Source organism: Lagenorhynchus albirostris, chromosome X (assembly GCF_949774975.1).
Source record: "Lagenorhynchus albirostris chromosome X, mLagAlb1.1, whole genome shotgun sequence".
NCBI lineage: Eukaryota > Metazoa > Chordata > Mammalia > Artiodactyla > Delphinidae > Lagenorhynchus > Lagenorhynchus albirostris.
Window position 1 is genome coordinate 121,211,333 of NC_083116.1, and position 71,366 is coordinate 121,282,698.

At 43.9% G+C, this 71,366-nt stretch overlaps 1 protein-coding gene across 4 annotated transcripts; it reads left to right on the forward strand.

The window, feature by feature from the left end:
* Positions 1 to 34,410: 34,410 nt before the first annotated feature.
* GEMIN8 (gem nuclear organelle associated protein 8) lies at positions 34,411 to 60,634 on the forward strand. Of its 4 annotated transcripts, none has more exons than XM_060138124.1 (5): positions 34,459 to 34,548; positions 38,403 to 38,464; positions 48,423 to 48,467; positions 49,095 to 49,536; positions 60,117 to 60,634. In XM_060138124.1, exons 3-5 carry the CDS (start codon positions 48,456 to 48,458, stop codon positions 60,374 to 60,376), a joined length of 714 nt encoding a protein of 237 aa, XP_059994107.1. In that variant the 5' UTR covers positions 34,459 to 34,548; positions 38,403 to 38,464; positions 48,423 to 48,455; the 3' UTR covers positions 60,377 to 60,634. The 4 variants fall into 4 exon arrangements, with proteins under 4 accessions (XP_059994106.1, XP_059994107.1, XP_059994109.1 ...); XM_060138126.1 differs by having other exon boundaries at positions 34,471 to 34,548; positions 38,403 to 38,484; XM_060138123.1 differs by lacking the exon at positions 38,403 to 38,464 and having other exon boundaries at positions 34,411 to 34,548.
* Positions 60,635 to 71,366: the final 10,732 nt, after the last annotated feature.

The window sequence follows — 71,366 nt, forward strand, 5'->3', positions numbered from 1 at the left end:
AATAGCACCTAACACGTAGTTGGCACTCAATAAATGTTTCTTGGAAGGAAGGGACTGTAACAAGCTTTGGCACCTGAGATGCGGTGCCGCCTCCTCTGTCTGTATCCCCTTCCTCTTGCCTCTCTTCCCGTCCCTTGACTCTTGGCAGTCTATCTCAAGACGAACAGCTTCGAGCTGTGCTGTCCAGTCCGGTGGTGCATTTGGCTTGCTGAGCACTTGAAATATGCCTCAAGCACTGGAGGAACTGAATTTTTTATTGTCTATCACTTTAATTAATTGAAATTTAAATATAAAAATAAATGCTCGATTCAGTTACTGGAAAATGTTTAAGTATGCTTGGAACATCTGGGATATGTGAATCCACTTCTTCAACTGTTATTTTTATGAAAACCAAATGCAAACTAAGGATGTCAGATAAAAATCCAGCCTCCAAATTGAGATGTGCTTTGAGTGTAAAACCGGATTTTGAGGATTTTGAGGATTTTGGATGAAAAACAGAATATAAGTGTTCTCATTGATAATTTTATATTGATTACATTTGGAAATGATAATATCTTGAATATATTGGGTTAAAATAGATTATTAAAATTAATTTCACCCGTTTATCTTTATTTTTTAATGTGACTACTAGAATATCTAACATTACAGAGGTGCCTCACATGGCATTTCTATTGGAGAGAGCTGGCTTACAAGTTAACAGTTCTGCAGTCAGAGCCTGGTTTGAGTCTCCACTTTCTAGGTTTGTGAATTGGGGCAAATAACACACCTTTCTGAGAGTGGTTTTTGTCATCTATGGCTTGCAGGGTCTTTGTTACGCTTGAAAGAGATAAATAAGGCAATTTGTACAATGAATGGCATAGAAGGGCTCAAAAAATGGTAATTCATTTTGAATTGTATTATAATGATCACTTTTCCTGATGGGAGCATTAAAAAGTTTCTACCTCTTCTGACCTGCTACGGTAACCTCCCTGTTAAAAATTATCTTACCTTGACCCTGACTGGCTAGCTAATTTGCAGAACTCGGTGCAAAAGGAAAATATGGAAAAAAAAAAAAAAGTGCTCTTAAAGCCATTAACATATAAAAAGTTTTCCTTCCTTCACCATTTCGCTCTCAACCTGTGGTGGTGGTATTTGCTGTCCCATGCTGGGCTCCCCCAAGCATTCCTCCAGTATCCATGGGGTACTCGTGTTGTGAGTGCAGACCCTCTCAGATGACGGGGACCCTGGCCTTGTAACTTGGTGTGGTCACATACGTGTGTGCACCACCCCTTGGCTGCCACGTTCCCCCTTGAGCCCGCCACCGGGCCAATGGGACAGGCTGGACCAGGAGCCAGAAAGTCAGTCCATCTCCCCTTCCAGGGGACCACCACCACATCCACAGTGGCTGGGCAATGCCCCCAAGGGATAAAAGGCTCCACACAGGACACACACAGCACCCGGATCGTGGCGGATGCAGGGGTGCCCTTCCTCCCCCACCCCCCTCCTTCCCTGTCCTGGGCGGTGATGACAGCCACCAGCTCCCACCCCTAGATGCAGATGTTGTTTGGCACGACAGGTTCCAAGGCTTCCTCCGTCCTCCAGAGCTCCCAGGGATCAGGCTGAAGCTGGGACTTCCTTGTCCTGCATCCTCCCTTCCCACCTCCTGGGAGCACTTCCTTAAGAAATCACTCGCTCTCAAATTCTCGTGTCAGGGTCTGCTTCTGGGGAACATGAGTTAAGACAAACCTTCCTTTTACTGCTTTTAGATAATAATATCATTTTTGAGGACTGCCGTTTTTGAGGACTGGTCTCTTCATCCCATGAAGCAGTCCATGTATCTTCCTTGGTGTGGAGCAGAGCAATCAATGATGATTTGCTTGGAAAGAAAAGCACAAATGTAAAAAGAGCAATCATCATTCGCAGAGCAGAATACTTAAATTAAGGGAGTAATGTGACACATCTTCAATTAGCAAGGCTCCTCAGACAGAATTGCCCAGTCATCAGTACACTGTTTTCAGTGTTATTCAGGCAGTCAGATGGTGCTCCTTAGGATTTAAAGAAGCTGAAGATTTTATTTGCTGCCTTTAAGCCAAAATATTCTTAAGATAAACATACAGACTCACTTAGACATGACCATATGTGACGCCAAGAAGCAGAATCATTTATTTTGCTCTAATGGAGTAAGTGAAAGAAATTCCACTGGAGAAAAAAATACACTAAGTATAAAGGCAGAGTGTACTCTTTCTTTCTCTTAATTAAAAACCACATTTTATTCAGATGAATAATACCAGTTATCCTAGAGAGAACAGAAGAGAAAGAAATCCTCTCTTTTAAGTAGGCAATTGGATCATCAAGAATTTCTTTGATTTCCAAGAGTCTACTTGAATTAGAGAATTATGTCTCAATGCTCTTCACTCCTGTCATCATCCAGAAAGTAATTTTTCTCTTTTAAAATGAAAGCACAGTTTTTCCCTTTTCAACAAGAAAAGTTAGCAGCTGTACCCATAAGAAGGTGAAAACGGTGAAAAAAACTTTTTTTAAAATTGAGCATAGGTATATTTTATCTAAATCATGACAACTTACAAAAGTTCTGTTATGTTCATTTGATAAGTCTATATTTTAGGAAACTTGGAACATGTAATCCCGTGCAAACTGTATGATACAAGGTCAAGACAATTGAAAACCCTGTTTAATCCATTAGGTAGCTAAATATAATATTAAAATGTTATTATAATTCCAACTAATTTCCATGTATTTGTATGGAAAATTCATCCAGAATGTTCATATGGTATGCCCCAAATCTGGCTTCTTGGCAGTAGCATCCTGAAACAGAAGGGCTATAAGGGGTACAGTAGACAGGTAGTCCAAGAAAAAATGTTTGTTAATTATTTACATCTGCGTAGGTATTACATAGATATTTTTAATTTAGTTTTTTGAGTACATACTAAACTTTCAGGGTACTAAGTTCAAAGTTGTAAAAGGGCATACAGCAAATGTCTCCACTCACCATGTCCCTACCCACCCATTTCCTCTCCCATGTTATTAGTTTCTTGCATATCATCCAAAGGTTTTCTCTGCACACCCAGGCAAATGTGAATCCATTTTTTCCTTCTCTTTTTATGTCCATATTGTATACCGGAATGTCCCTTGCTTTTTTGCACTTAATGATAATGGTCTACTTGAATCAAAGGCTATTAAGGAAGTCTTTGAACCTCAAATTTAATTCAGTATCATAAGAGAAGATTCCCAAAGTGATAACCGCTGGACAACCAATATCCGAATTACCAAAAGCAGATTTCTGAGCTCAGCTTAGCCTAGAGACTCAGAAATGTGTACACACCAAAGTGTGTGATCTGAAGATATGAGCAAAAGAGCATTGGCTCTGGAGTCAGGTAGATTGGCGTTAGATTCAAATCCAGTCTCTGTGTGTGTGCACACCTTGGGCACTGGGGATAATGGTGTCTACCTCCATGTCCCTGGGAGGAGTAGAGATGAGATGCATATTCACATTAGGAAACCATATCAGGATCTGATGTGTCAGCCCCTAGGCACCCATACCAGCATCTTATAGCCCTCTCTCTGGAAGTTCTAGCAACTCCTCCCACCAACCTCACTTCTGGCCAAGTAGGGAGCTTCTTTGCTGCCCTTCCCTTTCTTGGCAACTTGTTGCACTCCGTTACCTTCCTTTACGACCAATTAACTGAAGACATAGCTCATGAGTAGGAGGTCCATGAATAGAATTCTTCCAGCACATTCATTCAGGGGGGTAACAGGCACAAATAAATAAAGTACATATTACCATAAAAACTAAAAAGCAAACAAAGAAGAGATAAAGAAAGAGAACACTTTGGGGATGGTAGCTGAGAAAACCTCTCTGCAGAGGTGACATTTCAAGGTCACCCAAAAGATGACCGGTTAATATCAGACTAATTCTCATGCTGAAAATAATTATAAATGGTGAACAAGGTATAGAAAACAACCATTGGAACGCACTGCAGGGCGTCTAAGCCAAGCGGGACTAGAAGCCTTGAGAAAAGAGGAGCCCAGGAAGCAAGCTCTGCATTCACCCCAGCTTTGCCCTGACAGCACTTCACACTCACGGTCCAAGTGGACAGAAGCTGTGTTACTGAGCTGAGGAGATGGAGATCACAGTTTGGAGCTGCCAAAGTGGCTGGAACTTGAGAGGAAGTTTCAGACAGACTTTGAGCCCCAAACTCTGCACCAAATTTCCTCTCAAGTGATTGGCTGTCTCCTTAGCTGTCTGTGCACGGGATGAGACTCTAGGAAACCCATCAGAAAACAGCAACTGACAGGTTAACGAACCAGGCAGAGGTGGCAGCAGTCACACGGTACTAGGAAGACAGAAGTAGTGGCTGCAACTCTGCCAAGGTAGAGGGGCCTTGATAAATACCCTAGGCCTGGTAAACACTCCTAGGTCACGAGCTAGCACGTGGAAGTATGCTCTAGGATTAAGGGGAAAACTGAAATAGACCATCCCTCACAAAACCTAAAAACTGAGACTTGATAAGACCAGAGTAAGCCACTGGCATGTTATCTGCCTGCCAGCAGAAAAGTGAACCCTCTCTGGAAGGGGAGAACATCATTCAGAGCCTCTACTCTTTATTGCCCACAATATCCAGTATCCACTAAAAAATTACAGGCCATGCTAAAAGTAAAAATCAGGAGCAATTGACCAAAATCCAAGAGAAATAAAATAAGTAATTTAAACGGAATGGTGGGTGATTCATGATATTAAAATCTTAAAATAGTTAAGATTAATTAAAATCTTAAAATAGTATGGAAAAGATGAAGATTCAATAGATGGCTTTAACATTAGGTTAGATACAATTGAACAGAGGGTGACAGATGAGTAGATATATACAAATTGATGCACAGAATATAAAAAGATAGAAAAGAGCATAATAGCCGTGTGGGACATGGAGAATAGGCCTAATACATGTGTAATTGGACTCCTAGAAAGAAAAGAGATAAAGAGAATGGAACACAACCAATGTTCTAAGCAAAGCAATAACAGCTGAGAATTTTTCCAATATTGATGAAACCAGTGAAAGATACCAACCCACAGATTCAAGAAGCTCAGTGAACTCCAAACAGAATAAATACAAAAAAAACACACATAGGCGTATCTTAGTTTAACTGTTGAAGTAGAGGCTTCATGATGTGTTTTTGATCTCTGGTCAGGACAAACATCTCCCTCAAGGAAAAAGATGAGAGCTAGTACAGTCTATGTGTATCAGGTGAGAATATTGCAATAGAACAAGAAGGTCCATGAATAGACCTTTTGCATGTGAGAGAGAAGTAGGGCAGGAGGAGGGGAAGCAGACAGATGATTGAAGGAGTGAAGAAGTGTTCAACAAGGTATAAGAGGATGGGATCCAGAGCTCAAGTGCAAGGGTTGGAGGGAAGAGAACCACAGCAACCCAGTGGTCGGTCCTATGTATTTGTAAGTGTGTGTGCCTACGTATGTGGAGTGGGCTTGCAAAAATGAAGTCATTCTATACATACTGTTTTGTATACTACTTTTTTAACTTTATGCATTATGAAGGACTGTAGTAAATGCTATTAGGGCCTCTAGCCCTTACCACTTCAATGCCTGTAACCCAACTTCTTACATCATCTCCTGTATCTCCTTTCCCAAAAGGCTCTCTGTGGCACTGTAGTTGCTTTGACCACCCACAGGCAGAAGTGCCCGGGAATTAATGCCTCCTGGGAGCAGCTCTCAACAAATGACTGGTGGGAGTTGGTAAGTAAAAATACCCCAGTTCCCTTGCTCCTGAGCTGAGGTAACTGTGAGATATGTTGGCTGTTTTTTTTAACATCTTTATTGGGGTATAAATGCTTCACAATGGTGTGTTAGTTTCTGCTTCATAACAAAGTGAATCAGCTATACATATACATATATGAGATATGGTTTTATACTGGCTGCCAGAATCTCATCAGTTCCCATTCATGGTAGTAACTTGTTAATCCTTCACTGCCTGCCTCTCCATTCACTTCTGCTCACTTCCCCACCCTTTACTAGAGCTTCCTTCACCCTGCAGATAAACTACTTGCATTTGAATTCTTGTCTCAAGAGTCTTCTAAGGGAATCCAAGCTAAGACGTCACCTGTCCATAATAGCAAGGTGGAAAAGGATGTTATAAAGATTAAAGGAGTGAATATCTATAAATTAGAAAATTGCTAGATTATAATTGGCCCTGTATGAGTTTGCTATCATTATTACTATTATTATTATTATTACTACAATCTCTATGTTTAATGGTTGGGAACCTCACTATTAATAATTGCCCCCAGGGCTTCCCTGGTGGCGCAGTGGTTGAGAGTCCGCCTGCCGATGCAGGGGATGCGGGTTCGTGCCCCGGTCCGGGAAGATCCCACATGCTGCGCAGCGGCTGGGCCCGTGAGCCATGGCCGCTGAGCCTGCGCGTCCGGAGCCTGTGCTCCGCAACGGGAGAGGCCACAACAGTGAGAGGCCCGCGTACTGCAAAAAATAATAATAATAATTGTCCCCAAGGCTTGTCCCCAAGCCTCCTACCTTGCTTCACTAAGGAATAGTTTATTCACCAAGCAACTGGAATGCTCCATCATTTCCATTCCTGTAGGCTACAGCAGGCCTTTATCCTTAGCAGAATTCTTAGAAATTGAATCGCCTGTATCTGAATTACATTTTTTGTTGTTGTAATCATACTCCAAAGCCTTCACACTCCTCTCTCACTCACATATGAGGCATGCATTATTAATTAAATGACATTATTATAGCCAGTAATTGAATTACCCCAGAGTTCCTGCCTGCAGTAATTAACATCTATCAAAATAAAAGAGGAGGAGTTCTGTTGCCTTTATTACAAATGGTTTGGTTTCATGGGGTTTTGATCAAATTAAGTAGAATCAGAGTAACAAGTGATTGAATTAAGTGAAAGGCATCATCCTTGCATTGCCCTTATTTGTTCCCAAATATGACTGAATATCGAGAGTCCACTTTAGAGTCTACACATTTTTCCTTAACAGACTTCTTCCTTCTAAGTGCAGACTCAGGAACGGGACTACACTTTTAAATTGATGAATGGTATTCTCATCAGGCTATATTTAGGAGCTGTTTTACACACAAGAAACTACTTAAAAGTAAGTCAAGAACAACCAATTAAATCTAAAAACGATTCTGCAGCCACTGTACCAATTATGGGCATAACCAAGGAGCAGTTTGTAAGCAAGAATACTCATAATATCAGAATGGTGTCAGAGTCGGTCAATAGCTATCAATTTTGATTAGTGTAAAGCAAAGCAGTAATGCGGGGAAGCGCTGAGCAGGCCACAAACTGAATCAAAGGGAAGTTTTCTCATGAATAGGCAAACAGATGGTCTCTCAAACAGCCACATGATTGTATACAGAAAAATCAGTAAGAAGAAGACAGACCACCCCCAAAATAAAAGAGCTTTCTGCCAAATCACATCCCCATGAGTATTCGGAACATCATGAACCACAAAAATGTCATGAAATCTGTATTTGTAACAATATTCATGACAGCTGTGGACTTCAACAGAAACATAGACTACTTTTCTCCTCTACCTGAACTCACAAAGGCAAAACCTGCCTTAACTGGAATCTTCCTCTCTTTAGACACTGTTCCGTCGCTCCGGTACACAAACGCGCATGCAACTGCAGCCCTCACTCGTTGGTTGGCTAAAAGCAGCTTAGATGAACTTGTTCCAGCCTAGACTGCCTGGCATAGTCCCGTTTAAGGCTGTTGTGCTAGCTGAATTAAGAATAGTACCCTTTTCCTTCTCAAAAGTGTCCTCGTTTGGGCTTCCCTGGTGGCGCAGTGGTTGAGAGTCCGCCTGCCGATGCAGGGGACACGGGTTCATGCCCCGGTCCGGGAAGATCTCACGTGCCGCGGAGCGGCTGGGCCCGTGAGCCATGGCCGCTGAGCCTGCGCGTCCGGAGCCTGTGCTCCGCAACAGGAGAGGCCGCAACAGTGAGAGGCCCGCATACCGCAAAAAAAAAAAAAAAAAGTGTCCTCGTTTGGAAGATAAATTATTTGGTCCTATGGTGTCCACATTGAAGGATTCCAACATATATTTTCATTCTCTTCTGATCTGACATAATAAACACTTCTGAATCCCAGTTAGCACTCCTGAACGACTCCACATTTCCTTTCAGATGCTAGACCTCTCAGATGCTAGAGCATGGTAGGCTTAGAGAATAGATTAGGAGAGAAGAAAGGGATTAAGAAATGAAAGAACACCTCCTGATCCCTCATACGAATTTGAGATAATTTATACAAGTTTCTTGACAAGGTTTTTCTTCTCTTAATATGTAAATGACAGTCTACTAGATAGAAGGCATGGATGAGTAGCATGCCTTTATTCTGAACTAAAGGCAAAGCATTATTATGGAGCTGAGGTGCTTCCGTGCTTAAAATTTCTTAAATAATAAAATGGAGTTGTCCTTAAAGACAAGGGAGTTTCACACATACAAACAGCACTTGAATTTGATCATGAATAATTTAAACATCAAACTATAGAAATATCAAATGGTGGAGCAATAAGATCAGGTAGGTGTAAGAACATTCTAGAAGTCAGTAACCTCACTTTGTCCTCAATATAACAGTATTGTATCTGGCATTTACCTGCCTCAGCAGGATCTTCTAAGCAATCATCCATCAGGATGATAAAGTATTGAAAGAGGCTGGCTAAAGGAAGTGGTGGGCTCTCTATACCTCGAGATATACCAGAGGAAAATAAATAACCACCTCTCCTGAGTGCTATGGACATTAATCTTCTGAACCAAATGATTTTTCAAGTTACTTTCCAGCCTTACAAAATCTGTGATTCATCGGAAATTTGAAGTCTTCTGTAAGCAATAGGCTAACACAAATGGTATAGCATTAAGTACATCCAGGGAAAATGTGACCTTGTGTAGACCTAAATTTGCAAATGGCCAAATTAGAAAAATAGCTCATGAGCTTAAACAATAAAACACTTTATTTCTTAAAAATCCATTCTAGTTACTCAAGGAATATGTGTTCACTGGGGAAAAGTTGGAAGACACAGTTATAGCAAATAAGAAAATCACTCAATTCCAACATGGTTCACACTTTGGCTTATGTCTTATGTACAATTGGATGATGAATGTATGCTCCCATGTAACTTCCACCAGAAGCAAGTAGTAGAATATTTCCATTTCCCCCAAAAAGGTCCCTGGTGGCTCCTTCTGGTCAATCCCCACCCTCCATAGGCGAACATCGATCTGATTTCTGTCCCTGTAGATCAGTTTTGCCTGTAAACTGCATAAAATGGAATCACGCCACAAAATGTTCTTGAGATTCATTCATGTTGTTGCATATATAAGCAGTTCACTCACTTCTTTAATTGCTTAGCCATTTTCCACCGTATCAATACAGTGGTATTCCATTGTGTGGCTATACCCCCATTTTGTTTACTCTATCTCATATTGATAGCCAAGGGTAAGTAGAATGTAGACTCAGTGGTAGAGGAGAGAACAGACAAGTATCAGTTATGGCCTCAAACCCGCTGCAGAGATGAAAGCTATAGTACTCACTAACTTTCCTCATTAAGGATTTTGCAGGAAAAGAGACCAACCAGACTTGGAAAGAAGCCGTTCCCAGAACTTATTATAAGATGCAAGGACATCCGGGACTTCCCTGGTGGTGCAGTGGTTAAGAATCTGCCTGCCAATGCAGGGGACAGGGGTTGAGCCCTGGTCCGGGAAGATCCCACATGCCACGGGTCATCTAAGCCCGTGTGCCACAGCTACTGAGCCTGCGCTCTAGAGCCCACGAGCCACAACTGCTGAGCCCACGTGCTGCAACTACTGAAGCCTACACACCTAGAGCCCATGGTCCGCAACAAGAGAAGCCACCGCAATGACAAGCCCGAGCACCGCAACGAAGAGTAGCCCCTACTCGCAGCAATGAGCCCAATGCAGCCAGAAATAAATTTTTAAAAATTATATATATATATATATATATATATATATATATATATATATATATATAAAAGATGCAAAGACATCCAAGTGGCACAAAGGATGGTGTGGTCCGGCACAAAGGATGGATGCTCTGAGGCACCAGCCAGATCCCCATTAAGGACGGAAGCACTCATTTCCCCAACTGCTGGAAGTGCTAGTGGTTGATAGCCCTCAGCCGAAGAGTGTTGACTCACCCAAGGTTATAGTCCCTCCCTGAGAGAAGCCAGCAGCCAATGAGTGGTCAGATTCAGGGTATAAAAGCCAGGCCTCCCTTACCTCATGGCAGGGTCGTTCTAAAGGGCTATCTTGATTGCAAGGTTCCCTGAGAGGTCGACTGAGGCAACTGTTGCAGCTCTTCAATTTTTCCCTCTGCTTAATCATACTTCCTTCACTTCTTACAGGTATTGTTCCTTCCAGCTCTCTCCCATAAAGCTTCTGCATGCAAATGTCACAGTCTCAGAACCGTTTCCTCGTGGAATCTGAATCGTAACACAAGTTTTCAAGTAAGGTAAAGTCCTCCAGTTTTGTTCTTCCTTTTCAAGATGGTTTTGATAATTCTAGGTCTGTTGCACTCACATGTCAATTTTAGAATGAACTTACCTATTTCTACCCAATAGCCTGTTGGCATTCTGATTGGAATGGTGTGGAGTCTGTGGATCAATTTGGGGCTGAGGTTAATCTTTTTCCATATGGATATCCGGTTGTTCCAGGAATATTTGTTGAAAAGATTATCCTTTCCTTCAGTGAATTACCGTGGCATGATCATGTCATCTGCAAATAAAAACAATACCGTGTTAGGTGCAACCTATTATATAGAGAGTGGAGAAAAAAAAGGACCTACTGTATAGCACAGGGAACTACATAAACCATAATGGAAAAGACTATGAAAAAGAATGTATAACTGAGTCACTGTTGTACAGCAGAAATTAACACAACACTGTAAATCAATTATACTTCAGTAAAATAAATTTAAAATAAAATACAATGTTGAATAGAAGTTGTGAGAGCAGGTATACTTGCCTTCTTTCCAATCTGTGGGGGAAGCGTTTGCTCTTTCACCAGTGAGTATGTTAGCTATAGCTTCCCCCACCATGACCACCAAGTTGAAATACCATCTTTATTAAATACCAAATTCCCCTATATTCATGGGCCTATTTCCAATGATCTGTCTTTTTCTACAACAGCATCACCCTGTTTCATCACTACAGTTTTATTGATCATTTTTATATCAGATAAAACAAGCTTTTCTTTTTTATTATTTTCTTGGTTATCGTCCATTTGTTTATTCTTCTAGAGAAATTTTAGAATACTATTTATTTGTGCAATTTTTGTTGTTCCTGTGTTTCTTTCTTGATGTCTATGTTAGTCAAATATTGTTTTATTACTCCATTTTAATTCCTTTACTGACTTTTTGTCTATAACTCTCTGTATTATTTTTAGTAGTTCTTCTAAACGTTATGATATGCATCCTGAACTTACCAGAAACTATGTAGATTCAGCAGTACACCACTACACATAAAATGTAAGAACCTTGTAACACTCGAATTCTATTAACCCCTCCCTTGTTATTGTTGCTATTTATATTACACTTATATATATTATTAATGCCAAAGTAAAGTATCACTTTTGCTTCAAAGAGTCAGTTGTATTTTAAAGAAATTAAAATTAAAAACAAAAAGAAAGAGCCTTTTACATTTATGCAAATATTGATCATTTCCAGTGCTCTTTATTTCTTCTTTTGTATTTGATGTGATTTTCCTTCAGCCTAAAGAAATTCCTTTTTCATTTCCTGCAGTTCAGTTCTGCTTGGAACAGATGTCTTCAGTTTTTGTTCTTGTCAAAAAATATTTTTAATTTTTTCCTTTCATTTTTAAAAAACACTTTCTCCGGATATAGATTTGTGTCGGGTTTTTATTTTATTTATTTTTTACCAAATATAGAATTCTGGTTGAATTTTTTTTTTCTTTAGGCTCTTTTAAAATGACATTCCAGGGACTTCCCTGGTGGTTCAGTGGGTAAGACTCCATGCTCCCAATGCAGGGGGGCAGGGTTCAATAACTGGTCAGGAAACTAGATCTCACATGCATGCCGCAACTAAGAAGCCTGCATGCTGCAGCTAAGAGTCCACCTGCCACAACTAAGAAGTCCGCATGCCACAAGTAAGACCCGGCACAGCCAAAATAAATAAGTAAATTTAAATAAATAAATAAATAAATAAATAAAACGTCATTCCAGGGACTTCCCTGGCGGTCCAGTGGTTAAGACTCTGTACTCCCAATGCCAGGGACACAGGTTCAATCCCTGGTTGGGGAACTACGATCCCGCATCCCACATGCCACACGGTGTATAGCACACGGGTGCGGCCAAAAATAAAATAAAATGTCATTCCATTGTCTCTGGGTAGCTATTATATCTGATGAGAAGTGAGACATAATTCATACCATTGTTTTCTGATGTATCTCCCTCCCCCAAGCTGCTTTTAAGATTTTTCTCTTTACCTTTGGTTCTCAGCAGTTGGACTATAATGTGCCTATGTGCCTAGGTGTAGTTTTCTTTGTAGTTTTCCTACTTAATGTCCACTGAGCCTCTTAGACCTATAAAGTGATGGTTTTCACCACTGGGAAATTTTCAGCCATTATTTCTTCAGACATTTTTTTCTGCTCCTTTCTCTCCAAGCCTTCTCATATACCAATTACACATATGTAAGACCATTTGATATAGTCCCACCTGTCACTGAAGGCCGCTCAATTTTTTTCAATCTTCTTTTCACCTTATTCTTCAATTTGGATGATTTCTTTTGATCTCTCTTTAAAATACATTTATCCTTTCTTTTGCCAATTCCAAGCTGCTGTTAGGCCCATCAGTGAATTTTTCATTTCTATTATTGTATTTTACAGTTTTAGAATTTCATTTGGTTCTTTTTTAGGTTTTATTTCTCGGCTTTAGTTTCGCAGCTGCATACTCATTATAATAATTTTTTATTGAAGTTCTTGGATGTGATTATAATAACTCCTTCAAAGTTCCTGTGTGCGAATTTTCATCTGTTTCTATTCACTGCTTTTTTTCTGACCTTAGGTCACATGTTTCTGCTTTTTTGCATATCTTGTAATTTTTATTATATATTGGACATTGTGGATGACATGTTTTAGAGAATCTAGACTCTGTTATCCCCTATGAAATTGTGTTGAGTTTTGTCTTAGCAGGCAGTTAAATTAGTGGCTGATAACCGTGAACTTCTGGAGGCTTGGTTTTACACCTTTATCAGAGTGCATCTGTTTTGATTTGTCCTTAGTCTTAGGGTTAATTTCTTAGTCCTGTTACAAAGTTTTCACACCCTGGGCATAGCCTTTCTGGAGTTGCAGTGGAAAATCCAAAGTACTTGTCTCCCTTGTTGTGTGAGCAGGAGCTTAAATCTCTGCCCACAGTTTTCAGCTTTCCAGCTGTTGCCTTTCACTAGTATGCTTGGGTGCTCCCTCCTGATTCCGGGATCAGCCTAGGATGTCAGAGGAGATTGTACACACATTTGTATGCATATATGAGATGCATTTGTAGGATTTAAGGGGAGATTACATGCAGCCACCTCTGTGACTCCCTCCTTCCTAGAGTTTTACCACTCAAATTCCAGCCAGTCTTGCATCTCCTAATTTGGTCTTCTGACATCTCTAGCCAGTGATGTCAGCTTTCTGTTTGTGTTTTAGCATAGGCTGGAGAATGCCTTTAGAGAAAAAGCTATATAAACTTGGATCTTACCCAGTGCAGTTCCCTTGTTTCACGAGCCAATTCCAATTTCTGCAGCCTTTTTGTCACTTTCTATTGCCTTCAAATAGTTATTTTGTTAATATTTTGTCAAACGTTTACAATTTATATATGTAGGAGGGTTCGTCCGATCCAAGCTATTCTGCCATCACTAAAACTGAAAATCCTCTCTGCATACTGTTTGGTAATTGCTTTGTTCACCTAACAATTTAGCTTGAACATTTTCCTTTACAGTTAGGATTTTCTTCCACAGTGTAATTTTTCAGATTTAAGCATAATTTTTTCAAACAAACCTCACTACATTTGTGTCTGAATCATGGAAACTGCTAAAATACATAACTTCAGTTTCCTCATAAGATTATGATGACAGTCTGGTTTGAGGTGCCGTGGAGACGCTGAGAAAATATTAGGTAATCTTTTGTGGAAATTCGGAATTTCACAAACTCTTCCACTGAGAGTTCAAATAACTTGTTTGTTATTTCTCTCTTCTGGCTGTACATTAACTGATAGACCAACCTTAGGGATATTGAAAAAACTGTGACTCAGGTTCTAAATGGAAACCCCGTCCAAAAAAGTAAATGTTCCTTGCACCTCTCAGATCGATCTATTTTCCATTTCTCAGCATGTGCTCCCTTTACCCACTAGTATTTTCTTCATGGGAGCTCTAGGAAAAGGTGTAAAGAAGAAAAAATTGACACTAATGGCAACCCTTTACCACACATCAGAGCCCACCGTTACTTTATATTTCAAACACCATCTATGATTTACAAACACAGTAAAACAAGAGAGCTTGACAGGATGTACTAAGTCTGTGGGGAGCTCTTCATATCTAATACTGACTTATAAAACCCTATCTATCTATTCAGAGACAAACTGGGGTGCTTCTCTTAATACACTCTTTGGCAGCTCTCATCACTTAGAGCAGATAAAAATCTCAAGCGTTAGTTATCAGCTCTTACAAGATTTATTTTCAGGTTTTTGTTTTTCTTTTTTTTAATTCCAGAGTTTTCTAGGCAGTTCCATCTCCTGGAAAAGAAAATATCTCTTTACAGTTCATGCCTGCATTTATTATTCACCATGGAGAGTAAACAGCTGAAATTAAATGACTACAAAATCAGGTTTCCATTTAGTCATCAGAATGTGGAACACAGCTTTTCCTGGATTATTATTCTGCTATTGGGGTTTCAGAAGTGGAGCTGTGGTGGTGTTTACTCAGGACACCTGAGCCCTTGCATTAAAAATCTAAGCCTGCTGGAAAATATAAGATTCCCTAGGCCTCAAATCATTAAATCCTCAGCATCAGAATCTACAAGCATCCTGCTGCAGTTCTCTGTCTCTTGGATAGAAATGCTGGCTGAAAATTCAAGTAATAAATTTGACACATTATGCCATCATACTTATACTAAGCTGTTCTTAAAAGAAGCATATGTTTTGAGGGACAAAACGCATGTTTGTCTTTTTATGATCAATACACTTTCAGTTAGCCACATATGCTGATGAGTGTCTTGGACCAAACACACCCCCACCTAGAGGTAAGGTAGCTGAATTGCAGCCGAGGTAGTCATTTTGTTTTGTTTTGTTTTGTTTTGTTTATGGATGAATAAAACACTTTTAATTTGAATCTTCAAACTTTAAGTTACCACTTTGTCCGTGAGGAAAATCACATATCTCTCTGATGACCACTAGAGTAGGCTGTACTCTCTCAGTTTTTCAAGAGCTGTAATCTAAGTCCTGTGATTCTTAGAATTTTCCCAGCCTGCTCTCAGGAAGAGGCTTGATTCTTACATACCAGAAGGATCTGTAAGTACTCAACTCAGCAACAAGAAGCAGGCTGACATAAATATGAGAAGTGGAAGAAAGGTGCAAATAGCATTTCAGCCAAAGGCAAAATGTACTGAATAGGTAATTAGTGACATTGGAGAAGCAGGAGGAATAAAAATGATTGAAAATGAAGGTCATTATAGGAGAGGTAAGGACAACTGATTGGGTAAACGAGACCCCCAAGTAGGTAAAAATAGATGGAAGTTGGGCTCATCAATGTTACGCAATACTCCCACATGAGTTATAACAGAGAGAGAAAAATCTGAGATGGTTGTAGATAAAGATGAAAGACAAGCCTGGGCATTAGACAGCAACCCAGTATAAGTGCTGTACTGCCACAAAGTAGTTCACATCAGTTTGCTTTTCCTAAAAGTGATGCCCATATGTAATTGAGAGAATGGACAAAGGAAACACCTCATTTTTTCTTAAGGAGTTTGTGGGTCCTGTGTAGGTCTACAATGTAAAATGATATAGCTATCAAATAAGGGTCTGGAAGAAGATTCACTTCCTAAAAACAAAAGAATATGGCATTTAAGGAATTCCAGATGTGAACCAGGAGCTTTACATGGTATTTCACTTAATTTTCTTATTTAAAAAAAAAGTGTGTTACGTTCATTTTAAACATATGAAACTGAAGTTTAGTATCATTTATTAAGCTCTTACTATCTTACTATGTGCAATGCATATGTGCAGTTTACAAACATTATCTTATTTTAGCTTCACAATAACTTTTCAGGTAGGTGGTATTATCCCCAGTTTACATATAATGCAAGTAGCAGCTGGGATGACCCTTCCTTCTGAGATACATATAAGCTTGGTGTGAACGTCCATTTCATGAAAAACCAATGCTAGTAGCCCCTTGATTTCTAAAACTTCTTTGGGGGCTTACTTTCTCGTTGTTTCCCCTGCCTCCGAGCTCCTGCTTTTGCTGGATGAATTTAGCTTAGTGACTGTCTGATCGTTCCATTTTTTTCCCTTTTCTATTCAGTTCTACTCTAAACATTGGGCCCATTCACTTTACTTAATTCACAGGCGAACACAAACACACACACAAATGCAATCAAGCCATTTGTGTTTACAGCAAATTTCACCAAAGATTCAGAAAGACGAAGTGTTCAACATGGTAACAGAAGTAAAGGAACTGTTACTACCACTCCGTGTTCCTAGAATCCTTTTGGCTACACTTCATGTAGCCCCAACCTTTCTTACTGGCTCCTCTTGCCCCTTGTTCCTTACTCCTTCTCCTCAGGGCCAAAAATAAATTAATAATTTCTCCCCAAATGACTGGACTTCTCTGTAGTCTGCATTTCCTTTCCAGACCTTCTCTGAGGCCTGTATTTTCATAGCCAAATTTTCCATCAAGGTATTTTCCCAAGCAAAGAAAGTTCTGTCCCCAAGAGGAATTCTGGTACCAGGTAACAAGAAATACAGTTAAGGGAACCAAGGCTTGAAGAAGTTTAGAAATTTGCCCCAGGTTAAGCAGGTAGTAAGTGACAGAATCAAGATTCATTCTTTAGAGCTGCACTGTCCAGTACAGAAGCCGCTAGCCTCATGTTGCTACTTAAATTTACATTGTACTTAATTAAAATTAAATAAGATGAAAATGTTAGGTCCTCACTCTCACTAGCCATATTTCAAGTGCTGAAGAGCTCATGTGGCTGGTGGTTATTGTACGGGACGGTCCAGATATAGAACAGTTCCATCATCCCAGAAAGTTCTATCGGGCAGTGCTTCTTCAGATGCTATACGGTTCCCAGATTCTGCTCTCTCTTGCTCAGATGCCACCATTGGAGATGGGCACAGATCCATCTTTTTTATGTTGGACTGCCATCTGCTGTGCCATTAGATATGGGAAGAAACACAATACAGAGTTACAAGTATGGAGTCTTTGAAAAAATCAGCCTCGCTTCTCTGTCAGCTGTGTGAAGGCCGCCTCTCACCCTGCACAGGTGTCCTACTTTTAGGTGAGGAACTCGCCAGACCATGCTCTTCCGATGTTTCCATTGGCCCTGGAGGACTGTTGAGATTACTTGTCCTCCATAAACAAAAGTTTCCCTTCATAATCAAGGCACTGGCCACTTTATGAACCTTACAGAAGCAGCAGGTCTTTTAAAGAGTAGTTGTGTTTCTTGCTCCCCCTACCCCCTTCAATGATCAAGCCCAGTGGTCTCTGAGAGGAGGAGCTCTTAATGGTGTCACATTGAGAAGAATGTGCCTAGCCCCTCCCTCTAGAACATTCCACACTGGATTCTTTCTGCTTTCTCTCAATTCTCTTGAATTCTCTGATTCAGTTACTCAAACTGCCACCATTTCTGTGTGTGTGTGTGTGTGTGTGTGTTTGCGTGTGTGCGCGCGCACGCGCATGTTAATCAAGAGGGTGACATAATCAGATATGCCTTTTTTTCCCACTTTTTAAAATTGAAGTAGAGTTGATTTACAATATTATGTTAGTTTCAGGTATACAGCATAGTGATTCAGTCTTTTTATAGATATACTCCATTATAAGTTATGACAAAACAATGGCTGTAATTCCCTGTGCTGGTCAATATATCCTTGTTGCTCAAGTCTATTTTATACATAGTAGTTTGTATCTCTTAATCCCCTACCCCTATCGTGCCCCTCCCTATTTCTTCATTCTGAGCTTTGATAGCAGGAGGGATGATTCATTGGGATTGAAGGCCTTTAAGCCAATGGTTCTCAACTTGGCTACCCAGGGCAATCACCTGGGGAGCTTGGAAAAATCCCGATGCTCAGGCTTTCTAAAAAGGGAAACTGAAATACAGCTGGCGTCTAGAGAATCCTCAGTTAGAGAATCCCTATGCAGTGGACACTTTTCCATTCATAATACAACTTTTCTGCCTCAAAATTAGTCTTTCTCGCTAGCACCCAACCCATTCTGTAACTGAGTCCATGGTCCCAGCATCTTGCCTTATACACTGTAGGTACTCAGTAAGTGTTTGAATATGCGTAGCTAATGTGTAGAAGGATTCCTATTTTCATAATTTGACATTCAAAGATATTTTTAAAGGTCTGCTTTTTACAGTCAAAAAAGTCCCTTTTGTAACAATCAAATTAGTTCAGTGGCACATCTTTGCATACAAAAGTGGTAAAGTAGAACTTAGGGACATTATTTAAATTAGCAGAAGATGGACCCTGCAAGCTGTCTAATTAATGCATTGGGAATTAATATCATTCCAATTTTAAGTAAATTTTCTGAAGTAAGTGGAAGAGCCTACTGAAACTTTCTTCCACATATCTGTATGAATTTTGCTCTCAAATACCTATAAACTAACCAGAAGACCAAAGAAAATAGAAACAAATGTTACTTTTTTTCCAAGGGGATTTCCTTGAAGAACCCCTGGCAGTTTCAGAGCTGGGGGTGGCGGGGGGCCTGGCTTTTATTAGAACTGCCTGTAGGTGGCTTTTCTCAGGCTTAATCACGGAAGTTTCAGGAGCTCAGAACTGCTAATAATTCAAAGGTGCTCATCCAGGGACCCTGTAGAAAGAGGCAATGTTTATTCCCAAAGAGGAGGATCTTTCCTTCCTCCCTTTTCTGTCATACAATAAAAATCGACCACTAGGTAATAATAAATTTACATCTACCAGCTCAGTAGTGAACACTGGGAGTTCTGTGGAAATTAGGACCTTTTCATCTCTGTTCAAAGGTGGATTAAGTGGTCAAACTAGTGCTCACTGCTTGTTTGGAATCCTTCTCTTTATTGGGAGCTTTCTGCAAATTTAAACCTTTGATGATAAATATTAATCCATGATAGAATATTTTGTCCATCACACAAAAATTTCCAGTTGTGTATTCCTTTATGCATTCTTCACAGATAAAGAAAGACTTCAAAATGCATCTTGAAAGTAGCTTAAGAAAACAATCTAAACACTGAAATTCAGTATGCCAGAAAATCTATCGATAATGGTAAAAATGTGGAAACAAACATCCCGTGACAGAAGAGTGGTCTAGCAAATTATACTATAGCCGTTTGAAAGAATATTTTGAAGCCATTTTAAATGTTGATTATGAAGGATAGCAACCTGGAAAATGCATATCAAATAATTTTTTAAAAAACAATATACAATCAGCACCACACTGATATGCCACTTCATAACCACTAGAATGACTAAAATCAGAAAGACAGGTAATACGGGACTTCCCTGGTGGCACAGTGGTTAAGAATCGCCTGCCAATGCAGGGGACACGGGTTCGAGCCCTGGTCCGGGAAGATCCCACATGCCGCGGAGCTAGTAAGCTTGTGCGCCACGACTACTGAGCCTGTGCTCTAGAGCCCTCGAGCCACAACTATTAAAGCCCACGCGCCTAGAGCCCGTGCTCCGCAACAAGAGAAGCCACCGCGATGAGAAGCCCACGCACCGCAACAAAGAGTAGCCCCTGCTCGCTGCAGCTAGAGAAAGCCCGCGCACAGCAAAGAAGGCCCAGTGCAGCCAAAAATAAATAAATAAAATAAATAAATTTATTTTTTAAAAAAAGACAGGTAATAACAAGTGTTGGTGAGAATGTGGAGAAATTTGAATACTCATACATCGCTGATGGGAATGTAAAATGGTGCAGCCACTTTGGAAAGCATTCTGGCAATTCCTCAAAAGTGCCGTGTGACCCAGCAATTCTACTCCTAGATATATACCCAAAAGAATTGAAAACAAGTGTTCAAATACTTGTACACAAATGTTCATAGCAGCCCCATTCACAAGAGCCAAAAGGTGGAAACAACCCAAATGTCCATCATCTGACGAATGAATTGAAAAAAATGTGATCTATCCATACAATGGGATGTTATTCAGCCATAAAAAGGAATGAAGTACTGATACATGCTCCAATATGGGTAAACCTTGAAAACTTTATGCTAAGTGAAAGAGGCCAAACACAAAAGGTCACATATTGAATTCATCCATTTATGTGAAATGTCCACAGTAGGCAGATCTATAGAGACAGAAAAGGTCCGGAGCTGGGAGGATTGAAGGGAAATAGGGAGTGACAGCTAATGGGTACGGGATTTCTTCAGGCAGTGATGGAAATGTTCTCCAATTGATTGTGGCAGCAGTCACACAGCTCTGTGAATATACTGAAAACCACTGAACTGTATACTTTGAATGGGTGAATTGGATGCTATGTGAGTTACATCTCAATAAACTTCTTGTTAAAAACACACCTAGTTATATGCACACTATGACTAGAGAAAAGCACACGCGTAGAGAAAAAATTCGAAGTTTAAAATGTTTTGTAATGTGATTATATAATTATAATGAGAAAAGTTTTTAATGAATCCAATTAATGGAGAGCACTTAGCACAGGGATTTCCAAGTTAATTTTGTGAGCATTCCATGCAGTCTTCAGTAAAGATTCATTTTATCAGTTTCAAGCCAGACTTAGAACATCTGGAGACGAGGACTGAGGGAGTAGGAGACAACTCTCCCTAAAAGTCAAATGTAGGTGATAGATTAGGAAGATGACTGGCAAGCACACAGTAGGTCTGCATTCATATTAGCCAAGCAGAGGTTTCTTGGGTTATAACCTGAGCCCCTTCTCTCTTCTCCTTACACCCGCCCTTGCAGTTTCATTCTCTCCTGTAACTTTGATTCCTTCTGAAGTCATGACCCCCAAATCTATTTCCAGCACAGAGCTCTTTCCTGACTTTCAGACTCCTGTAGCTATCTGCCTCTTGTTAAGTTTATTAATAAACCGTGTTCATTGCTATTAACCGTCTTCTCTTAGAATCAGCACTTGTAAGAATATCTCTGACTTTTCTTTGACCCATTGCAAGCTTGTTTATTTGAACACTCCGCCTCAACACAAGGGTCATGCTAGTGGTAGGGGGCGAGGGCAGCGTGCAAGGTGGGGGAAGGAATTTAGCAGTCTTCCGGAGGACTCTCCTTTGAATTTCCACTTGGAATACAAAACATGTGCATGTTCCAAGACAACTCTACCCTGCAACCTCTTTCCCACTCCTGCCATCAAATCAGGAAGTATTAACATTGAGATTGTCAAGAATAGGGTCAAACAAATGATCTCAAGGATGCTGCCAAGAAGCCATAAATGCCCCCAAATAGAAGGAGACACATTTTGGAGGTAATTTGCTCCCTGGCACTGTGTTAATGTTTCACGTGTATCAGCCCATTTAAACCTCACATCAACTGCAAAGCGAGTGCTAATAATATTCATACTTTCAGATGGATTCAGGCAGGCACAGTAAGTTGCTCAAGGTTACACAACTAGGAAGTGAGAGGATGAGAATTCTAATACAGGCAGTCAGACTCCACAGCCTCACTCTGTAGATCAGAGTTCCTTCACCTCGGTACTAGTGACGTTTGGTGCCAGGTAATACTGTGCTACGAAGGCTGTCCTGTGCGTTGTAGGATGTTTAGCAACATTGCTGGCCTCTACCCACTAGAAGTCAAAAGCAACACCCCAGTGGTGACAATCAAAACTGACTCCTAGGAGGTAAAATTACCTCCAGTTGAGAACCACTGCTATAGATGGGGAAAAAAACAAACCTAGCTTAGAGATTAAATAAATTGCCCATCTATGATAACTAGTAAACAGTCAGCCTGTATTCAAAATCTAGGATGACCTCATGCCATATGCTATTATGCTACATTGATCAATATAGCAGAAGAACCAAGAGCAGAGAGAAAAAAAAGGAATAAAAGAAAACATATAAGAGTATTCTTTTGGAATGATTTGCTTTTATTTAAAGCAAAAGAAACAGAAAAGGTCCCTAAAGACTATTAAACACACTGTTAAGAGTGTTCAAGAAAGAGCCCCTAACCTACTTAAGCTTAACTGAGAGTAAGCAGGGATTTTCTGTAACGCAGTGTTTCCCAAACTCGGCTACATATAAGAATCACCTCGTGAGCTTTGAAAATACTGATAACTGAGTCCCAGCCCCAAGAGATTCTAATTTCTGGGATGTGGCCTGGGTTTGGGGTTTTCTAAAGCCCTCCAAATGGTGCTAGTGTGAATTCAAAGCTAAGAACCACTGCTATAAATGATTCATTCATTCACTTTATTTCCATGGGTCTTACCAACTATGCATATTCAATCAACTGCATTTGTTTAGCTTAAAACAAAACCAATGGCTACCTAATAAATTGAGTACATACATTATTCTCAGCAATTATTGAGCTACTGATCATCAAATTTGTAGATATTCATAGCATTCTATAGGCAGAAAGGAAAGTATTCTCTAGGTCCTAACCTTTTGGTCATCTTGTCTCCTGTCATCATTTCCAACAGAAAATGAGCAAAAGAAGATGGAAAGGTTATTGATTATGTCATAATTTTTTACAACACTGTAAACATGTGATGGAAGAATTTTTAAATTATTGGGTAAAATGTGGTTTGGAATTTTTTCAGGGCTCTAAATACTTTCTTTTCGATTATTCCAATATGTTTGATGAAATTATTTTTCTAAAAGTTAACCTTGAAAAAAAATAAAATAAAATAAAAGTTAACCTTGTCCCTACCATCATGACCAATCCAGAATTCAATAGATGTGTCAGTTTCCAATGTGGGATTTATTCAGATAACAGGAGATTGCAGGTTTTCATTAATATAGCTTTCAAACGATGGAAAAGATAACCATGAACTCAACTTTCTATCACAATGAGCAGCCAATCTTTTCTAATCTAGACACGACACTGCTATTCACTCCAAACATACACCCTTTCATTTCCTGAACAATCTACACCTGTCCGTAGTCAGCGATAAAAGAATATAGACCTTCCCATCATTTCTCCAGTACTCATGATCATTTCTAACCACGGTGAACAAAACTTTGTCCAGCGATTTGCATTGATGCTTAGAAGATGGTCACTTCTCATACACTGATCTAAGTGTAAGTCGCTTCTCACACACAATCCATGGAATCTGCAAGGTTCTTCAAAACTAAGCAAAGCAAACCAAAAATTATGTCCCATTGCGAGTTATCTTTCAACCACTACTCTGAAGATTTCAGGGTGGGTTTGCTTACTTTGTCTCATGGTTATTGACAATTTTGTTGTGTATTTTTTGGAATAACGAGAAGGCTTGGAAGTGTAATAAGTTTTCCCAGACCCAGGAAGTCCATAAATACCTTCAGGAGTGGGGTGGAATTCAAAAATTATTGTAGAAGCTCTCTTCAAAAGAATGGTTACAGGGCTTCCCTGGTGGCGCAGTGGTTGAGAATCTGCCTGCCAATGCAGGGGACACGGGTTCGAGCCCTGGTCTGGGAAGATCCCACATGCCACACAGCAACTAGGCCCGTGAGCCACAACTACTGAGCCTGCGCGTCTGGAGCCTGTGCTCCACAGCAAGAGAGGCCGTGACAGTGAGAGGCCCGCGCACTGCGATGAAGAGTGGCCCCCACTCACTGCAACTAGAGGAAGGCCACACACAGAAACGAAGACCCAGCATAGCCAAAAATTAATTAATTAATTAATTTAAAAAAAGAATGGCTACACACCCAGTGTGGCCACCGTTGAGTTGAAGTCTTACTTTAGACACAAGAACTAAAAGAAAATAGCACTGGCCCTGGGTAGCAGAAATAACTGAATTTATACAACACATATATTCCCAGAGAGTTAAGTGTTATTTAATTTAATTAATTACATTTAATTCCATTTTAATTGAACAAATGGTCCACTCTACTACAGTTCATTATTTTGCAAAAAAAAAAAAAAAAAAATCAGGGGAGGGAGCATAAATGCATAGTTCTTTTGAGTCTCCATGGCATCTAGCAAGCTGCTTTGTATGTTAAAAATATGCCTTATATGTTCAAAATCCGTGGTATTTATTAGTTGGCTAAGGGAAAAGATCCTTGAATCATGTAAATTACTATTCTCTAATTTGTTTTGTACAGTTTCTGCTTTGCCTTGCTCCATTGTTCCTTTCTAAACTGGAAGTAAATTTGGACCAGGATGAAGTCTATGAATAGAAAGGATGAAGTGACACAGGGAAAGAATGAAGCAGATGCAAGGGTGGGCTTTTGATGACTATTGATGGAATGACTCTGCTTTCACTTTCCATTGATCTGTTGGCATTGCCTGGATTTACAACTCCTGTGCTTCGTTTCTTTTTTTTTTTACTTTTTTTTTAACTGAAGTATAGTTGATTTACAATGTGTTAATTTCTGCTGTACATCAAAGTGACTCAGTTATATACACATTCTTTCTTTTTTTTAATATTCTTTTCCATTATGGTTTTTCCCAGGAGATTGGATATAGTTCCCTGTGCTATACAGTAGCTTTGTTCCTGAGAGCCAGTATTTTATTTTCCCTGTAGCAACATGTCTCTTGTGCATAGGTCATTTTCCTGAGACCTCAGCATATCCACGAAACAGCCAAGAGCTGAGAAAGAAGCCAAAATACCTTTGAGCAACCAAAATAGATATGGCTGTGTCTCCACTGGCCAAACACTTACACAAAACCAAAAGCCCTTTGGAGCTCTCTGCACATAATTGCAGTAAACTCGATTGTGTGATTTTCTAACAGGGCATATTAGAAGCAGCAAATCTGTAGGGAGATTAGGAAAGAAAGGCTTCCAAAGACTGAGACACTGGCAACCACAAAAATGACACCTGATAGCCTGCAAGTGAGAAAAAGACCAAACAACAAAAAAGAAAACCCGTCAAAACACGAATCAAGGAAATCAAAACTCAGCAGAGGTTAGATCATGCCATGTAGAGGCAAATAACCCTATACCTGAACTACACACGAAGACGTCATTGTATTCTAGGGTGAGAGAGAAATTGACATTCATCACGGTAAATGTGAGATAGAAAGAAAAGAGTATGATATGTGCAGGAAACTGTAGGAGAAGGCAGGAAAATATGCAATACGTTTTAGAAAGATTTGTAGCCAAAATGGTTTTGTTATTGTTTTGTGTTAAGAGGAGTAAGAATCAGTTAACAGAAAAAAATCAGATTCAAAAGTCATTTACGTATGCTACTTCTTCCCTAGCATACTGGATTCACTAGGCATTACTGTATTTCAAACAAAGCATGGAAATCTCTTTAGAAGTGTCAGGTTCTGCAAATATCACTATGACAGCAATAATGTCATTTAGGAAGGAGAGAGGCACACACAGAGATAGAGATACAGAAAGAAAGAGACTGCTAACTCTGTGACATGTCAGGGCTTGGTAACCATTCCATCTTTCCTGCCATTTTTTCACAGCTACATATGCTCTTGATTTCAACACAGTTATTAACATGACACATAATTCATTCTGCTTTTAAATAAAAGCATTAGGGCTTCCCTGGTGGCACAGTGTTTGGGAGTCCGCCTGCCAGTGCAGGGGACACGGGTTTGAGCCCTGGTCTGGGAAGAGCCCACATGCCATGGAGCAACTGGGCCCGTGTACCACCACTACTGAGCCTGTGCTCCAGAGCCCGCGAGCCACAACTACTGAAGCCCGTGCTTCTAGAGCCCATGCTCTGCAACAAGAGAAGCCACCGCAATGAGAAGCCCGCGCACCACAATGAAGAGTAGCCCCTGCTCGCCGCAGCTAGAGAAAGCCCTCGTGCAGCAACAAAGACCCAACACAGCCAAAAATAAATAAATAAATTTATAAAAATTAAAAAATAAAAATAAATAAAAGCATTATTATCATTCACTAGACCATGCACTTATATAATATTCATAATGTTCTTTTTAAAAAGAATTTTTTTTTGTCCGCACCATGCGGCATGTGGTATCTTACTTCCCGGACCAGGGATCGAACCCGAGCCCCTTGCAGTGGAAGCGTGGGGTCTTAACCACTGGACCACCAGGGAAGTCCCCATAATGTGCATTTTGATGTCTGCCTAATATTCCATGTTCCTAAATCGCTTCCAATTTCACTAATTATCCATAAACAGTACTGCAATAAGCATCTCTACATATATAGCCATAATGGCCTTTTATTGTTTTGAATTCCTGTCAAAAGAGAAATTCCTCAAAATGCAACTAGAAATAGATCTAAAGTAAAGTAAGAAACATATGTGAAGAGTGACCTACTTTACAAGGCTGCGGTAAAAAGAAGGTTGGAACACTCATCAAAGCCCTCTTCCCAGATAAGCAGAAATCTAACCTCTCACCTGGAGCCTGCTTCTTTCCACTGCCCTGAATTGTCCAAGAACCTAGAGACTGATTCAGTCAAACTCTTCACAGACAAAACCAGGGGCTCTGGCCGCCATCTGGTGGACACTTCATGACAGCGGCTGTTGCTTCAGATCCTCTGTCCTGTGGCACAGATTACCCCATGCATCTACGGGGCACGTATCTATGCCTCTTACACGTTGAGCACACATCGCCCAGCTGGGAAGAGGGTCTGGTGGGCATCACTGTTCCTCTAGTAACAGATGAAGATAGACTTGGAGAAGTAGTGACTTAAGGTCACACAACCAGTAAGGGACAAAGCCAGATCTTCTGTCCCCTAGAACAAGTCTTTGTCCATTTCATGAGCTCTTGTGTACAATATCCATGCCGAGCAAAATCTAAAAACGTTGGGAGGGCACTAGGAACCTGATTTTCTCTAAATCTCTAAGAGGGATAGTGTACAGTATCTGTAGGTGGCTGTGCTTTACTGCTGTGTCATGACCTGTTAAGGTATCTTGTGAGAACAGAAAACATGCCATATGTGAAATGATGCTCTCAAAAACCCTTACACGTTGTTGGGCGCCAATGATTTTAGCCGGGTGAAGTTAACAGTATTATTAAGAGATTAACTTTTACCTAATCCTGAGCTTGTTGAAGGTAAAATAACTTTTAAAAACAATGTGAAAGAAGAGAGCTGGAAACTCAGTCAACAAAAAATATATTATGGAACTTCTGATGTACAGTTACATTCATTTATGTGTGATGACATATGTTACTGTAGCGTGTGGCTGTGAGAATAACACACTTCCTTTTACTTTGTGTTTCTCCGTCAATAACTAGGTACAGTGTGCCCTCTGCTGGGTGAAGGTGGGTACTATTTTGTAGGTTTATCCATAGACATAATACAGTGCTTTATAATCATAGCTATTTAAGCAAACATTTTTATTACTTGAATTCTGGATAACCTTTCAGAAATTAGTTGGTTCTATCCCACACCAATCCCCTGGTCCTCTTTAAAAATTACTGATAAAGAATCTTATCTACCAAAGATTCAAAACACCATTAAAGATAAGCTTAGAAAAAATTAAAGGAAGTGTTTCCAAAAGAAAAGATAAGCTCAGAAAGTTTAGTATGATCAGTTGATAGGGACCCTTGTTACTTCTCAAAAAAGTACTGGTCACTTAATATAATAATATAAACAGGGATTAATCTTTTGGAAGTTTCCCACACCTCAGAAAATACAGAAGAAGCCCTTCATTATAGTATTTAAGTTTGCAAATATCCAAATAACCACAATTATTGTCCCATTTCATTTCTTTTTTTTAATTTTATTGATGTATAGTTGATTTACAATGTTGTGTTCATTGCTGCTGTACAGCTGTTATCCATATATATACATTCTTTTTCATATTCTTTTCCATTATGGTTTATCACAGGATATTGAATATAGTTCCCTGTGCTCTACAGTAGGACCTTGTTGTTTATACCTCCTATATATAACAGTTTGCATCTGCTAACCCCAAACTCCCACTCCATCTCTCCCCCACCCTGTCCAATTTTATCTCATTCTTGCATTTAACCAGTATTCATTCCCAGGTAGTATGGTAGGCTGTGATGACACAGAACCAAATGAGGCCCGACCCTAATTCTCAGGAGCTGTACCATTGAATGGAAGATGGTTTTATATGTTCTTATACACAGGAAAGAGAGTAGCATGCACATGCTTAGATGGATTAGTCTAGAACAAAAATGGGAGGACATACACTCAATATAAAGAGTGGTTATTTTTATACCATATGATCTCACTTATATGTGGAATCTAAAATATGACACAAATGAACTTATCTATGAAACAGACTCACAGACCTAGAGAACAGACTTGTGGTAGCCAAGGGGGAGGGGGGTGGGGGAGGGAAGGACTGAGAGTTTGGGGTTAGCAGTTGTAAACTATTATATATAGGATGTAAAAACAACAAGGTCCTACTGTAGAGCACAGGGAACTATATTCAATATCCTGTGATAAACCATAATGGAAGAGAATATTTTAAAAAGAATGTGTATATGTGTATAACTGAGTCACTCTGCTGTACAGCAGAGATCAGCACACCATTGTAAATCAACTACACTTCAATTTAAAAAAATAAAAATAAAAAGATCTAAGAATAAATCCAGAAAAAAAAGAGTGGTTACTTTTTTTTTTTTAATTTTTTATTCTTAAAGAAATTGTTACAAATCTCTTTAATATCTGACTTAAAAGAAGACAGCTGAATTTTCATATCTGCTTCAGCATTCAGTGTATTGCAATATGTTGCTTTGGTTGAAGTATATAAAGAAAATCCGGTCCCAACCAGACATATATTTGGAAAATGAGGGAGCATTCCGATAGCGCTTTCAGCCCATTCTTTGATAACACACCAAAACTTGACAAGTGGTGATTTCTTAAAGATCAGCTGCAATGCGGAATTCGATCTGCTAATCCTCCAGGAACTATAGTCCTCACAACTACACCACTCGATTTTCCTCCAACTATTCCAAAACCTAATCCAGAGCCATCATTAATAAGCTCAACATCTTCAATATGGCCCCAACTAACTGTTTCAGGCAGACTTGCATCAGTTAGGCCGGTAGAAGTGCTGCTTTTTGTGTGGACTGGTTCCCTGGCCACAACCAGATGCAAAGATCCAGTGGTTTGTTGTAACAATGCAATTGCTTGCTGGTGGGAAATGTTCTGATCCAGTGGTGTGTGATTAATAGCCAATATTTGGTCATTTTCCTTTAACCTTTGATCCCTGCTAGCTATACTCCCTGGCTGCACTTCCTTCACGAAAATGTCGACTTCTCCCAGATTTTGACCTCTGAAGGCCACCACACTGAATCCAAGGCCTCCAGTTGAGGGCCGTTCTATATCTATATATTCAACTTGCCGGCCCTGAGCCATCTGTTGCATGATTGAGTTAAAATCTTCATTTCCCAACATTGGGGTCCAAGGAAACAACCCAGATACAGCCAAGTTATTAGAGGACCTATGGGCATTCCCATTAGTAATGGCACCATCCGTGAACACCAATAAACCTTTCCTAGAAAAATCAAAGTTGGCTGAACAATCTGAGGGTAGATGGCTGAGCTGGTCCGGCGGCGGCGCCGGTGGGAGCCCGGAGCGGGCCGGGCAGACTCGGCGTCAGCCCTCCCTCACCTGGGCGGAAGTAAGAGTGGTTACTTTTAAGTGGTGGGAGTGTCTCTTGTTGTTTTCCTTCATGCTTAAGCACATGTGTTTTTCTAGCCTTGTGTTTTTGTTCTTGTGTTTGTTTCCTTCTTGTGTTTTGTGCATTGATCCCAGGTTACTTTTGCAGTATGGGGAGGGAAAAAGTGGTAATTGCAAAGAAAGAGGCATGATCAATAGTATGAAACACTGCAGAGAGGCCAAATGAGAGTGGAGAGTAAATAGGAAAAAGTCTGCAGGGAGCCTGGGTCAGACAGTTGTCCTGTAACGGATGCGCCAGAAGAGAAATGGAAGTGAGTTGAGTGGAAAGAAGGGAAGAGAAACAAAGTCACCCACTTATTACAGAAGCAGGACGAAAAAGAGAAGCAGAAAGGACAGGATGGAGCAAGAGATGAAAAATCAACCAAGACTATTGTAAAGATCAAGGAGCCTGAGTGAGGTTGCTGCTGACGGGGAAGGGAAGAGAGGGATGCTGATATAAGAGAGAGGTGCATAACTGAGGGAGCGAGGTGCCTGTGATGACGCGGGCCTGGATCCAGGGAATAAAAGAATGGACCAGCTTAGGCCGAAGCCAAGATACTCTTTCTCTAAAACAAGAGGACAGTGAATGCGGAGTTCAGATGGCAATATATTTTGAAGTGATGGAATCCGCACCTGGGCATCTTCATTTTGTCCTCCACTGAAAGGGAGAGTGTGGGTGGTGGGACAGGGACTTTCGAAGGAATCGAAATCAAAAGGAAATTGGAGGAGAGACCTCAGAGGGGCCAGAAGTCGGGTGTGCTAGGGGATGCTCCTGGGAAATTGACCTTTCCTTTTCCCAGCTTCCAGGAAAAGACTCGGGACTGTTTCCAGGCAACGGAACTGGCTCCCAACCAGTTTCTCCACAGTACTCAGGTGACAGAGGGGTGCCCGAGGGATCCACAGAGCCCCACAAGATTAGCTATGGCTTCCCAAACCTGGTGGGACCGTCCACACCTGCGCGTCCCTAAGGGGGACTCTGGGCTGAGTGTCACACTCTGGGATGATTCTGAGCTACTTCCGGCTTTAGGCATTGGCGTCTGTAGATTTCATCGCCATGGGGTTTAAAGAAAGGCTACACCCTCTCACCAGGCCTCTTGGCATCTCTCAGTCAACCTCATCTCCAGCTCTTGGGACAAGCAGAAGCAGAGCTGTCCAGAGTGTCCACAACAGAACGTGTCATGCTGCGGCTAGAGCTGGAGTTTTCTCCCAGCACTGTCTTCCCATCCCTCCCAGGCATGCCGCTCCCACTCCCAGGATTCACTGACATGAGATTGCCATGGCATATGGCTTCATAGATGGTGGAATTTAGATACTCTCTTTCAAGGAATGGTTCTCAACTGGGGGCGAATTTGTCCCCCCACCAAGGAAGATTTGGCAATGTTTAGTTGTCACAAATGGTGCTACTGGCCTCCAGTGGATAGAGGTCAAGGATGCTGCTAAAAATCCTACAGTACAAAGGACCTCAGAAGGTCAGTCATGCCAAGGGTGAGAAACCCTGCTTTAAAGAGTCCCTCCTCTTAAAGGACTCTTTAAAACTTTGCTAAAATCCAGTTAAGGGTTATTTATAATTTGAGGTTTAGGGCTGAGACTAATGAAAGAAAATACCAGACAAGTGGGTGAGGAACGGTAGGGTTTCTGTATTTCCACCAGATGGCGCCAAAACACAAGTCAAAAATCCAACCTCCAGCCTCCATTTCAGAATCCAGTTTCTCTCCGTGGTCAGCTCTCTGGAGTAACAATTGTTACTTTTTAAGTGCTTGGTTTTCTTCACCATCAATATTTTCATGCAGATGAATTACAATGAATGATGATGAAAACTCTGCCTGGAAGATGAAAAAAACAGGGCCACCTCCTCAATCAGCTATGGAATTTCCATTCCCTGTAGCAACCAGGGTGTGGGAGAATCAGCGAGCTTCTCGCCGCCTTCTTGAGCTCGCTTTTAGCTGGGTACCTGGCAGGCAGACAGTGCCAAGATTCCTTTACCCTTAGGATGGCTGAGTGATGAAGTTCTGGGCATCAGCGGGATTTGAGCAGAAGTGTTGTAGGAAACTTAGTAGTTAAAGCAGTGGTTCTTAACTGCTGGGGTGCGGACGGAACGTGGTGCGGACGTGATGTCAACCGCCGGGGGGGGGGGGGATCATTTTGCCCCCAGGGGACATTTGGCAATGTCTGGGGACATTTTTGGCTGTCAAAACTGGGGGATGATGCTACTGGCATCTAGTGGGTAGAAGCCAGGGATGCTGTTAAACATCCTACAACACACAAGAGAGCTCCCAGAACACAGAATTATCAAGCCTCAAATGTGAATTATGCCAAGGTGGAGAAATCATACTTTAGACGGAAGTGGAATGCCCTGGCTTCACCTTTCTGCCTTCCCACCCGCTAGAAGGTGCAGTAAAGCACCATCTTGGACCATGTGTGCCAAGGCATCAAACCGGGGAGTCTGGACCTACAATGTAGGTGGAATTTGAGCCCCTGGCCTGGTGGGTCTCCCTTTCGACTCTGAACACCTTACACCCAGAGAGAGAGAATATATACACACACTCATAGTACTATTGTATATAAATCATAGTAGTCCAGTAACTACTCGACCTGAAACACATCCACTCCAGGCCTGCTTTGTTCTGCTTTTACCAGGGGCCCCCTAAGCTCTTTCTCCCTGGTATCTTACCCCTCTTCTCTCTTCCCTTCCTTCTCTGATGTGGTTTCTTCCCTCTGGCAAAGACTCCACCAGGACCCAATTGATTTATCAGCCTTAATCCATCCCTGACTTCTCCTAGAAGACACCCCTGCTATCTCCCCACCCTTCTATCCACAAATATCTTAATTCCTCCCACATCCACTTTCTGGAGGACGAATCTTGTCTAAAATAACCACCCTCAATATAAACACACTTTCTGGCCCTTACCCTGCTATGTTTTCTGCAAAGAGCTTACCATGGTGTACAATGATGTTATTTACTGTCTGCACTCTACTCAGTGGTGCTCATTTTAGGAGGTCAAAAACTGTCTTGTTTACCACCATATATCCAGTAAATGGAATACCGCTGTCCAATAGACGTATATAATTATATATTGCATGCCCCATATAGAATGCTGAATGTTGTAGTAGCCACATTAATAAAGTAAAAACATAAAGATGAAATTAATTTTAATCTTATATTTTACTTAACCTAAACAGTCCTTCCCTAACATGTTGTTACTATTTTAAAATGAGGTATCTCACATTCATTTTTTCAAACGAATTCTGCAATAGCCACTGTGTAATTTACCCTTCCAGCCCACCTCAGTTCAGACTACATCTCAAGCTCTTAACAGCCACGTATGGCAAGTGGCTGCAATGGACAATGCAAATATGGAATAATACTTGACACACAGTAGGCATCCAGTACTAATTTGTTAATATTCTTCTATAGTATTTGATTCTTCTTGAGTACAGGAATAACATGGTAATAATGTTCACACAATTGATAAAGTCTAATTGAGTTAGCCATTTACTCTTATTAGGCATTTAAGTTGTTTCCACTTTTTGAAATAATTCTGCAATGAGCATCCGGTTTACGTCTGTTTTTCCTTGGAATAAATTCTCAGAAGTGAACATTCTAGTACAGAAATAGGCCCCCTTTTAGGGCTCTTGGCGCAATTTGCCAAATTACCCCGGAAAGGATTATGCCACTTAGGCTTTGAGTGATTTATGCTTGGTTATTATTGATCCTCTGCGATGCTAACAGAACAGGTATTGCTGATAATTATTGTGATGATTTAAAAAATGTTAATTAATAGGCACCAATTTTTGTCAGCTATCACGCACCAGGCCCTGTACACCAGGTATTTCTCACCTCTTCGGGGCGAGAACCCGAGGCTTAGGGAGGTTAATAAACTAAGCGCTAGAATCGCACTCAAACTCAGATCTGGGTGACTATTTTCAAAGCCTGGGCCACGACCACCCTCCGTTTTAGTTTTTAAAAAAAGCAAAGGCTGGGCTTCCCTGGTGGCGCAGTGGTTGAGAGTCCGCCTGCCGATGCAGGGGACACGGGTTCGTGCCCCGGTCCGGGAGGATCCCACATGCCGCGGAGCGGCTGGGCCTGTGAGCCATGGCCGCTGAGCCTGCGAGTCCGGAGCCTGTGCTCCGCAATGGGAGAGGCCACAACAGTGAGAGGCCCGCATACCACAAAAAAAAAAAAAAGAAAGAAAAAAAAGAAAAGGCTAACAAAACACAAGGGAACGGAAGTGAGAAAGTTCAGAGCGAAGAGTTAAATGCCAAGGAACTGTAGCGGAGGCGGAAGCCGTGCAGAAACGACCGTCGTCTTCCCGACCCACCGCCCGACTCCGAGGCACAGGAGTGCCCGCCCCCCTCCCCCACCTCGCCCCGAGTGCCGCGATCCGGTCACTACACCCTGCACCGGCCGTCCCCACGCTCCGCCCCGAGAGGCGGAGCCCCCATTTCGCGCCACTCCCCCTGAGTGGTGAGGAACGCGGCTAGGACGGGACGTCAACCACGGGGGCGGGACTTCCTGCGCGTCATGGCCACATGACCAGCACGGGACGCTCACGTCTAGTCGCCCCGGCAACATCCTCTCCCACGCACCGCGTATCCTGTTTCCCACCGGAAATAGGTCCCTGCTCGCCCACCGCCCAGGATTTGCAAGCTACGAGCTCTCGAGGTGACTCCGGGGGCGGCTGGGTATCATTTGGGAAGTGAAGGAGGCCCCTGGAGGCCCCTGAGCCTGGCGGCCCCTGAGCCTGACTTTCTCTGAGGCCGGGAGAGCAGAGGCCTTGCCTGTCACGTTATCGTTGTAATTATCAGCATCCCGCTGATTGTGAGAGGGAACTGGTTCCAGAGCCCCTCGGCTCTGCCGTGCGCCAGAATCACTGGATGGTTTTTAAATGCCCGGGTCTCCATCCCAGACCAGTTAAATTCGAATTTCTAGAAGTGGGGCCCCGGCATCGGTATTTTTCTGAAAGCTCTCCATTGTGATTCTGATGTGCCAGGTAACGCTGTGTCAAGCTAGGTCTGGAAGGTGAATTCGGACTTTGCCCATCCAGCCCAGAATCAGAACAGATCACCCAGGTCAGCCTCATCCTTAGAGGGAAGTCTAGGATATTAGCCCGTCTATTCAAAAATTGGGGTTTTCTTTTCCTCTCTTTTCCCTCGCACGTTGTCCTCTGTGGGAGGTCAGAGGTTTTGATGGCAGTTACCTGGAGAACATTTGGTACCTGCGGTCTCTGCGCCTTACCTGTGGAGGTGGAGAATGTCTTTTCCCTCTGTTCTTCCTCAGTAGTTAAGTGAAGTTGCACCAGTGGCCAACGAAGTACCTTTTAGCTCTGAAATCCTGAGAGTCCCTTAGTACAGACCAGATGGTTCTGAACAAGTTTATTTTTTTCAGGAATGATTTTTAAAGTTGTTTCACAGGCTAGATTCTGTATTCAGCTGTTTTGCACCTCAAGTCAGAATAACATTACTTGAAAGTTTAGACTGAAGATTAATAACACAAGTAACATTTCTGGAGTTACTTACTCTCAGAGTTCCTATGAGTTATGGGATGGGGGTAACCTTTATACGTACAGTTTTTACTAATATAGTTTATAGGAGTAACAGCCCCTTTGGGATGGCAATGTGAACAGAAACCATATATTTTCCAAGACTGTTAGCTAGTAACTTTGGATAGGCATAACTGAAGGCAAGTTCACAGTAAGGTGTACAGATCTCCTCTGAGTATTCGTTGTTGTGCTGGGAAAGGATATAAACTAAAGCTCCAGAGAGAATTTTCATTCTAAAAGTGTTTTACAGAGGGTGAAGGATTATTTTGGTTTTTAGGGTGCAACATTTAAGGATAGGGTGAAATGAGCAGAAAGGGAGGAAAACTGAACAAGTAAGCACAGAGTAGAGGTTGGAGAATTCACAAAATAGATGCGGAACTCGTGAAAGTTCCTTCCGCATTCGCGGATACGTAGGGCCGACTATACCACGCCATTTTATGTAATGGACTTGAGCGTCCGCGGATTTTGGTCTCTTGTCGGGGGGAGGTCCTGCAACCAATTCCCCACGAACACCGAGGGACGTCTGTACTTCTCTACAATAGGAAATCCAGCTATAGAACAGTGTAAAAAAGTGAACAGGAGAAAAAAGAGCATAACTTGTTGATCAAAGATCAGATGATTTGAAAATATCTTTGAAAACATATTAATGTATTTAGATATCTACTTTCCGAAAAGATTTGGAGCTTTATAGCCAGAGTTATTTGAGTTACTAGCTACTCAATGATTTTAGGGAGGGTAGAGGTTGCAGGAGAGTGTTAACAGGAAATGGCGATCCCAACAGCATCGAAGGGCAGGAAATATTAGCTATGACTTTTTTATGCTGGAAGGAAAAAAGGAAATTTAAAAGGAACAGATGGCAGAATCCAGGCCTACATACAAGTAATTGATTAAATGGCCAAATGAAAGGGGCATAGTGAGTGCCGTTTAAATTCAGAAAAGAGAGATTAACGTGGAATTACCCTGTATGTGTTTATGGAAGGAAAATTTGAAATAAGGTTCCTGACATCCAGTGGTGACTTTAACCACTTTAAACCAGTCGTGGTTTATGCTCTTAACTTGTATTACCTACCTGTCCAACCCTTATTCCTTCATGGTCGCACTAGGTTTTGCTGTTTGAAGAATATACTTGCAATGAGGGGAACTTATCTGTTCCCTCTTTTACGTTGTATTCTGTCCTTGTCGGTTACCCCAATTTTCAGCTTTCACATTACCTGTTGTGTTCAAGAGTCAAGGGGTAACCTTGTTTTGGGGCTGTCCTCATATTTCACTTCTGATTCTTATGTTAGTCACATGGGGATTTGGTGAACTTGCAAATAAATCCATTCCCAAATCCATCACCCTTGCTAACAAATTAAACGGTGCCGTTCTATGGGTGGAATATGGTTTGTATGAAAAAGAAGAATTGTTAACTACGTCCTTTCAGCCATGAAACTTTCAGCCAAGGAACTAGTTCCTTCCCCATGCTGTGCCTTCATTGTGACATTGCTTCTTATTGCAACAGCCAGAAGAGTAAATTGGGGCTTGGGGTCGAGAGAATGAAAGGGAAATGAAACTCAGGTTTGAGGCTCCCTCACCCATCTGTTTTAACTGTTATAGGTGGACAGAGGCAGGCCTTCTAAACACAGTAGCTTGTGCGCTTGTAGGAGGCCTGTGTCTGGAGGAAAGATGGAGCTTGGACTGCTGAGGGTGGGAAAAGGCCTTTCAGACTTGAGCCATCTCTGATGGCTGAATCACTAAGCCGGGACCACGCCAAGCCACAGGAGGGAGCCTCTGAGGGCAGCAAGCCAGCTGAACTTGCCAGCCTCAGATCGAAGCTGGGGGTGATGGCAAGAAGCAGTGCTCGCCAAAAAACCTCATTTTCTCATTTGTCTTAGTTGAGGAAGTTCCTACCAGTGTGTGCGTTTACTGGGAGACATCTTCTCTGATAGGGTTATTACCGCATATACCGAGATTCCGTAGAACTGCATCTGACTCAATGTATGTAATTCAGATTTCTCACCATACCGTCATTTATTTTGAGCCATCTCTAGCAGACCCCGTTCCTTCTACCTTGAAACTGTGTATACTGAAGGCCTAATTAGATCCCCCCAATTCTCTGGTTGGCTCAGAGAACCAAATTAGGGAGAGCCTTATGGGAAAGTTGGCGTATCTTATTTAATGACCAACGTTGAATGTGTTTCTATGCAAAAATCAAAGCCGATGAATTTTCGTGTATTTAATTTTCAGAATTCTAGTGGAAAAGGAGGATAGAGAGGAAAATCCAGTTACAGAGGATACATTATCATTTCGAAGGGAATTTGTGTTTTATTTATCTGGTTGCTGTGATGCATCCTAGATCCTATATTTATAAGAATCTAAATAGGCAGTAAAAAGAATTTGTACGAGGAATTCCCTGGTGGTCCAATGGTTAGGACTCCGTGCTTCCACTGTCCGGGGCACAGGTTCAATCCCTGGTCAGGGAACTAAGATCCCACAAGCTGTGCAACTCAGCCAAAAAAAAAAAAAAAAAAAAAGGCCAATGTCACTACCTTTCAACAAAGCCACATTCCTTATTGGTGGAAACGTTTAATGACTCAATGGAAATAGTCACATTTTGTCCATTGAAAACCACAAAGCTCATGTCTGTTGTTGTTCATGTATATTTATGCATTTAAAAATATGTCTCCCAGGATAAGCAGAGTCATTGAAGAATGAGTGCAGTTTTTAAGAAAGGCTATACGGAAAAATATATCATTGGAGACTCAGAGGCACTGCCTTTTGCCTGTGGGCCTCAGCAGTGTTTCGTGAATGACCTCAACGCTGTTTTTTTCCTTCCTCTTCTGGTGGCTGAGGACAGACAATGAATTCGGTCTCTGTACTCACCCAAGCTCAGCTGGGCAGTGACTATCGTGCCATTGTCCTCCCTGGGGAGGGCTGCCCAGTTGGTAGTGCCGTGAATCCCGGCCTTCCCTGGCATTGACCCTCTCTTTTCTTTCAGCTCCACCATCCCATTAGGAGAAAAGTTGCTGCGCAGTACACAGAGCCAGGTGCCAGAAAAAAGTAGGAGACACTCTGGGGAGGTGGGGAATGAAAGATAAAATTAAAAACCATTGAAAGGGCAGCTCAGTCTGCTGCTACCTTAAGCTTTCTCTCTTTTGAGCTGGTGGTGGTGTGTGACAGTACTGCTGTAGTGTCTAGAATTATTTTAACGTTGGCTTTTCAGAAGCCCAGGCATTTTTATTAGGTCCTTAAGCTCCTTTGTGGAACCCAGTTTTGAAAAGCTAACAGGGCCCATTCTTAGAGTAGGGTCTCACCTTCCCTTGGGTGCTAACTGATGCGGTCAGCCGGGAAGGATATGGGTTCCTTCTTCCAGGGAATAAACACTCGGAACTCTCTCCTGCTTCCCAGTTCCTGCTTCCCGTCCTTGTTGGGTTCCTGCCTAGCCCGGGGCAGCTCGTAGAATCTCCATCAGAAATCATGGCACTACATATGCTTTCTAAGCCCTGTTGATTGATCCTGTTTTGCAGGAGTTAGGGTGGGTTGTTTTTTGTTTTTCTTTATTAAGTCCTTAAATGTCTCTGGAGCTCTTTAAGAAATGGTCCGATATGCTTATTTAGTCACAGAGATGATTCTTTTGTCCCCAGTATTAGGAACTGGTCACCAAATTGCTATTGGTCATAATCACAGTTTTCTTGCTTCCACTAGTCTTATTCTGAGCCTAATAACTTATGAGATGGGTGAGAATCTCAAAGTTCCTCCACTGACTTACAAGTGCAAAGCGAGGAACGATTAGGATGCTCAACATACTGAGGACAGAGTCTATGGAGCCTCGTAATGGATTAACATAAAGCAGTGGTGGCCAAGTGATGGCCCACTGCTAAGAATGATGTTTACATTTTTAATAGGTTGTTTTTTTAATTTAAAAAAAAAAGTACGGCTATGTAACAGTATATGTGACACACAAGCCCAGAATATTTACTATTTGGCCCTTTAGAGAAAAAAATTTGCTGGTATAAAATACCAACAGTAATACTGGAAATAGCAAGCTCATAATAAAGTTCTATGCAAGCTGCTCTTTCTTTGGATGTGTTTTTTATACTTTTTCTTTTTTTTTTTTGCGGTACGCGGGCCTTTCACTGTTGTGGCCTCTCCCGTTGCAGAGCACAGGCTCCGGACGCGCAGGCTCAGTGGCCATGGCTCACGGGCCCAGCCACTCCGCGGCATGTGGGATCCTCCCGGACCGGGGCACGAACCCGTGTCCCCTGCATCGGCAGGCGGACTCTCAACCACAGCGCCACCAGGGAAGCCCTATACTTTTTCTTGATTTGAGAGGGGCTGATTAATTTGTCATTCATTCTCAGGATTATTTTGTTCAACTTAAAGAAAACTTTATTTATTTATTATTTTTGTTGAAGTATAGTTGATTTACAATGTTGTATTAGTTTCAAGTGTACAGCAAAATGATTCAGTTATATATTCTTTTTCAGATTCTTTTCCCTTATAGGTTATTACAAAATACTGAGTAGAGTTCCCTGTGCTATACAGTAGGTGCTTGTTGGTTACCTATTTTATACATAGTAGTGTGTATATGGTAATCCCAACCTCCTAGTGTATCCCTCCCCCCCTTCCCCCTTTGGTAACCTTAAGTTCGTTTTCTGTCTGTGGATCTCTTTCTGTTTCGTATATAAGTTCATTTATTATATCTTTTTTTTTTTAGATTCCACATATAAGCGATACTCTTTTTAATTGAGTATCTACAGGATTTTAGGAATCTTAAAGATACTTAAAATGTAAAAGGATGTGATAGATAGGTTTTGGAATTTGGGGAGGGAAAATAATAAATCCAAGGGTGACATGAGCGGCATATTGAACGTAGAGCCTGAGGACTCTAAACGTGCTGTAAGATGGCAGCAGATCTGATTCTAAGTGTCCTGGTGGCCAAAGCAATGAGAAAAGCATAATCAGAAGAAAATCAATGACAAAGGTGCCTGTGTTCCATGATTAATGTAAATTCATCTTTCCTTAATGGCCTGGGTCTTAAAAGAGGTCAGCATCTCGGCAGATCAGTTGATATGCTTTATAGGTAGTCAGCAGCCTGCACTGAATCTGAACGGCCTCTGTTCCAAATGCTGGGACTGGCTTTCTTCAGCCACCCCAGCTCTCAGTCCTGGCTGCTTTCTTGCAAAAGTGCTCAGAGTGCCTTTCGTGATTTCTGACGCAGTGGAACATGGCAGCCCTTCTATCAAATTATTTGTTGAGTCAAAGGCATAAGTAAGGAACCACTCCTCAAATTAGCACTCCCATCCCTTTTTAATCACAGCCATTGGCATTTGAACAGCCTGGGGCACTCATTGAATTACACTTGAACCTCTTAAACAGTTGTTTACTCTACCACGCATGCCTAACTTCTAGCTCTGCAGAAGGGAGCCTCTCATAAGCCATCTTGTGCATTTTCAGAATACTGGTACTACTGCTTCTAAAGCCAGGCTGGATTTTCCCAGTTATAAATAAAAACAGGATCGTCTGAGGTCTGCAGTAGTGTTCAGTCACAGTGATATTTATTATATATCTGAAGCTGTCAGATCTCCCAGTTCGAGATAATTAATATTTACATTGATCTGGTTTTAAGTACATATTTTATAAGGCATAGAAGTCTGGGTTCAAAACTCTTAATTTCCCCAAGATGCGCAGATGTCTCATAGGCTTTTTTAATTTAATTCCTATGCTAATTGTTAATCTCTAAAACAAATTTGATTAAGATACACATGGAGTTCACTTTAATGTCATTTTGTGCTTCAGGCACTCAGAAAGCTGTTCAGATTTCAGTGGTAGACATATAAAACCTGGCTGGAGTGAATTAGCCACTTAAAGGCTGTACCTTACACTTTAGCACTCAAGTGTATACTGATTTCTACTGTAATTTCTTTTGTGTTGGTTTTACTCCTGTAGGTGGTTAGCCCCTTAGTTGTGTTGACTTTTTTTTTTTTTTTTTTTTTTGCGGTACGCAGGCCTCTCACTGTTGTGGCCTCTCCCGCTGCGGAGCACAGGCTCCGGACGCGCAGGCTCAGCGGCCATGGCTCACGGGCCCAGCCGCTTCGCGGCATGTGGGATCTTTCCAAACCGGGACACGAACCCGTGTCCCCTGCATTGGCAGGCGGACTCTCAACCACTGCGCCACCAGGGAAGCCCATGTGTTGACTTTTTATATGTATTTCTTCGGTAGCCTGTAAAGCACATAGCAGTTAGCCAGGTTTTCAGATAATTGTTTATGTTTTAAGCCTTTAAATTATAGTTGTAGTGTGAACAATAATTTACACTTGTATTTTCACTGTATTTGTTAGCTTTTCCCCGGTTTACATTCACTGCATGTGTGTGTGTTTGTGAATGTAGAACAGGGAACAGGAAGTGTGGGCTGTGTTTAAGATAAATTTACAGAAGACCATGTCAGCCCTCTTGGAAATACCGTCTTTGAAAGCTTATTATATTTAAAAAGAATGTGAATCGTTCTCTTTAGGCTAAATCTTAAAAGATGTGGTCAATTTAATATCTCAGTGTTCCGCATTAACCATAGCAAAACATCTGGTGGAGATTACAAAATAAGTCAAGTTTATTTCTTAAGGCTTGGAGATTTTAAAATTCTACCCTATAATTAAGTAAAGTAGGAAAAATAGGACTCCTTCGGTATCTGATTTCCAGAGTTTCAAAACCCAAGTACCTGTTTGCTCAGCATCACATTGTGTTAGGGGTTTTGTCTCATAGATGCTTAAATTCTCATGCATTTTAGGCTATTGCTTTTGTTTAACTTTTTTTTTAAGTACATTCTGGTGTCGGCTGGCACTTGAGCATCTCTGAACCCTTGAACAGAAGGGAAAAAATTGAAGTGTGTTTTAAATAGGCTGTAAAAGGTGCAGATGCAGATTAAACTTTACTTTGAGGTGCTTCCTGCCATATCAGTAAATCACAAGAGGTAGATAGCACGGAAGGGAGTAAATCCTGGCAGAGCAAGGCTGTTGGGCAAAGGTATTCTACGCAGTCACTTGGTGGAGTCTCTGTAAGGCCAACTGGCCCGAGGCAGGGGAACACAGTCAGATTCACAGGTTGCATCAGACTGAAACTTTCCGGACCACCCAGTTCCAGAAACTGCCCTGGAGACATTCCGGACCACCCAGTTCCAGGAACTGACCTGGGGACTTTGAACCCAGCCCAGCCTTCCCCGCCTTTCGAGGGGCGGGACCAACAGTCCCCCAGGATACCCGAAAAGACCACCAAATAAGGAATACCCTGCACCCTCCCAGATTCACCACACCCCTTTCCCTTCTTCCCCTATAAAATCTTGCCCAACCCTCGCCCAGGTGCGACTTCTCTGGCCCCTTTCTCTCGGACCAGTGAACCTCGCCCGGGAGCGCTCCCTAATAAAGCTCGCCTGAAGCTTTCCTCTGTTTCGCGGTGCCGTTTGTTAAGATCCGACCTTACATTTGGTGCCGAAACCCGGGAGGGGTACCAAGCCCCGGGGTTACCGCGCGGCCCGCTCCTCCCCTCCCCCAGGAGACAACCAGGGAACCTCTACTCATCCACCCGATCCGGCAGAAAACGGGGTAAGTCCCCCTCCCTTGTTCCCTCCGACCCTCAGAGTCCCTGCCCACCGGACTCCCTGTCCTTAATCGCGGCCACGTCAGGGACTCCTCCGTCCTCTCTCCGGGCCTCGGGCAACTGTGGAGACGTCCCAATCGCCTGACCGCTCTCCGACCCGCCGGGCCTCGGGTGATTGTGGAGACGTCCCAATCGCCTGACCGCCCTCCGACCTGCCGTGAATTGGAGACGGAGACCAGGGACGCCTCTCTCCCTCGCCATTCACTCAGGGACAGACTGGGCGTCATGGGAACCTCACAATCGAAACCAGATCCTAAGACGCCCCTGGGGTGTCTCCTAGCCAATTTTACAGCCTTCGGCTTCTCCCAAGATCTTCGTTGCCGACAGCTTATTTTCTATTCCACTGTGGCCTGGCCACAATATCCTCTAGAAAATCAATCCTGAAGGGACTTTTGATTTTTAACATCCTCCGTGATCTAGATAATTACTGCCGCAGGACGGCAAATGGTCCGAGGTCCCCAATGTTCAGGCCTTCTGGTATTTGCGCTCCCGCCCCTCCCTTTGCGTCAATTGTTCTACCTCTCAAATCCTCCTTGCCAAGCAAACATCTCCTCCATCCAAAACCTCAGTCCCCTTGGATTCCTCCCCACTAACCCACCCTCCCGAATCTCTCGCCTCTCCCCGCTCCAGAACTCCTCTCCAACCTCCACCCTACCCTGAAGCGGTCCCTCCTCCTCCCGAAGCGCTCAGGCGCCTCCAACCGCTCTCCCGCCTCCCTCAACGGTTTCTCCTCCCACGCCCCTTGCTTCGCCAATTAGTGCACATACACGCTCTCACGACTCCCAAGATTCAAATCTCCTGTGCCCTCTGAGGGAGGTAGCAGGAGTGGAAGGACTGGTGAGAGTCCATGTCCCTTTCTCTCTCCAGGACCTCTCTCAAATTGAAAAACGATTAGGCTCCTTCTCTGCCGACTCCTCCCACTACATCAAAGAATTTCGCTACCTATCTCAAGCTTACGATCTAACCTGGCACGATAGCTTTGTGGTTCTGTCCTCTACCTTAACCCCTGACGAAAGGGAAAGAATTCAAACTGCTGCCGGAAACCATGCAGATCAGGTTCACCTTACCGACAACTCCATGCCTGTCGGAGCGACTGCCGTACCTGGCACCGATCCAGACTGGACACATCAGGATGGCTAACACGGCCGCCGTAAACGCGACCTCATGATCCAATGCCTCCTGGCTGGCATGCAGGCTGCCGCTCATAAGGTAGTCAATTTTGAAAAAATTAAAAGAGATAACCCAAGAACCTAACGAAAATCCAACTATCTTTCTCAATCGCCTTACAGAGGCCTTAACTCTCTACACCCGGCTGGATCCCGACACCCCAGCAGGGGCAGCGGTCCTAGCCACCCATTTTATCACCCAGTCAGCCCCGGACATCCGAAAGAAATTAAAACGGGCAGAAGACGGCCCTCAAACCCCTATTCGAGATCTATTAAAAATGGCCTTTAAAGTCTATAATAGTCATGAGGATTTGGCAGAATCCAGCCGACAGGCTCGGCTGCACCAAAAGGTGGCCCTCCAAACCCAAGCTCTTGTAGCCGCCCTAAGGCCGGCCATCTCCCATGGATCACAGCATCCACGAGGTCCGCAAAAGGCAACCCCGCCGGGGGCCTGCTTCAAATGCGGAAAAGAAGGCCACTGGGCTCGCCAATGTCCCAATCCCCGACCTCCTTCTAAGCCCTGTCCCAGCTGCGGGCTAACGGGCCACTGGAAGAGTGACTGCCCTACGACTGGCCCTCCCTCAGCGTCTCCATGCGGGGAGCAGGCCGACCCAACGGCATTACCACTCGAACTGCTGGGATTGGCTGACGACTGACGGCGCCCGGACTCGAAGACCCCCATCACCCTCGCCGAGCCCAGGGTAACGCTACAGGTAGCGGGTAAGTCCATCTCATTTCTGATGGACACGGGGGCTACCTATTCGGTCCTGCCTACTTATTCCGGGCCAGTTTCTCCTTCCCAGATCTCGGTCATGGGTATTGATGGCAAACCATCCTTCCCACTCCAGACTGGTCCACTCCCATGTCATATCGAAGGACTCCCTTTTACTCATTCTTTCTTAGTCATACCATCCTGCCCAGTTCCCTTGCTAGGCCGAGATGTCCTTTTCCACTTAGGGGCCTCCCTCCAGCAGGTTAGACTTGACCCTAAGGTCCCCTCCTCCCAACTCCTGCTTTCTCTTCTTGGCCTGTCTCTAGAACCCTCCCCCTCCTATCCACCTCTTCCAATCACACCGAACCCAATCAATCCCCAAGTCTGGGATACTTGTAAGCCCATAATAGCAACACACCATTCCCCCGTTCTCATCCGCCTAAAGGACCCCTCCACATTTCCATCAGGGCCCCAATTTCCCATCTCTGAGACTCACCTTAGGGGCCTACAACCTATTATCACCAGACTCCTAAACCAGGGACTCCTTATCCCCACTGACTCTCCCTCCAACACCCCCATCCTGCCTGTCCACAAGGCCTCTGGGGATTATCGCCTGGTCCAGGACCTCTGAATAATCAGTGAGGCCATAATTCCTCTCCACCCAGTAGTACCAAACCCATACACCTTGCTCTCCTATATCCCCCCATCCACAGCCCACTTTACGGTTCTGGATCTCAAAGATGCCTTTTTCACTATCCCCCTTCATCCCGACTCCTATTTCCTCTTCGCCTTTACCTGGACGGATCCGGATACCCATACTTCCAGTCAGCTCACCTGGACAGTTCTTCCCCAGGGCTTCCGCGACAGTCCTTACCTCTTCGGTCAGGCACTCGCACGGGACCTCACTTCCTGCTCCCTTACCCCCAGCACACTCCTTCAGTATGTAGATGACCTCCTCCTTTGTAGCCAGTCTCTCAGCCTCTCAAGACAACACACTGCAGCTCTCCTCAATTACCTTGGCTCTCGTGGTTATCGGGTCTCCCCAGCCAAGGCTCAGTTCATCTGTATCTTCTATAACCTACCTGGGGCTCCACCTTACCCCTACCACAAACGGTCTAACAGCCGACCGCACCCGGATTATCCGTGAACTCCAGCCTCCGGAAACAGCGGAACAAATTCTCTCCTTTTTGGGCCTTATAGGATTTTTCCGGCACTGGATCCCTAACTTTGCTCTTCTCGCTAAACCCGTATATCTAGCCGCTAAAGAAACCCCTCAAGGAACCCTCACCTCTCCTTCCGCCGTTCGACAGGCCTTTCTCACCCTCCGTAACGCTCTGATATCTTCTTCTTCCATTTCTTTGCCCAACCCAAACCGACCTTTTCACCTTTTTGTGGATGAACGGGCCGGAATAGCCACTGGACTCCTTGCCCAGCCTATAGGGCCTTCCTACCACCCCGTGGCTTACCTCTCCAAACAGCTAGACCCAACCATTGGGGATGGCAACCATGCCTTCGCAGCCAAACTGACCAAACAAACACTCAAACTGACTCTGGCCCACCCACTAAGCGTGCTTTCCTCCCACCGGCTGGTCGACCTCCTAGGCCCCTCCCGCATCCAGGAGTTCCACCTACTGTTCATTGAAAACCCTGCTATCTCCCTCGACCTCTTCCCCCGCCTAAACCCGGCCTCCCTCTTGCCTATCCGGGACCTCCCCTTCCCACTCCTGCCCCCAAGTCGTAGAGGCCCTCAGCCCGCCGAGAGAGGGACTCTTTGACACCCCTCTTTCAAAACCGGACCGCACCCTCTAGGTAGCATGCTTGCTCCCTGTTTTCTTAGGTTCCTTCGCAGGCGCATGGAGGAAGTCTCCCGGGTGGCCACAAACCAAATGCTCCTCGGTCCTTACACCTTGCTTCCTACAGAACCCCCCACTGGTCTCCCCTAAGCCTCGGACCTCTGGTCGCCCGGCTCCCCTTTCGACGCCCCAATTCAGCATGAAGTAGCCAGAAATCAGAACGCCGCCCCATTACACCAAAGATGTCGGGATATAAGGCCAACTGGCCCGAGGCAGGGGAACACAATCAGATTCACAGGTTGCATCAGACCGAAATTCTCCCGACCACCCAGTTCCAGGAACTGACCTGGGGACTTTGAATCCAGCCCAGCCTTCCCGCCTTTCGAGGGGCGGGACTAACGGTCCCCCAGGATACCCGAAAAGACCACCAAATAAGGAATACCCTGCGCCCTCCCAGATTCACCACACCCCTTTCCCTTGTTCCCCTATAAAATCTTGCCCAGCCCTCGCCCGGGTGCGACTTCTCTGGCCCCTTTCTCTCGGACCAGTGAACCTCGCCCGGGAGCGCTCCCTAATAAAGCTCACTTGAAGCTTTCCTCTGTTTCGCGGTGCCATTTGTTAAGATCCGACCTTACAGTCTCCAAGCGACCAGTTCCTCCTCCCGCAGAGACGCAGTGTGGGTAGGCAGGGAGTGTAGTGTCACACGCTGGCTGAAAGATGCTTTTTGCAGTCAAAACCAAAGCAAGGTGCATTTGAGGGGCTTAAAGCCCAGGGTACAACCCAGCCGAGAGAGTTGTTTTATTTAGAGAGGCTTCTCCGAGTCCCAGGCCTGCAGCAAGACCCAAAAAAGGTTTCCAGTGAGTTGGCAAGATGTATTCTATTCTACTCAGGCCTCTGGGAGATCCAGGGTTAATTTATTTTTTTATGAACTTTTTTTATATATAAATCCATTTGTTTAATTTTTGGCTGCAATGGGTCTTTGTTGCTGTGCGCGAGCTTTCTCTAGTTGCGGCGAGCGGGGGCTACTCTTTGTTGCGGTGCGCGGGCTTCTCATTGCGGTGGCTTGTCTTGTTGCGGAGCACGGGCTCTAGGCACGCGAGCTTCAGTAGCTGTGGCTCGCGGGCTCTAGAGCGCAGGTTTCAGTAGTTGTGGCTCACGGGCTCTAGAGCACAGGCTCAGTAGTTGTGGCACACGGGCTTAGTTGCTCCGCGGCAGGTGGGATCTTCCCGGACCAGGTCTCGAACCCGTGTCCCTTGCATTGGCAGGCGGATTCTTAACCACTGCGCCACCAGGGAAGCCCTCCAGGGTTAATTTAAATAGGCATTGGCATGAACTATGGGTTAGTAAATAAAGTAATAGTTGTACATTTTTAGTTCATGTTCCGTGTATTCTTTTTTACATACATATGACTAGCTATTTATGTGGTTACTCTCGTGGACTTTACTTTCAATAGGCAAACAGGTACTATACTTGAAAAGCGCAGAGTACTTTGAGCCACTGAATCACACCTAAGGGGATCCCTCCTTTTCAGACCACTAGCCCAGGTGTCTGTGCTGTCGTGGTGTGTTGCGTAAAGATCAGGCACCATCCTGGGGAGACAGCAGCCTCTGAGGAGCTGCTATGCAAACCGCAAAATAGCTATGAATATCACAGCCCTGGACTGACCAGACGTCTGCACTCTGCTTGTTCTTTCCTAGTTTCGGCGCTCGTTTGGACTTTCACAATCACAGATGACAGCAGAGGTAAGTTTTTTTTTTTAACTGATGAGAAAAAAGGTAAGTTTTAGTCGTTAAGGTCTTGGTGTCTCATTGCATGATGGAGAAGACCAAAGAAATACATCAGAAAACTAAAGGTAGAGCACCATCGGGTGTGTTGCTCGTCATCTTTTGTCCCAGGCACTGAGGAGTGGGCCGCCAGCACGTTTAGGGGGCAGAGAGGGAGGGACCGGAGAACATCATGTTCACCAGTTCATGTGGTTCTTGGCAGGCGTTTCTAACTTGGAATTAGTCATTTAATCACAGTGGGTAGAAAGGCCCAAGATGATAGACATCGGGTCCTCTTGCCCCCTGCGTCTCACCTAGAAATGATCATTATTAGCCTCTGTCCCCACTTTATAATGGGCCGTAACCTCAAACTAATTGTTCTCTGTGTGCCTCCTGTGCATGTACTTCAGAGCAAGTGTGCACGTGCCTGGCGCCCATCGTGGGCGTGGACCCGTCTTATATTCTCCTTGGCCCCGTAGCACCCTCGTGGAGAGGAGATATTTAGTAGATACGCAGTAAACACCTGGTTATTTGATTGAACGTTTGAAGGTTTCTCTTGAGGCTGAACCACGTGCTGTCTAGCCTACATTTTTTTTTGTTTTGTAGCCGGCAACAGCGCTAGCTGTGGAGTCTTGGCCCTCTCATCCGGTCTACGCAAGATACTGGCAACATTACCATCAAGCGATGGCGTGGATGCGCTGCCACCAGAATGCCTATCGGAAGGCCATGGAATCTTGCTTCATGTCCCCGTGGTACTCTTCTGCCATGGGCCTTCCCCAGATCGCTTATGCTAAGGAGGGCAGAAGGCCTCAGTCCTGCTACGAGCATCCCCCAGCCTCCTGGGACTCCCACCACAGTCATTCACATGCTGGCGGGCGTGGACCACATCCACGCGGCAGAGAAGAGCCAGCTTGGTACGCAGAGGAGGAGAAGGAGAAAGAGAGCGAGTCCGACGATGGCGGCATAGAATGCGACGTGAGCAACATGGAGATCACGGAGGAGCTACGCCAGTACTTCGCCCAAACCGAGAGGCACCAGGAGGAGCGCCGTAAGTGCAGCCCGCCCCTCTCCACGGCCCCGCCCCGGGCCTTGTCTCCTGCCCACATTTATTTTTATTTATTTATGTTGGCTGCCCTGGCTCTTACTTTTTGCACGCAGGATCTTCATTTCAGCACTCGCTGGCCTGCAGGCTTCTTAGTTGTGGCATGCATGCCGGATCTAGTTCCCCAACCAGGAATTGAACCCAGGCCCCCTGCTTCGGGAGCATGGAGTCTTACCCACTGGACCACCAGGAAAGTCCCATCCTGCCCTCGTTTATAACCTTCTAAGTCCTCCCTTGGATACAGATAATATTTCAAACCCAATCCTAAGCCTGGAAAAGCTCTGGTGATGTGGTACCTCACTTATATTAGTTTTCAGGGTTGTTTTAATATAGGACTTTTTTTTTTAGTTCTAGAACAAAACTTATCCTAATAGTACCTCTGCCATTTACTGAATTTCAGACACTACACCAGAGGAGAGTGTGTGTGTGTGTGTGTGTGTGCGCGCGCGCACGCGCGCGCATTCCCTAGTCTACACAATAGTCCCTCAGGGTTTTAAGCCCATTTCACGTATAAGGAAAGTGAGCCTTCAGGAGCTTCATTGACTTGTTCTGTGGTATCAACTAGTAATTTGCTGTTAGGATTCAAAGCAAGGTGTGTGTGACTCCAGTTCCTGTGCTCGTTCCTCTAGCACAGACTCAGGGCTTAGGACCACTAGGTTCCTAAAATGCTGCTGCCGCCTCACTGGTGCACAGCTCAGACTGCCCTGGTGTTGCAGAGCTACCGGGTCTTAAATCTCAAGCTCCCTCCAGAGTAGACACCAGTGGGAACCTAAAAAGAATAACAAAATGCCTGGTATTTACCCTCTCCGGTTTGATTCTGTGCCATGGCTGTCTGTTCCTGGGGTTAGAGAATTGTGATAATGGTCTTAAATCTTCAGTCAGAAAGCAGGAATTTTATGTTTTTAATTTCTTACTAACTTGCCACAAAAAACTAAAAGTGCTTTTTGTGCTTTCCTTACTGTTAAGATTCACCAGCCCATTTACATTTTCAGTGTCTCTAACAGACATACAGATGCTTTCCTCCCTATTACAACATGCCATCTCAATATTGTTTTTATTGAGTTCTAATTATATATTTTGCCTAGAATTTTCTAGTAAACGGAGACATAGAAGCCTGGGGATGGGTGCATTTCATTTACATCTTGATTGATCTGTGTTTTCCTAATGATGGGCGAGCATGTATTGATTCCCCCACTGGGTGCCAGGAACTGAGCAATGGGCTGTGTATAAAGTCTCATGCCCTTTAGTGTCTGCCTATGATTCTTCACTACTCATTCAGTTTTACTTCCCTTCTTTTGATTAAACCTTTGACTTCTTTGATGCATATTAGAAAGTATATGCAAACAAGTATTTTTAAAACAGTACTTTCTATTACACATAGAATGCATGTCTTTCCTTGATCTTCGGGAATAAATTTTACCTTTTTTCAAAATACATTTGAAATAACTGTTAGTCTAATTTAAAAGCATGTAACAGATGAGGGAGATTTGGCATTGGAGCATGTCCACGTGTGGTTGGAATGCTGTTTGTTACAGCTTTTGAAAAAGAAAATATGATGGAGACAGGGCTTGTTTCTGTTGTCCGTACCCAAAGGCAGAAGAACATGTTTTTCCTGCCAGAGAGAGTGCCACATTTATGATAGAAGTTGTAATTAAGGATGGGAGCAAACCCCAGCCATCTAAAAGGCCATTTTGAATGACCTGCTAATTTAAAATAAACCTGACAGAGTTATTCAATGAAAAGTAGAGATGAATGATGTGAAAATAGAATAATGAAATGTGTCCTTCACATGTCAGTTGAGTTACAGATGTCTGGTTAAGAACCATCCCTGTTTCTGCATCTTGCCTTTGTCAGGTAGGTTAAGAAAAGGTCATGAAAATTGCCTGCTAAGTTTTGCGTGGCACTTAATATTATTTTGAATGAATGAATGAAATCTTTCAGTATTAATTATGAGCCTTAAATCAGAACTTTTCAAACCTTATCCCATGAAGTGCTAAACTTGCTGTGGTTCTTTGGGCCATTTTACAAGGTGATGTAGGCATTGAATATTTTATAAACTTGAGGAACTGCATGTTTCGTTTGATATCATCCCTAAATCTGCTTAGTTGACATCAGGGCTCCAAGTCCTATTATTATCGTCATTGTTATGGGTTGAATTGTGTCCGCTAACAAAAAGATTTGTTGGAGTCCTAAACCCCACCCAGACCTCAGGATGTGACCTTATTTGGAGAGAGGGTCTTCACAGAGGTAACAAGTTAAAATGAGATTAGGGTGGGCCCTGATCCAGTATGACTGGTGCCCTTATAAAAAGAGAAAAATTTGGAAACAGAGCCAGACGCGCACCCAGGGAGAATGGCACGAGAGGACTGCAGTTCTCCTGCCACAAGCCGAGAACTGCCGGAAGCTGGGAGAAAGGCCTGGAACAGACCTTCCCTAGCGCCTCTGGACGGCCATGGCCCTGCTGACAGCTTGAGCTCAGACTTCCGGCCTCCCCAGCTGTGAGACAAGACATTTCTGTTGTTCTAAGGCACCCAGTGTGCTGCACTTTGTTACAGCAGCCCTAGGAAACTAATACAATCACCCTGTCAGAATTTTCTTTGTTTCCAAATGCAGTCTGTGAGTGGGACGTAAAGTGAACCACGCAGGTCTTGTCATTGCTGTGAAGAAAATCTGGTACATGTTTGTTTTACCGTGATCTAGATAGCAAACCAACAAAAAAGGGAATTTTATGGAAACCCTTACAACCTCCATCCCTACTCACCAATACTTACATTATTGTTAGTAGAATTATACAGGAGTAGCTGTGGCAGGACCGCTGGAATTACAGGCTTCCAGCCCCACTCCAGCACTTACTAGCTGGAAGTTCTTATCCTGTGCACCGCTACCCTGTGCCTCAGTCTCCTCATCTGTGAAATGGGGATTCTAATGAATGGGGTGCTAACTATGAAGATTAAATGAGATAAAAGTTATACAACAGTGCTCTGTACGGAAGTCAGTGCCCAAGGAGTGTTATTTGTTATGGTTTGTTGCTAATAACTCATCCTTTAACATGGATTATTAACCATGAACTGGTTTTACTCTGATACTGTCTTGATTAGTGCTTGATTGTTATTTTTTTTGATTGAAGTATAGTTGATTTACAATGTCATGTCAATTACTGCTGCATAGCAAAGTGATTCAGTTATACATATATACACATTCTTTTCCATTATGGTTTATCACAGGATATTGAATATAGTTCCCGGTGCCCTACAGTAGGACCTTGTTGTTTATCCATCCTATATATAAAAGCTTACATCTGCTAATCCCAAACTCCCACTCCATCCCTCTCCCACCTCCCCTCCCTCTTGGCAACCACACGTCTGTTCTCTATGTCCCTGAGTCTGTTTCTGTTTCATAGATCAGTTCATTTGTGTCATATTTTAGATTCCACATATAAGGGATATCATATGGTATTTGTCTTTCTCTGTCTGACTGCACTTAGTATGATCATCTCTGGTTGCTGATTAGTGAGTGCTTGATTAAGATTCTGCATATTTTTAATAAAGTATTCTCTGACTTTGAAAAAAAAGAAGTCATATATTTCTGCCCTAGGCAGCACTTTTCAAACTCTTAAATTGATTTAGAATATTTAAAACATAAAAGAATGAAAAGCTTTGATATCTGTCAAATTGAGCCACTAATACAATTTTGTCAAAGTAGTCATTACCACAACTTTTAGTTCTGTTTCAAGGACATTCTTGCTTGATATAAGTTAATATAGTAAACTACGCGGGCTGGGGAAATGAACCTGCTTCCACCTTCCTCATAACAGCACTAAACGCATTGAGCTTCTGCTACTTTGTGCTTTAAAAACGTGCAATTGTAGCATAATTCAAAATTGCTTGTGCTGGGATCTCTGATGCTCTTGTGTCCTGCAGTCCGCCCTGAAAGCTTTATCAGGTCCCCGGGAGACATGAGTGTTGTCTGGCGAGGGTGAGAACAAGGCTTTGGTGTCGGAACCTAATCTTCCTGCAAAAGATGCGGTCTCTGTGAGAAGCAGCCGCCAGGCCCTGACGCTGCCCCACCAAAAATAATGGGCGGCACTTCACCAGCGCTAGGTTTTTCACCAGCACTTTCAGTGGCGTATAGGATCAATTCGTGTTCCTTGGAGCAGTCATGAATGATGGCATTCAGACATAAGTAATTGGAATGCCCGTGGTGCTTTCCAATCCATTACCTTCGCTAGAAATGCTCACAGAGGTTTAGTTACATACACAGTTGGGAAATGTTTGAATAAAGAGATGAGGGACCTGAGTCATGTGAGTACTCGGTTGAAGTTGTTTTGCTCTTTGAGCCACTAGAAGCTACTTATTCAATTAGGACAAATTCAGCCCTGAACATGAATCATTTAGAGAACACAGATTGTATAAAATATTACTAGCAAGGGAAAACGTAGCTAAACTTGAAAGATACAGCTTTTCAGGACTATTCACCTCCAAAGGAATGTATACGTTATATAATTCATCATCATCTGTGTCTTATTTAATATTTTCTTGGGATAAAATCCTTTAGACTGGACAACGTGTTCTTGTTTGTGATTACCATTCCTCCAGACAGTCTCTAATTTCACATATTTCAGCAATAAAAACCAAAAAAATATTAAGTAGGGTAAACAAAGAACTCTTTTGTGCAGCAGTAACAGGCATGCTTTTGATTATATTATATGTCATCATTTCCTAGCAAGATATTGCTGTTATTTAAAACTTCACTGGTAACATTACTTATGGGAAAGTAGACAGTTGTGAAGTTTTAAAAGGTCAGCTGTGTTGTCAGTTATTTCTTAGGAAAAATGTTTATTGTTAGGTTAAGGAAGGTATCATTTTATAGTCATAAATAACCATCAGTTGAGACTGCGAGGTCCTCGTCCTAATACTTAGAGGGAAAATGAGTGAAAGTTGTCATTCCCCGGAGAGAAGCAGGCCCCCCGAAACACCCTTGCCACTGTTGTCTCTACACGAACCAATCAGATAGTTGTCACCTGTGTTTTGGGGGTAGATGTCGGGTCCAAACAGGGACATTTCTCAAAGAGCATAAACCCATGTGGGAAGAGAAGACAAAATCAAGTTTAAAATGATACCTACAAGAGCCATTTATGGTGTGCGCCATGGGTAGTTTTGCAAATGAGGGGAAGAGCCGGTGAGTGAGTGGGCTCAGTGGTCAGAGGATCTCCACGGGCTGGTGGTGGAGAAACGGAGTGCACGCTAGGCTTTGAGGGATGGGGGCAGTGCGGAATGAGAGGGAAAGAAAGGGCTGAGTGCACTCCCCGCCCAGCACTCGAAGTGCTGGTCCTACCAAGGGCCCAGGTGTACTTTGTAGACATTTGATGGGCGACATCTGCTCCTTTACGTTGTGTCCACCCGAGCAGGAAGGTTTAGACTCTAGTCTTCCTAGTGAGCCTTCAGTCAGTCTGCTGGAACCCGTCCCGCTCTCCCTCATTGCACCCTCCACAGAAAACCTAGAAGATATAACGAAACCTACGGCCCAGTGTTCAGGGAGCCATCTTAGTTTCGTCAATGAGATTGAAGTGTGGAATCATACTGATTGAGCACAATTCCACCATGTGTGTGTTTCATCTAGTCCAGATGTTCGGGGCATCAAAGCAGTCCGTGAGAAGATACGTGTGAATGGCCATAGAAAAATGGAAGGGAGGGATGGAAACGCACTTTTATTCTAAAAGTAAACATGGTGATTGCCCACGGACTTGGGGATTACATCTGTCGTCGAGTGAGGGATGTGGGGTGAGGATGGAAGACCCGTCAGTAATGGCTCCAGCTCTGCTGGCAAGCACCTGTGTTCTGGGTGTGTTGCTGACAAGCCAGAAATGAGGCATTCATGATATAAATCAAGTCTGTGCTTTCGCTCGGTTGTGCTGAGGTCATTAATTCTGGCAACACAGCAGAGAATATAATCAGACATGCTAATCCTAGAAAAATGGAGGGAAATCACATTCTTTAACACTCATTTGTCTTAGTGCTTTGTCCTCCAAAATGTTCTGCCTTTGAGCTAATTATCTTGGAATACTGAATGAATGTTTTCCTGCTATGTCAGGGTCTCTGAAGTGCAAGTCACTTCCCATGATTGTTTTTTCCTTTATAGACTTTAAGCCTACGTTGGTAACACCATGTAAATGTATAGATTGAGGCAAAAAATATCAAGGTTATATATCCTGAACACAGATGGAGTCCAGTAGAGTTTCTCCTTAATAGTATAATACTGTTATTCCTGTTTTAACTCTGTATGCATGGTAACCCCTGAATTAGTTTCCTAATTGTTACTATTGTAACAAATTACCACAAACCGTGTGGCTGAAAACTACAGAAATTTATTCTCTTACAGTTCTGCAGGCCAGAAGACCAAAATCAAGTTGTTGGCAGGGCCACGCTTCCTTCCAAGGGCTCTAGGGCCTGCCTCTTCCGGCTTCTGGCGGCTCCTGGCTTTCATTGGCCTCTGCCGTCATCTTTACATGGTTTCCCCCTGTGTCTGTATGTGTCCTTTTCTGTCTCACATAAGGACACTCTCACTGGATTTAGGACCCACCCTAATGTAGAATCATCTCATCTCAATGCTTAATTACATCCCCAAAGACCCTATTTCCAAATACGATCACATTCTGAGGTTCTGGGTTGATGGAAATTTGCGGGGAGGCTATTCACCCCACTACAACCCTGTTTTAAAGCTGAAATTGAAAAAGATACTCTGATTTGTATTAACACAAATTGCCTTGGTCAAGTATCCTACAAGAAAAAAGTGCTTGGTAACATTGAGTCCCACAGCTGTCTTTGGGAAAAATGACCGACCTCTGCATGACAAGGCCCCTGTTCAGTTATTTGTGAAGTGTGTTGTTCGACTTCTCTGCTTCAGTCAGATGACTCTCCATCTGGCTGGCTGAGTCCTCACCTTGTTTTGACAGGAAGAAAAACCACCAGTGATTGAGAATCCTTTCTTTCATTAGGAGGGAGGAAGCAATAAATGGAGCCTAGAATAAGTGGATGCCTTCAAGTGAGTATTGCATCCTCAGGCTTGCTTGGTCCTCTAGGTCGGTATACACTAAAGTACTTTCACGTGCTACCTGTAGCCTCCAGCGCCCAGCTAGTCTGAGGGTATTTAGTTTTAAGCTGACTGGTTTTCAAATTTATAGTCTAATGTTAGAACTTTTTTTGTGTGTGAGTAAGTAGAGGCAAAGCAACTCGAATGTAAGGGAACAAAATCAGACCCCCAACTCACCGGTGCCCCTTCCTTCCCCCTCCCCCAGCCTCTCCTCCATGGAGACTCAAGGACCTGCGGGAGGGGGCTCTATGCAGCGCCTTTTGAGAGCTGAGCATCTCTTTCTCTATCCCTGGGTTGTCATTGTTTTCCAGTAGCATCTGGAAGGAACAGCTGTTTACAAAAAATAATGTCTGGGCTTCCCTGGTGGTGCAGTTGGTGAGAGTCCGCCTGCCGATGCAGGGGACACGGGTTCGTGCACCGGTCCGGGAGGATCCCACATGCCGCGGAGCGGCTGGGCCCGTGAGCCATGGCCGCTGAGCCTGCGCGTCCGGAGCCTGTGCTCCGCAACGGAAGCGGCCACGACAGTGAGAGGCCCGCGTACTGCAAAAATAATAATAATAATAATAATGTCTGGCCTTTGTCTGAGCTCTCTCTTGACAACCTCTGAGCACCTGCTTTCAGTCGGGCATTGCGGCCTCCCCCAGGGCTGGGGAGACAGGGTGAGTAAAGGCCACAGTGCCCTCCCCCGTAGTGGACTCCCGCAGGTGGGCCGCTGGTGCCAGGGGACCCACTTCCCGTCCCTCCGATCTATGTTTGAGGGCAACTACCGGCCGTGCAGGAAACCAGGAAACCTCCACACTTCTTGTGAGACTGGGAGGGGACCAGGGTTTGGGCCATAAATTTTCATGAGGAAACCCGGATGGGAAGGAGATAACAATAGAGAACTGAGAGCAGAGGGCCGTGTCTTTTATTCTTACACGGTATAAAGTCTATTAAGGAATAAAACCCCGTGATGGTTGCTGTGATGAGCACATGCTGAGTGCAGACTTGGAAAACAGCACAGGCTTCACTGACGGCCGGCCAGCTGGGGTTGCTTTGGTGTCACGTAGCGTTTCATCCACAGCTGTCAATAAGAGGAAACGGCTCTTGGCGTATAAATTGTTAGACTGATTTAACGTCTGCAAGATAATTTTTGTCAGAAAGGCAGCAGAAAGAAGCATCGTTATAACCATGTTAAGTTATAAGGAAAAGGAAAATAAAGATGCAAAAGTAAAAAGGTTAAATTCACATATCCTAACGGCAGAGAGCAACACTTACTAAGATAGCAAAGATTCCAGTGTTTATTAAAACTTAAACTGAGACACTGATTTCGACAGGAAGTTGAACATGTGCTGTGTCACTAAATCTGTCAGAATGATGATAGTCTTGGGACAAATTCGAGAGTGAAAGGCCCGTGGTCTGGGAGCCTCTGTCGTCTACATGCAGAGGCTCTGAGGGATCACGTGGGATCGCCTCCTTGGGGCCGAGGATTGGTAACGTGTCACAGGTGGCAGAAGGGGCTCTTCTGTCCCTGGCTCGGGTGGAGATGCCAAGCCTTTGGAAGAGTAGTCCCCAGGGGAGGAGGGGGTAGAATTCAGACACCCATGAGAATTGAACATCTTAAATCCTGAAGTTTCAGATTTACCAGAAAGACCAAAAATGAGAAACAAATGCTTGTTGACCTCCCATTCATTTGCATATCAAGCCAATATTTTGGTTTATTTCCACCTTTCACAGTAGGTCAATTCTGTCTTTTTCATGGATAAGGTAACAGTTATATTGCATGTCTTTTGCTTGACAGTCATTTGGCTTATTCCCATAGTACTTCCTTGTATAAAAACAAACTGCAGAAGCGACGGTGGAGGTCAGTCCCAACCTCCTAATTTTACAGATGAGAAACTCCAAATCTAGTGAGGCCAAATGCCTTTTCTAAAATTGTAAGCAGTAAAGCGTGATGTAGAGCTGGAACCCTTTATCTTCATGTCCGGCGTTCTTTTCTCTGTTAGTGGGGGAGCAGCATCACCAAGTGCAGGGGGAAGATGGTGGCACTGACTCCAGGGGGAAAAACAATTAAAAAAATTAAAAATAAACTGCAGGTGTGCTAAGAGACAAATGGTCATGTGCATTTTTAATAATGTTTCCAAGAGTATAAAACTCCTTCCCTCCAGCTCCAAGGTACGATTTTTAAAGAACGGGATTTGGGAGTGTCTATGCCTAGCCACATAAATAGCATAGCCATGTAAATATCTCGCCAGTCACTTGACTTGCTCACTGTTGTGTTCCCTTCCATACTCAGCTTTCATTCTGCTACTTTTTTTTTTAACGAAGGAAAGAATGATTTATATCATTGTTTTATTCCCCTACAACCATCTTCACGCCTTAGTATTTCTCTTGCTAGCAGTGGCTACAGATGTGTGCATTCTGCTACCAGTTTCTCTGTTTTGACAGTCACAAAAATCTGTAAGTTGGCTAAATTTGACCTTATGTTTTGTTGACATTTTTATGTTGTTTCTATTTACATAAGAATACAAGTTATGATCCTAGGACTTGTTACAGTAAAAATCGACAGGGGAGAATAACCTGAGTAAATCTGTCTTGCTTTACAAGAATCCATTTAAATTCGTAGGATTAGAGCATATAACCGTGCCACCTGAAGTTTAGCCTAAGCTGACCTGGGAGGTGAAGGGGCAGGTCCCATTCCTCGGTGAGGAAGGGGGCCGGCTGCTGCGGGCAACACAGCAGCAAGATGAGGTGGCCAAGGCCTCCTTGCCATCTGCAGAATTATCCTTTCTTGGCCCTTTTACCTTTGACAAGGGTTGAATCGGTTAACCTTTCCTTGTGTAGTGTGATTTGCGTTTGCGACGCACGCAGAGATCGTGATCGTGGTGGAGTTCTGTACCTGCTAGCCTTGCCCTCTTCCAGATGACCTCAAACCCATACCGCTTCCAAAGAGGTGACTTTTTTCCCCACCATCTCATTTGTGGTGGGAAGTACTACTTCTTGCAACACTGGACTTTCCGGGAAGCGTTTCCTTTCCCTGCCGGCCCGGTGCAGTGTTCGAAACCATGGGACCGCCACCAGCCATGCCCCGCTGGGCAGCTTGTGGGCAGCGGTGTAGACGGAGACCCACATGGTTGCATTTCTCTCCTCTGTTTTCAGGGCCCGTTGCAGAGGTTGGATAACTTGGACTGACACGTTTCCTGGTGGCTTGTTGCCACTTCTATTTGCGTGTAGCCCTCTGATAAGTGAGTGAGCGAGCGATGCGCCTCCTAACTAAGGAGATAACGATAATCCGGCGCAGGTCACGCCTTAGAGTCCGAGAACCTCCGAGCTGGGCCCGAGAACCTCCGAGCTGGGCGGGCGTGGGGCAGTGAGAGGAGGAGGGCGGAGGGGGCCGGGGGCCAGCCGAGATCACCCGGCTCACGGCGTCGCCGGCGCCCGTGTCGCTTGCTTCCCAGGGCGGCAGCAGCAGCTGGACGCGGCGCGCCTGAACGACTACGTGAACGCGGACCACGACCTGTACCGCGACACGCGCCGCCGCTCCGTGCTGCCCCCAGCTGAGCGGCCCGGCGAGCGGCGCCGGGCCGAGATGCGGCACCTGTACGGGGCCAGCGCCGCCAAGATCCAGGCCATGGAGGCGGCCGTGCAGCTCAGCTTCGACAAGCACTGCGACCGCAAGCAGCCGAAGTACTGGCCAGTCATCCCGCTCAAGTTCTGAGCCGCACCCCTTCCTCTCGCTGTCCCCCCTCCCCCTCTCCCGTGGCTCTTCTCTGGGTAAGGCTGACTAATGAGCACGTTCACCAAAGTCCCCTGGGGGCGGGGGTAATGTCAGCCACCTGGAGGTGGGCAGGACGTGTCCTGCCGCCAACACGAGAGATCTTCTCTTGAGGTAAAGTGGGAATTTCATATACATCCCACTGGTTTTTAATGTCAGTAAGAGCGACCAGTTCATTAAAGTTCTCGCTTGGAGATACTGCCTAGTTGTTGCGTTTCTGTTTTCTTGTATCTTTAACCCAGCCGAACTAGGCAAAGGCCTTCAGTGAGTCAGGTGTCCTCTCCCGCTCCAATTCCTTTAGCCCCGCGGAAAGGGATGCAAGCCCGTCGGACTCCGCTTCTCCAGCACAGAGCTCCACGTGCGTGTTCTATCAAGGGCCTAAGAGTTCCTAGGTTTGGCTTTCAGGCCAGGTGGGCTGTGTCCTGACTCCTGCGTTCTGCCCTTGCAGCAGGAAAGCAGCCAGAGATGGTAAGTAAACAACTGGGCATGGCTGCATGCCAATAAAACTTTATTTATAAAAGCAGGCCACAGGCCAGGTTTGGCCTGTGGGTGGTAGCTTGCCAACTCCTGCTCTAAAGGAGTGAGAATCCCTGTGTGATGTCCTTCTGGTTATCTGCTTGTCTCTACAGAGCTTGAATGTCATCCAGAATTGAGAGCCAAGGACGGCAGTTCCCAAACCTGCTCACCTCTGCAGTCTCCTCTGTTGTAGGAAAGGTATAATTGAGCTCTTACTACAAGGAGTGACTATTGTTTTGATAGAAGAATACATTTCTGAGAACGAAAACCTAAAAATGGACGAGACAGTCCATTTGTAAAAGCCAGCTGCCTTTCAAATAAGTTATTACAGTGCGTTGCCAGGGCGAGCCGCGCTGACCTGAGAATCTTACCACGTCCATCAAAGGTTGTTGAAAAGATGTAGTATTAACATGCTTCTCCCTCGGAACACTTAGCTGCACGTTCCAGCCCCTGCCCTGAGACAAATGCGTTACTTTCATCAGCCCTGGGTGCTTATTTTTCCAAGTTCCCGTTTTATTACTGGAGTTGCAGTTTGTGCTTGGGTATTGCAGACAAAAATCGGAATTAACTTCCCCTGAGGTGACACGTGACCAAAATTTCAAACCTTTACCAGTTCTCTTTTTTTATTTGAAACCCGTACGCCGAAATAGAAAATTAACATGACTGAGGCACATATACAAACCGAAGTCTATAATTGCAGCAGGTTCTTAGCTATTTGAGAGTGAAGTGTTTCTCTGTACAAAGGACTCTCCTACCTTCCCCCAGAGAAACCACCAGGCTGGTCCCACCCCTGCTGGCTAGTTACTTCCACCTCCCAGTGCTTGGTGTTCCTCACTCTTGAGATGGGCATTCATGATTCCCCCACATGCGGTCCTTGTGCGGACCACCTGGAATTAGTGCCTGGAAAATGCATAGTGCTGGCCACACAGTATATACTCAGTCAGTGTTGACACTTATTTATTCCCTGTCTTTAATTTTTGTTTTGGTTGCTCTGGGTCTTAGTTGTGGCTCGTGGGCTCCTTAGTTGTGGTTCGAGGGCTCCTTAGTTGCAGCTTGCCAGCTCCTGAGTTGTGGCGTGTGGGCTCCATAGTTGTGGCATGCTGGCTCCTTAGTTGTGGCCTGCGAACTCTTAGTTGCAGCACGCATGCAGGATCTAGTTCCCTGACCAGGGATCGAACCCAGGCGCCCTGCATTGGGAGCACGGAATCTTATCCACTGTGCCACCAGGGAAGCCCTATTCCCTGTCTTTAAAAATTGCCAAAGAGTGCCAGCTATGGAACTTCTTCCAGATATGGAGACATGTCTCCCTGTCAGCAATTGGAATGGATGGACTGGCTCTTGACACCTGAGTCCCACCTGTCCTTCTTCCCTGATGTCTCATTTGTGATCATTTGTGATAGGAGGGACCCATGACTTGTTCATTCATTTACACAGCAGGTGTTTAGTCTTTTCCATCCCAGTTAGCTGGACCATGGCCTCTTCGCTCTGGGAAGTGGCAGCCTGGGAGGGGCAGACAGGTGTGCGATGGTTGTAGTTGCAGTATGTGCACAGTGGAGAAGGAGGTGAGGGCAGGCTCTGTCGGCCTCAGCATCGGTGACATTCGGGGCTGGATCATCCTTTGTTCTAAAATAGTACATACCATGGATGCATACATATGTACTCAAATTGAGAAACTCTCTTCAAAAAGATTCACACACACCAGCTTCAGAATAGAGGTTAGTTCTGAGCAGGGAGAGGATTGGAGTGCCAATCCAAAGGGGTTTTTCTGTCTCCCTGATGTAATTTCTTTATAACAGAAAAGCTATAGCAGCAACGCAGCTTTTTTGTTTTTTTTTTTTTTGCAGTACGCAGGCCTCTCGCTGCTGCGGCCTCTCCCGTTGCGGAGCACAGGCTCCGGACGCGCAGGCCCAGCGGCCATGGCTCACGGGCCCAGCCGCTCCGCTGCACGTGGGATCAGTAACCCAGCTTTGATGGAGGCCCCCAAATTCGTCAAACTTCTGACACAAAATAGTTTCTCTTTCACTTCAGTTTTAGGGTTAACTGTAACATGAAATGTTTATTTATCAAACACTGATACAAGGTTTACTATGGGCCACATACTTTTCGAATTGCTTTACAAATATGAATTTCTTTAGCAATCAACCTATGACACACCTATGAAGTAGCTATTATAGGTATACAACCTGTTTTCCAAAACTCTTAGGTATGTTTCAGAATTCAGACATTGTACTTTTGAAAAGTAGAACAGCGTATCGTGGAACTTGTCCCAGTGGGCTGGGGCAGCAGCCTGCCATCAAAGCCAGTTGCAGTAAAATGGACGAATATTCTAAGTGGGATAAGTAAAGACCATAAATATCCCCAATTCCATTCGTGTCAGGTTTTGTCATCAAATCCTTATAGTCTAGTCAGGTTTGGCTGGCAAACAAATTATTTAAAAACAAAATGTAACACAACTTCCAGTTTCCAGAGATTTGGGGACTTCAGGAAAGTGGTGAAGGAATATTATTTCCATTTCACAGATGAGGAAACTGAAGTACAGAGAAATTGACCAACTTAAGTTTGCTCTCAGTGGTGGAAGTGAGGGTCAAACCCAGGTGTTCTGACTCCTGAACTCCCCACTTTTAGCTGCTCCACCCTGCTGAACTTGGCCTCTACAACCATATTCACAATATGTGTAAAGCACAGTGTATCCAGAGCACGGTGGAGAATCTGGAGCTGATTATGGCCCTCAGCAAGATCCCAGTGTGTTCCATGCTGGAGCACGGGGTTAGGCTCTAGTCCTTCTGGAGAATGTGTGACTGTGGATAATGTTCTTTGTTCTGAATTTTAGAAATGAGCCTATAGCAGCAAGAAGAGGGGACACAGTCGAGCTATTGAAGAAATGGATGTTCTGGGGCTTGGCAATTTGGAGCAGGTGAGGAAAAGTCTAGGATGGCTCAGGTTTCTGTCTTGGATAGTGGTTCTCATCGTTGAGCTAAAGAAAACACTGAGAAACAGGTTTAGGAAGAAGGATAATTAACTCCATTCGGGGACACAGTGAGTTTGAATAGCTCACAGGATACCCAGTGACATCCCCTCGGTCACTGGATATTCGGGCTTGGAACTCAGTGGAGAGGGTCCACATCAAAGACACAGACTTCTGGGACTTCCCTGGTGGTACAGTGGTTAAGAATCCGCCTGCCAATACAGGGGACATGTGTTCGATCCCCAGTCCGGGAAGATCCCACATGCCGCGGAGCAACTAAGACCGTGTGCCACAACTACTGAGCCCGTGCACCTAGAGCCCGTGCTCCACAATAAGAAGCCACCGCAATGAGAGGCCCGCTCACCGCAACGAAGAGTAGCCCCCGCTCACCAAAACTAGAGAAAGCCCACACGCAGCAACGAAGACCCAATGCAGCCAAAAATAAAATAAAATAAAATAAAATATATATAGACTTCTGAGTCCTCAGCCTTACAAATATGGAAAAGGGGACCATATACAGACTAGGAGGAATGGACCAGTGACAGTGGGGCCCTGAAGACAATGACTTTAACATGCAGGTAAAGAGGAGTCTGTAAAAGGAACTGAGAAGAAATGGCAAAGACAAAGGAGAGGAGAACCAGGAGCCAGAGGCGTTTCGAAAGGGAAAATTATAAGTGGGACAGGTGGCCAGTATGGCTTCTGCTGTGATGCGTTAGGAAGTTGATTTACCCACCAATGAAGTATTTTTGCAAATATATATATATATAGAGAGAGAGAGAGAGAGATAGATAAATAAATTGATTTATCAAATATATTACAAATATTTTTGTAAATATGAAAACAATCTAATTAAGACTTTACATCGAATTACCAATTTATAGGAAGTTCAAGGACTAGACTAATGTGTTACAAGGCACCGTGAAGACACAATAAGCCAAATCCAGAATTGGGAAATTTGATATGATGGAAAACCCAATTTCTTCAACAAATGGACTTTTTTTTTTTTTTTTTGCGGTATGTGGGCCTCTCACTGTTGTGGCCTCTCCCGTTGCGGAGCACAGGCTCCGGACGTGCAGGCTCAGCGGCCATGGCTCACGGGCCCAGCCGCTCTGCGGCATGTGGGATCTTCCGGGACTGGGGCACAAACCCGTGTCCCCTGCATTGGCAGGCGGACTCTCAACCACTGCGCCACCAGGGAAGCCCACAAATGGAGTTTTAAAAAATGTGTGTTGGAGAAGGGGTCATGGCAGAGGGAGGGACTGTCAATGAGATGTAATGTGTGGCATGAAAGGATGCTCAGCATCGCTAATCATTAGAGAAATGCAAATCAAAACTACAATGAGGTATCACCTCACACCGGTCAGAATGGGCATCATCAAAAAATCTACAAACAGTAAATGCTGGAGAGGGTGTGGAGAAAAGGGAACCCTCCTGCACTGTTGGTGGGAATGTAAATTGATACAGCCACTATGGAGAACAGTATGGGGTTCCTTAAAAAACTAAAAATAGAACTACCATACGACCCAGCAATCGCACTACTGAGCATATACCCTGAGAAAACCATAATTCAAAAAAGTCATGTACCACAATGTTCATTGCAGCTCTATTTACAATAGCCCGGAGGTGGAAACAACCTAAGTGTCCATCGACAGATGAATGGATAAAGAAGATGTGGCACATATATACAATGGAATATTACTCAGCCATAAAAAGAAACGAAATTGAGCTATTTGTAGTGAGGTGGATGGACCTAGAGTCTGTCATACAGAGTGAAGTAAGTCAGAAAGAGAAAAATACCGTATGCTAACACATATATATGGAATCTAAAAAAACCAAAATGGTTCTGAAGAACCGAAGGGCAGTATGGGAATAAGGACGCAGACATAAAGAATGGACTTGAGGACACAGAGGGGGAAGGGTAAGCTGGGACAAAGTGACAGAGTGGCGTTGACATATATACTCTACCAAATGTAAAATAGCTAGTGGGAAGCAGCTGCATAGCACAGGGAGATCAGCTCAGTGCTTTGTGACCACCTAGAGGGGTGGGATAGGGAGGGTGGGAGGGAGGGAGATGCAAGAGGGAGGGGATATGGAGATATATATATATGCGTATGGCTGATTCACTTTGTTGTACAGCAGAAACTAACACAACATTGTGAAGCAATTATACTCCAATAAAGATGTTTAAAAAATTAATAAAAATAAAAGATGTAATATATGGACTTTGTATGGATCCTAACTTGAACAAATTATTAAAATGTGGGAGGAAATTTGAATATGGACTGAGTATTAGAGGATATTAAAGAATTATGAATTTTGTTAGGTGTAACATTGTTTTGTGGTTATATATTTTTTTAAAGTTCTGAGCTGTTGAAGACAACTCTTTACAGTTGAACTCATATGATGTTTTTTACAGTTGAACTCATATGATGTCTGGGGTTTCCTTTAAGGTTTGTATTCCAGTGGCAGAGCGTGGGAGAGGTGAAACAAGAGTTGAAACAAGGTGGGCAAAATGCTGAGAATTGTTGAAGCTGGGTCATAGATACACGGAGATTCATTTTGCTCTTTTCTCTAGCTTTGTTTATGTTTGAAAATTCCATAGTACATTTTTAGAAAATGAAATGGAATTTGAAAGAAAGAGATTAATAGTATTGTCACAGAAAGGTCTGCAAACTAAGAACAGACAAGTAGACTTTGGCCTGACAATCTAGAAACCATTGTAACATAAAAGACCTTAAAGCAATTTCAATGGATTGGTGGGGAGGAAAACCAAAGTTTACATCAAAAGCTAAGATACTGGGGAAAAAAAAGGATTGCACCATGTCAAAGGGACATGGGAGCCAGTCTGAAAGATCTCCCACTGGCCAAACTGGAGCAATTCAAGCAAAAAAATATATAACATAGAATTGGATTATAACCCAAATTATAAAAGAAATACACAGAAGTCCATACTGACAAGTGATTTAATAAAAAATGGCAAGAAGAGACAAATCTTCCAGAATTCTAAATAATGGCTGTAGATACTGCCCCGTCGAGGGAGGCTGACCTTACTCTCCCTCCCCACTGAGTAGGGGCTAAACTAGTAACTTAATTCCAAAGTACAGAGTACAGAAAAGGGAAAATAACAACCTTCAGTGGAGAAACTTTGCCGACACCACATTATCCAAGTGTTCGAGGTCAACATCACCAGTGGTAAGTTCTACAGGGACCTTGTCCTACCACCTGGTGTGATCTGACGTGATGAGAAGGACACTTCACCCCCGTGGTAGCCTCAAAACCTATAACTGCAGTCTCATCATGAGAAAATATCAGATAAAACCAAAGTGAGGGACATTCTACAAAATACCTTCCCAGTACTCTTAAAAACCCTCCAGGTCATGAAAAGCAAAGACAGAAACTGTCAGAGGAGACTAAAGAGACATGATGAAGAAATGCAGCGTGGGAGTCTGGTTGGATCTTGGAGCAGAAAAGGGTATTAGAGGAGAAACTGGTGAAATTCAGATAAAGTATGTAGTTGTGCTGAATAGCCATGTGGCAGTGTTAATTTCTTACCTTTGACGAATGTCCCATAGTCAGGTAAAAGGTTAACAATGGGGGAAACTGGGTGAAGGTTCACAGGAACCGTATTATCTTTATAATTTTTCTGTAAATCTAAAATAATTCCAAAATAAAAAGGGGCTTAAAATAAAAACAAATTTAATACAGGTTTTTGCTGATGGTCTTTATAGCAGTTACTCTTCTTCCACCTTTCAAAGAGGGGAAATACATTTTTATTTTTCTAAAGAAAGGAATTTACAAAGCCTTTTTTCTTCTAAATGCTGTAGACTCTGACATCTAGGACACCAGAATGACGAGACCGAAGGCAAAGTGAAGGAAGGATCCGACCTTTACTAGGTACCTGATGCGTGTAGTGCTGGGCGATTTATACACATTACCTGGGTTGTTTCTCCTAACAGCCTGATAAAGCAGGATCCCCAATTTTCTTAAGAGCAAATTGATTCAAAGTAAGAAGTAGTAACATGTCTAATGGCTGGGGGGTTGGATGGAAATTCTGGGGGGACTGCAGAGAGGGGGGTAGGCTTTCCTTTCGAGGTGAGGAAAATATTTTGGAACTTGAAAGAGGTGGTGTTTACACAACACTGCCAGTGTACTCAATGCCACTGAATGGTTCACTTGAAAATGGTTACTTTCATGTTATGTGAATTTCAGCTCTGTGAAAGAAGATGTAATATTTTAAAAAGGTTGAGAAGCTGTGGTCTGGGGATGGGAGAAACACGTGGAGAGTGACGTGCAGAAATCACGTGGTGTGTAATAGTTTCAATTTTCATTTTTTTGGCCAAAGAACAGCCCCACAAATAAGTATTAGTATATGACAGAACACTACTACTCCAAAGAACACAGTTTGAGAAACACCTTTTCATTGAATGAGGCCTCATTTTAACAAAGAGAACAATGTAGGGATCTCATTTGCCTGCAGTGCCATAGAAGCCACCCATGTGGCTTCAGGAAATAGAAGAGGACCCAAGACCAGTTTGAAGAGAAGCTGTACTGGGGCTCATTCTCTTCCTAGAACGGATATGTCAGACAGTATGGAGATGGCACAGACACACACTCCAGGTAGAGCGACCAGCGACAGGCAGAAATTTGGGTTGTGTATGGGAAACAGAATGGAGATCCATCTGCCGGACTCGTAAGGTTCTCAGACCTGGGGGCATATTAGGGTCACTTGGATCCACTCCAGTCGATTCCAATTGCCGGGGGTAGGGGCCCAGGCACCGCTATTTTATTGGAAGCTCTCTAGGTGATCCCGATGTGCAGCTGGGGTTGAGCCCACCAGTCTGGATCAGCTGTTCTCAAAATACGATGTAAGAACCTAGTGATGTTCGATTTGCGGTGTGATGTTATCCACTACGTCTCCAAGTTTAGCATGTGTAAGAATCCCCTGGGGAGCTCGTTACAACACAGATTCCTGGGCCCTACTGTCAGATTCTAATTTAGCGGTCTGGGGTGAGGCCTGTGAACTTGCATTGGCTTCAAGCTCCCAGGTGATGCTGCTGGTCCATGGACTCCACATCGCGTAGCACTGATGTAAGCACCGTGATACAACCATAAAGGAGGTTTGCCAACGGTTTGCTTTCTTCAGGTATATGTAACAAAAATAGATTAAAGTGAGTGGGAGACAGTGTGGTGGTTTAAGGGTCACCATGCCAGGATTTGCAAATATCCCACAGCTTTTCATCCTCCATAGTATGTACATGACGATGGCGAGGACGTGAAGCCCCGGGCGAGAGTGATGGGTTCATGAAGGTGAGTAATGACCCAGAAGTGGGGGAAAGGGCCAGTTTATGAAGGGTCTTCCATGCTAGACTATGGACTCTGTAAGCAACCGTAAGGTCTTTACAAAGGCCTGGACTGAACAAAGCCATTTCTCAAGAAGAAGATGTTTGAAGGCAATTACAGTAATGAGAATTAATGGGGCGTGACTAGAGAAGTGGCAGTGGAATTGGAGAGAGAAGATGGGTGTGAGAGATGGGGCAGAAATGGCAACTCCATCCCTCCAAGTGCTCAAGTGACTTCTCCAACCAATCCATCAGAAATCCTCTCACCTGGGTTCATTCAGCGGCTTCCTAACCACCTTTGCCCTCCTACAATTTGTTCTTAACACAGCTCCTGCAGAGATGCCTTTAAAACATACGCCAGATCACATCACTTCCCGGCCCCCATCTACTTCACAATGACAGCGCAAGTCCTCACAGTGTGCTCTAAGGCACGGCGAGATCTGGTCCCCTATTATCTCTCTGACATCCGTTCAGTTTACTTGCCCACGCTCTCATTTTGCTCCAACCCCACCAATGATCTAACTCTTTCTAGGACCTTGCTTGTCAAAAGTGAGGTCCCTGGACCAGCAGCATCAGTATCATCTGGGAGCTCATTAGAAATGCGGTGTCTCAGGGCCCATCCAGACCTACTGAATCAAAATCTGCATTTTAACAAGACCCCCAGGGTATTCCTCTACACAGCTCTGTGCACACTGCTGTCCGCAGGATTTTCCATTTGTCGTTCCTCTACCCAGATGGCTTCGCCTCTGAGTATCCACAAAAATCATTCCCTCCCTCCTTTATTCATATGCCACCTTTTCCTGTCCTATTTAAAGCTGCAAAGCCCTCTCCACCAGGAGGGCACTCCTTAAGCCCTCTGTTGCCTTTCTTTCCCCACCCCACCCCCCCCACGTCTCTTATCACCACCTGAAAATTGTGGCCTCTGGGGAGTGGAATCAGGTGTGGAATGATGGGGGGCTAGGTCTGTGACTTTTTTTTTTTTTTGCAATACGCGAGCCTCTCACTGCTGTGGCCCCTCCCGCTGCAGAGCACTGGCTCTGGATGCGCAGGCTCAGCAGCCATGGCTCACGGGCCCAGCCGCTCCGCAGCATGTGGGAACCCCCCGGACCGGGGCACGAACCCGTGTCCCCTGCATCGGCAGGCGGACTCCCAACCACTGTGCCACCAGGGAAGCCCCCTGTGACTTTTTTGAGCCTGTCTTGCAGGATTATTTGACTTTTAAACTCCGCGTGTATACACCTTTCATTTGTTGAGATTAAAAACTGCAGAGCGTCTGGTTCCACGTGTAAGGAGGTTGGGAGTCCCCACTCCGTCTCAACAACAAGTAAAAGCTGAGCAGCCCGAAAAATCAGCAGCTCTTCTTGGATCTGTAAGAGAGGGGAGGAAGCAGAGCAAACCGCTGCCCCCAGGGTTGGAGAGACGAGCGAATACAAGGAGTCCCGGCTGCCGCAGCAGAGACTCAGGAGCGGAAACCTCGTGGGAACCAGTGTCCGGGTAGGAAAACAGGAACTGCAGCTGACAAATTGCTGCAGGCTCCGTGTGGACAAGTCTGAGGGTTAAAACCTCCAGGGGGTCCAGTCATAAGGGGGTCCCCACACTACATGGTGGTATTTCTCTCCAGGAGCTTGACCAGATTCCCACAGTGAATACTGGAGAAGGATCCCCTCGGGTTTCCAGCCGGGGAAGAGGAACCAGAACCGTTGTGAAATAAGCCAGAGTACTTTGTTTTTCTTTGCAAGGCCTGACCTCAGGCAACGAGTTAGCCAGAGCCTCACTGCTGGGGTGTTATCAGAGCCTAACTGACCTGGGGATGGGAAATAACCAACTCCAGCCATCCTGTGCACCTAAGGGAGAGAAAAAACTGAGAAGCGTTTGTGAAGTTCACAGTCCAGAGACATAGGCTCATTGAAAGACAGACCTAATCACAGGACTATAGAATGCTTCCCCTCCCCCAACTCCTAACCACATTACTAAAAGCCCCACTTGTAGCATTTCCTTTTACCCAGTACATCATGTCCAACTAGCAAGAAAAAATCAACGAGGCGTACCAGAAGGCAGACAACATAGTTTGAAGAGACAAAGCAGCCATCAGAACCAGACATAGCAGGAATGT

What these genes read in the sequence shown, in the direction of transcription:
- GEMIN8 (XM_060138123.1), top strand. An exon ending in GAGGCACCAGGAGGAGCGCC is followed by an intron (nt 49,537 to 60,116) that starts GTAAGTGCAGCC and finishes CTTGCTTCCCAG; the next exon opens with GGCGGCAGCAGCAGCTGGAC.